Below are 72,089 nucleotides of genomic sequence, written 5' to 3'. Positions count from 1 at the left end.
TGTTCTGCCCGATGATAGGATTGATGATCATAGGGTCCTCGTGCGGGCGAATGACATCCTCGTAGTCTTCAGTGTTGAAGGTCATGGGCATGTGGGGCTTTGCCTTCCCGAACTGATACAGATTGTACACCTGTCGGGCGTACCTCTTCTTTGTTGTCTTGCTATCCTTATTCAGGATGCTTCCCCCATATATAGTTTTTACTTCGCCCCTTATCCTGTTCCTTCGTTCTGGCTCATCGGCCTCTACTTCCTCTTTTGTGTTTTCCTTCGGCCCCAATCTATCTCTCAGATCTCGGACAAACTGATTAAGCTCGCCATCTTTGATCATGCGCTAAATGAGCTTCTTGAGGTGGTAGCATTCATCTGTGTTATGCTTGTCCCTGTGATAGTCACAGTACTTATCGGGATTTTTTTTGTGATTCGGGACCTTCATCTTAGTGGGGCGAACAAATCCTGGCTTGCCCTTTATCTCATGGAGAATCTTGGAGATCGGCGCATTCAAAGGAGTGAACACGGTCGAATCTCTATCCCGACGTCGTTCGGCCCCTCGATCTGATTCCTTCCTTTCTTTCTGCTATCCCTTCGGTCAGATCCTGATCTTGAGCCCTCATATCTGTCGGCTCGCTTTGATCGGTCGTCCCTTCTTGTGTCTTTATATCCCCCAATACTTTTCATCTTGCGGCGAATATTCTCGCCTCTCACATATATATCATTTAGGGATTTTGGGGGAAAATCGTAAAGAGATGAACGAAGCTTTTTACCTTTATAGGGGTCTAGCCCCGCCGTTAGGAAGCCCATTGCTTTGATTTTGTCCAGATTGGTGACCATTCCCGCTTCTTCCTTGAATCTAGCGAGATAATCCCCCAGCTCCTCATTCGCCCTCTGCCGACAATGGATAAAGGCTTCGGTGTCCTTCGCCTTTCGGCACAGGTGCGAGTAGTACTTTAAAAATTTCCTCTTCAACTGCTCGTAAGACCCGATGGACCGAGGCTTCAGGGATTTGTACCACATCGAGGCAGACCCTTTGAGATAAGTCTTGAATATTTTGCACAACATTATATCGTTGTGGCCCATCCCAACCATCAGGAGTTCATACTTTTCACAATGGTCCTCGGGGTCCCCTTTCCCGTTGAACTCGCTCATCTTGGGGAATTGTCTCTCTTCGCCCGGAGGGGGTCGGTACAGTTCAATCTCTTGTGTTACAGCAGGTTCTCGATCGGGCCTCCTATCACCGAAGAGGGCCTTCTCTAAGCGATTGAGCCTGAGGCGGGATCCATCGGGCTCGTCATCTGAATCGGAAGAGTAGGGTTGCTTAGCCCTCTTCCTTCGGGGATGCGAATCAGAGTCAAACTCGTCTTCTTCGTCATACGCCCTTCGTTCCCTTCTATCCTTATGTGCTCCGCCGGTCTCTTCGGCCCGCATCGCTTCTCTCAAGGCTCTTGCAGTTCAATTTCATCCCTCTGCAGTTGCAGGGCTTTGAGTCGGAGGGCATCAGCTTTTCTTTTCTTGGCTCGCGCTTCCGCTTCCTTGTCAATCTGATCAACTTTGGTCTTACCCTTCTCCGCGACCTTTTCTGCCCGGATCTTTAGGAGTAAAGCCTCTTCTTCAGGGGTTAACGTGATAACCCCGTCCTCGTCGACTAGGGAGGATGGTTGTCCCTTGTCGGTGAAACCAGGTGACGGTGAATGCTCATGAATTTCTGTCATTTTCTCAACTTGTAACTCTCGTATTTCCCACAGACGGCGCCAAATGTTACGCACAGATCCTTTCGGTTGTATGAACAGGCTTCGGCTGGATTGAAGATGGTTTCGGCCGTACCTGAAAGTGAAGAGAATGCGAGAGTTTGGACCCCCGATTCACCTCCGGTGTGAGAATCAGAATCTGGCTGTAAAATTAGGGTAGTAATACAAGAGAAGTAGAGTGTTGAGAGTGTCTATGGTTTATCTTACTTCACAAGGGTTTTTATACCCAATCATGCCATGAATGTTCTTCCGTTACCAACTATTAAGGAGGGAGTGAAAATGGGGCGTTATGTCCCTTGCATTGTCCAACAGTGCGCGAGTAGCAGGCCTCGGCCTGGGCTTCCATGGGCCTTGGCGACGCGGGCCTGGAGGTCATTCGGCCCAGTAGCACAACCGCTTAATGGGCCTTCGTTCAATGGGCCTTATTGGGCCTATAACCAACAATAATAAATAGGAGTAATATTGTAAATTAAATTATTGTAAAACAGACAAAGCCTAGGTAAAGAAGATGCAAAATGTGAAACCCAAAAACAGCAGGCTGATAATTTTGGTCTGGATTAGGTGACTGAGCCCAAAATGTTTCTTTTCGCTCAACTGAATGGTCGAACTCGGAACATATAACTGGGCTTCATTTTATACTTGCATTAACTTGTAACCAAATTTTTTAAAAGTATTCGTATGTAGAACCCTGGAAGGACAATATTGTTCTATTTGTTTTCAGTTCGAATAATGTCACAGGCATAAAAAAAATACAAAATAATATTACAAAATAACAATTTTGTAAGTATTTTTGAAACCAATTTTATGTCCCAAAGTTCTAAAGATTCTTGTTTGGAAGAGTTTCTATACACATAAAAAGTTACAAATTAGAAAAGGAGGAAGGTTGCGAATTGCAAATACACAATACTAAAAGGCTTGAAAATAAGGAGTTTAGTGTTAAACCATTCAACACTCAAAATATTAAGGTTCAGATAGCGTCCTTGTCACAATAATTAAATACCTCGAGTCAAAAATGGTACTGTTACAAAATATGACTAATTTGGAGTAAGTATTACTACAAAATCATTTTAGAAAAGATCAAATCAAATCAATCACGATGTTGATGTATATAGGCGTGTGTATTTGTTTCCTGCAGGGCTGGCTGTGTTGATGTATATCACTTTCTTTCAGATAGCCAGTGGCATGAACCACTCAATTTGGAGCAAGTTGTCAAGAACCAGAAGCTTTGACATTTTTTTGAGGCACACTTTCTTTTTTGTAGTTGAATTATCTATTACTCCGTATTTATTTTAATTTTAAGGCAAATAGGAATGGAATTTATTGTGTTGGCCTCTTGCCTGGATTCCAATTAAGTGATAGTGCTTTGTTCCTTTGGCATTTAGCAAGGGTCATATCAAAGTGCAAGTAAGGGCAAATCCAACATTAATCCAAAAATCCAAATCTGGGACAGATTATTCCAAATTCCATTTCAACAGTGATTCAAATGATGATCCAATTTTGTATGTTAATTATTGCAATAAATGATTTTTCATGAATTAAGTGCACAATTTTAATATTTTTATGTGTATTAATTTTTTTTGATTTAATTAATTTATGAAATATTATATAAATTGTTAATAATGATTAAATGATAAATTTAAGATAAAATTGTTTAATATAATATTTATATATTATTATATGTAAAATATAATTTGGACCAAATATTTGGATCATTCAGTATTTGAATCAATTTATTCAAATTTAGATTTTTGGATCACAACTATTGGAAATGGCCTAAGCTAACCTAGGAGAATTATACTGTAACACGATAAACAATTTCGAATGTTCGATTCTTCTGGTCAAACCCTATTTCATTTCATTTCATAGATTAACAAGAAGTCACCTCTGGCTTATTCTTGTAACACATGTTAGGAGGTTTAATCACCTTCTTTTTCTCCTTGTAAAAAGTGACATAACAATTTGCTGACTGGGGGACTTGGTAGTTGATAATTTACCGCCAATCAAGAGTATGTCGGTCCCATTGCCATACCCACAAATGAAAACATCGATTAATTATTAATATAAAGCAAAAAAAGTTTAAGCAACCTTCGTCAATAATACTAAACACTTCGGTGCAACGATATCTTACTCGTTCCATTTATGACTTTACCGATGTCGAGGTTATCGAACTTTGTTAAAAATAAAGTGAGTGTGTGAGTTATAACGATATTTTTAATAATTAATTACACACATACAGTTGAGGAGTTGAACTGGTAACCTCCCGCAAGGGGTGCACCAATAACGATATCTTATTGTGTCTTATTTTTACATATTATTAACTTGCAAATTTTTTTATTTTTCTTTAAGAATATTAAATTTCTAAAAGATCATATACAAATATATATAATTTTGAAATATTAAAATTGTATTCATAATGGACTGCAAGTTTTTGTTGAAAGTTAAACTAAAAAAAATGAATGCAAATGTGATAATGCAGATTGCAGTCACACACCGAGAAATTAGGTAGGATATCGTGTTCCATACAGCTTTATGTTTTGCTAAAAAAGAAATAAATAAGGCCACAAAAGTTGAGAAGTGCAGAACATGTTCTTCTTCAAGGGCCATTCATTCAAATTACCACATGAAAAAGGTAGTTCATTTCATGTGCTTCAGGCCCACCTTGCCATTCATGGACCTTTCTTTCATTTACCATTTTCAACACCACATTTTTGTAAAATAAATCAAAATGTGAAAACTTTGAACACCTGCAGCTTCAACTTCAACTGGGTTTTTGTAACCATTTTGTTTTTGGTCCTGAATTATACTACACATGTTAGGAGAACACAGGACCAATAGTGTATGCAACTGTGTTAAAAAGCTCGAAGAGGTGGCCGTGTCTGAAAGTTAACTTTTTGGCGCACAATTTTTTTTTTTTTTGAAATAAATTAGAGGTTTTATCAAATTAAATCTCCAATATTATTGTTTGGTAATTATGTTTTTGAAATAATTTTTTGGTCCCAAAAAACTAATTTTAAAAAAGTTATTAGGAGGAGTTTTTTCAAGTAAGTAGTAAAAAAACTAATTCAAATATCTATTTATCAAACAGTTTTATTCGAAATACTTAAATTAAATCAGATAGTCAAAATATCTGATTCAATCAGTTAGTTAAAACAGTTATTTTAAATTATTACCGCTAACGACTAATTGCGGATCATTAATTTTTGGGACAAAGTATGGAAACTCTAGCAAGTAACACCTCGGAATTTTATAACATAACTGGATTGATTCATGTTCCCAATAAATTGGGAGAATACTTTCTGTGTCCGTAATAAATTATGATAATATCAGAGATACCAGAAATTCCGATTAAATTCTAATATGATTTCAAATAACCATTAACTCTACAATCCTAAAGGGTAACAGGAAACCTGAATAAGATCATCTAATTAAAGGAGTCATACAATCCATGGGTGAACATTTAAACATCTTGTAGTAGTAAGAATCATGCAGGTGTGGTATGTATGCTCTGAAATTTGCAAAATATAATGTACGTAAATTTGGGTATTTCAGTAGTGAGCTTGTCATTAGTGCCATACTCAACAGTTACTACCATTCAGCTATTATTTATCAATTAAATTTGATCAAGTTGAATTGAAGATTGATTAAAAAAGAAGGGAAAGAAAAAGAGAGGGAACTGTTAAGCGACTGTTGAATAAAAACGTGATCACTCTGCAAAGTTGTTGCTGTTCCCAAAACTAGATCACCGAACAGCTTAAAACATGGAGTATTGTCCCTCCACTTATGTTTAAGTAGTCGCCCAAACGTGTTAATATTTTTTCTCACTTTAATTTTAAACTCAAATATATTTAATTTAATTAATCAATGTAGTAGCATAGTACACTGAATAATACTAATATTAAAACTATTCCGTAATATTGCCTTCCGTGTTGGAAACTTTTATTAAACTTTCTCCCTTTTTTACAAATTTAAAATAAATATCACTAAAAAGAAACTAATTCGTATAAATTTCCAAACAACCATCATAACCAGGCTGAAAAATAAATGAACTAATTAAATAATTAACAACTTCCGTGGATGCAATATTATTTTAAAAGATACTAATAATATTCATCTACATAAATCTGTAATTATACAAAAAAGATTAAATAATCATGAAAATAGCTTTTATTAAACTTCTATTTATCTTCTTTTAAAATATCATTCGGGAGTTAAAAAATCATATCTCTAGGATTTATTTATTTTTTCATAATTTTTTCAATCAAAGCATTGTATATTTACTTTATATGAAATAATGTACTTATACATGAAATAAATAATATTTTAAAAAATATTATGTTCAAAAGAGTAGTTGAATGCCGGAATATATAGAATTTGAACATTTTAGAATATTCTAATATCGGAAATGAAGTAGGTGCAGGGATCGATGAGATTCTGACAGGAGCACCACCCGCTCCTCTCCGTCAGAAATTAATACTACTTCCCGGACATTGTTGACTATTTGAATCAACTTGATTATTATTACCTTTTTGAAATTAAAATTATCTGTTTTACTATTTATGTAATAATATTAGCTACTTACTTGCTTACATCCATAAATATATAAACGCCTGATTTTTTCAAAAATCTCGGAAAAATGCTTCCAATATATTTGATAGAGTAATAAATTGCAGATAAATTATCAATAAATTATTTACATAATTCAAAATTTAATAATAATTTAAAATTTAATATTTCAACTGATTAATTTCTATTTTCAAATTATGCAAACATGCTTAAATCTATATAAATAAATATATATATATTATGGCAGTTTCAATTTTAACTCTATAAATTCAGCTTGTTAACTCAATATTTTACCTTCTTATATATCTATATAAATGTTAAGAATAAAACATATATAAATATAAAAACAAACGATTAAATACATAAGAACCAAGGACAAAAATCTCAACAAAAATGATCGTGTCGTATCTAGTACTACTTGACAGTCTCGCAAAATTATTGAAAATATGAATTGATAGCTAATTTTTTCTTAATTATCACATGTGTTACTCATTCTTACCTAATTTTTTGTTTTTTTTAATATTATACTTTCGGTACATTTCATATCATGATCAACAGCATATTCAGTTGGATCAATATACAGAGGATAATAAGTTGCATGACGAGATCTCGTTTAATTACAAAATCATTTTAAGACACATGTTTGGCCGAAAATATTTCTGTACATTCATATCATGATCTTTGGTATTGTTCTAAAATTATTAAGCTGACTAATTTTCATTATATTTAATTGTGCAGTTGTACTTTGTAATTTTCTAGTTTGCTCTGGACTTAATTTTATTTTTTGTTTGATATTAAATTTGAATTTAATTTTAGTTCAGTTTAGTATAAATTTTATTTTTATTTTCGTTGTTTGTAACTTTGAATTTTGATTGCATGGCCGTTGAATTTTTAATTTATTCAAAATTGTCAAATATTTAAATTTAGTTTTTGATTAATTGTCCTTTATTTTATTTTTTTGAGAGTTCGTGATGTTATTTTTCTTTCTTTTGCACAATATGGTGTTATTTTTACCAATCACAGTCCTTTACTTTTTATGTTTATCTTTGCTAATGTGAGAAGTTAAAACCAAATTCACGTTGAAACGTAAACCAAACCAAACTATCAACTACAATCTCATTTCTCTCAATACTTTTTATGAATATAAAATTCCTCCCATCTCTCTCCCCATCTCTCTCCCAGTCTCTCTCTCTCTCTTCCCCTCTTCTCACTCTATAAATCAGTTGGAAACAGCTTTCTCGTTTTTCTTTTCTTCTTGTCTATCTCTGACCAAATTTTCCCCCTTCTTATACACACACTTATTTTTCTTAGCCTTTCATATCCCCTTTTATTTCATCTTAATTTAAATCTCACCACACTAGCTCCGCTGCTGTATATCTCCCCTTAGGTAAAAATCTCTATCTCTCCACATCTCTAATTTCTATTTTTCATAATTTAATTTTCATTTTTCACTTTAATTCAGCTCAAAAAATTCATTTTTATACGCTACTGTCTTAGATCTGACTAGTAATTCATGAATTAAGACCTGTTTTTAGGTTAATTAGCTCAGAAACTCTGTTAATTTCAATTTAATTTGTTTTGTTTTAATTATTGTGTTTTTGTATGTTTATATGTTTGTTTGTAGTGATCATAGTTATGTACAACAGATCTGTTTAGTTTTATGCTTATAAGCTAAGCTGATTACATGTCATGATCATGATTCAACGTTTTGTGGTTTAATTTTATCGAAAAAGTTAAATTAGCTTCAGCCTGCAAGTTGAGGTGTATTTTTATATGTTTGATTCGAATTCGGTCTCGAAATTTCAGATCTGGCATAAGAAATGACAATAATTGGAATTCCTGTCGTGTTTTCGTGTTTGCGTTGATAATTTTGATTGATTAGATTTGTTGCGGTCCGTATGGCTGATATTCTGTTTTGGTGGTTTAAATTATGTCAGGTGTAATTCTAGTGTTGTTTTTAGAAAAAGGAAAACATGAATCACTGTGTTGCGGCTCGTGATGAGGTGAGGAGTTCCGTTACTGTTTCGGTTGGGGTCCCGGATAAGAGGGATACGTTGGTGTGTCCTAAACCGAGGCGCCTTGGTCTTATTAATACTATGGCCAATGAGCAGATCAGATCTTTGAGATGGCATATGAGGTAGTTTTTGTTAAGTTTAGACCTTTTTTCGAGTATTTAGTTGATTGATTATGGAGACTTATGAAATTTCGTTTGTTGTGGTTGGCAGCTATCAGTCAGAGCTTGGTGATTCGAAACCAGGATCTGATCTCTTGGACATAATTTTGTCAAAGGTGTGTTTTTTGTCGACTATTGTAGTTAACTCGTAGTTTTCTAGTATGATTTTTAATTCATATTCCCGGTTTTAGAATTCTCCTGTTTATTTATGGAGTTCTCCATTGATCTGTTTTTGTTGTAAATGGAGATTTCCATGAGTAATTTGGAATATTTTACCATAGGTTTAATATGGTACATGTATATAGTACGCATACAAATTTATTAATATATTTCTATGTATTAAATGATTTTGTGTGATGACAAGAGTATGAGTCTTTTCACTTCTTTCAAGCACGTAACATGCCCGCATCACATATACACTTGCAGTCAGCCTGCTTAACTTTCGGCAGTCATGCATAATGGCGTGTGCTTAGAATACTACACATCTATTTTCGTGTGTACTTCATTAGTGGAAAAGAGTCTTGTACCCACGCTTTAGTGATTTTTATTTTTTCGGTGTGTGATCTCTTTTAAATATTTTTTTGTTTTTATTTTTTTGAATCACTTACTTTCTATATGTTGAAGTAAAGTTTCTTTTTTGTTTCTGCAAATATAGATAATTGTAATATAAATTTATAAATGTTTTTTGCAGGGTGCATGTGCTGCGGAACAACCTTGTACTCAAGCTGCCTCGTCGCCCCCTTTTTTTTGTGGGTCGCCGCCTAGCAGAGTTTCTAACCCACTAATTCAGGATGCTCATTTTGGGGATGCAAAGGTCACCCCTTTATCACCTAGGTCAATTCCCATTCCCTCCGGTATGTCTTCGTCCCCATCCTCATCTGCAAGGAAAGGAGCATGTGGCAGGGCAAATTTTGGTAACAAACCGGCTGTGAGAGTTGAGGGGTTTGATTGCCTTGACAGGGACAGGCGCAACTGCAGCATCCCTACAATGGCTTAAAACCTCTCAGAGTGTAAACTTCTAAAAAGAGTACATACAAAATTAAGATTGAAAACAAAGGTAAACTTGAGTAGCAGGAGAGAACAAAGAAGAATTAATATTGCATTTTCATGAGAGCATGAGAGTTAAAATCTATTAGCAGTGTATATATGTTTATAATAGTCTGTATGTAAATGTGTCTGTAAGAAATTAGAGTATTTAACCAAAATAATTGAGAGGTTTTTAGGTGCTTGCTTTTGTTGGAGAGTGTAAGGGTAACCCTCTTGTAATGTAAGTATGAGTAGAGGGGAATTTCAAATTCACATCCTTTTGGGGAGTAAAAAATTTACTACCCGGCTTTCTGTAGAAAATTTGTAGTAGATGAAGTCGGGTAATGGAGTCAGCTTTTGTAATCAATCACTTTGTAATCGTACATATCAATATTTCTTTATCTATTTGGACTTTCTTTTTTAAATTTATTATGTTGATGCTAATTTTTCTTTTCCTTTGAATGGTAATTGCCCATTAGATTGGCTAGTTAACAAGTTTGTAAGATGTGATATTTGTAACGTATGTGTTGCTGATTACATCTATCTTCACTGGGTTTCAATCTTTAATCAATGCTTGTCATATACTTGCTCAGATGTGATTACTGTCACTGCTTCTCTTGTATTTTTATTTTCTCCCCGTTTTGAGCTTTGCTCTTGTTTATAAAAAGGAGAGGCTTGCGCAGCCGAGAGCATTGTTCTTTACAGTATTCTGGATTTTTAACAACCTTTCTTTGAAGTGGGAAAATCCCCGTAAACAAAGCATCACCTGCCTATGTAGTAATTAAAATTTGGATATATATTCCATTCTGGGCAGCAACAACATTACGCGTCTACTTTGAATCAGTAAGTGGAGAGATAACGCCGTGTTCCAGAAACTTTTTTTAGAGAGAAGAAAAGAAATGTAAAGAATACATTTCTTCAACTTGTTCCCGAATAATTTTTATGAAAGAAAATAAAAGAATGCTGTAGATTTGGGAAGAAGTATTCTTTATTTTTGTCACCAAAATCTTCTTCCCACTTCTGGAAAGATTAGGAAAAAAAGGAAAATTGGTTATTTTCTATTCTTTTCTTTTTGACCCCAGATTCGGAACACACCGTAAAAGTCATTGTTTCGTATTGACCAACTGAGGATGATGTGAATTCTCAGTGCTATAAAATCAATAAATTTGTGTACTGCAGAGTAAATTTGTTTTCAAGACAGTAAGGTCAAACAGTGAAGAATTGATTCCTCGCTTGGGTTCATTGATGAACTTTTTTTTACGAGCAACCTGGTAATTCATTCAGAAACCGTCATTTATATATGAACCATAAGATGTTTAGTATAGACACCACTGTACTGTTAGAAGATTTTTTCCGGTCAACGAGAACTCATTTGAATTGAAAAGGCAAGAAAGTTCGTATATTTTGATTCATAATATATATTCCTACTTCTATGGCAATAAACTTGAAAGAGAAATATATAATTATTGTTCTAAAAAGTCTTAACGAACACACTTGCCCATGTAAAACATGTTACTTCTGCCCAAATTATCCGATATTTATAATATTAGTATACCATGTATCTAGAAATTAAAATACGCACATTTTCGTAATAAAAAATGATTAAAAACGCAAACCTTACCGGTCTACTAGTAGCATTAACTAGCTCTTTAGCTCTATAATTTCGTATGAGGCACGAGTTTACTTAAAACTCGGTTATTAAAAAATTTATATATATATTTGTTAAATAAAATATAGGTTTGTTAAACAGAATATTGTAATATTATAACTAGTTATTTGTTTATGTTTATTATGACTTATGTTACGAGGATGAGTATTTTTGATTTATGTATTTTATAACCCGTGCGAGACATAAATATTTTTAAACTCACATGCATTAATAGCTCGTGTGCATGTTACATCAGTGAAATAAATATAATTTTTGTGTTATTAGATTAACTTTCTTCCAATTTTGTATCAGACAATTAATAAATGGTGTTAATAAGATATATTTGTAAGTGTTTTAAAATTTTGAATTATAGAATTGTTATATGATTATTCATTTTTTGACAATATTATATTAATTGATTAAGAGGAAATTAAGTTAATTTGTATTATTTACCTTCATTTCCTATATTTCCTATGTTCAGCACGCATAACGAGCATCCTCCAAATATGAATATATTTTTATTCTTTTTAATATATATATAAATGTGTGTGTGTATATAATGTATTTAAATATTAAATGTGTTTAAATGAGTTTTACCATAGTTAATTTAATATAAATATATGTTGTGAAGTCATTAATAATCTAATTTGTTAATTGTCAATAATAATATATATAAAGTTACTTATAATTTATGAGTCAGACGTAATTAATATATTATAAAAAATTATATTTATTAATATGTATTTATAAGGGGTAATTGGGTAATTTTGATTGAATAAATTATCCCAACCAACCCTATTTCTTTTATATATATAATAGATTCTGAAAAATTATTAAACGAAAACACCATAAGACTGTTTGTTTTACCGTTTTACTAGATATTGCATTTTAGTGGGGGCATATCTCTTTTATTTTAAACGAATTCTTCATTTTTACTAGAGTCTAGGGAGGACAATTTGTACCGAATCGATAGATACCCGATTCATACAGGTCCGATCGGGTTTTACCGAACCCGAATATTTCGGCTTTAAATTCGGGTTCGGGTTTAATTTTTAAACTTAAACCATTTTCGGGTCGGGTTAGGATTTAAGGCATATCGTTTCGAACCCGATCCGAAAACCCGAAACCTATTGTGTTCCGACCCGAACTTGATCCAAAACCCGTGTTAATATATAAATAACATTTTACATTTTATAAGAAATAATATAATATATTACCGATATTAGTACTAAAAATTATACTTTTTACAAAGTATTGTATTAAAGTTGTTTAAATAGGTTTTGAGCAGAATGTTTAATACAAGTATGTTAAAGGACAAGATTATTGCATTATTTCACTAATAATTTTATTCATAGAGTTACGATCCAGTGTATTCTTTGAACCCTCTTATTCAATCCCAAAAATTTCAATATTGTCATATTTATAAGCAGTTTGCTCAAATCAGATCTTAGTAATCTTTCACTAGAGTTTGTGCAAATTAAGGTACAATTTGGTAGAGATCTACAAATCCGAACCCGAACAAAACCTGATGGGTTCGGCAAAAAAAATCGGGTTTGGATTTGGTTTTTGCTAAACCTGTTTCGAACGAACCGATTGTCATTCCTATTTGAGTCTTTGAACATGTTCCAGAGTTTCCTTATATGAGCTCTTAAGTTGACCCGATAATTTTTACCACGACACAAAAACGCGACACGAACACGACACGAAAATATAGTATTTGTGTTTGCATTTTGAGTATACGACACGAAAAGTTACACGACACGAGGTACAAATAAATATATTTTTAATTAAATATCAATATTTATTATAAATATTAATATCTAAATTAAATTAATGTTAATATAAATATGTATATCATATTGAATACTTTAAAAATAATACATAGATTTATAATGTTGTAATTATAAATGATTTAAGTATTTATATTTCATACTCCGTCTGTCCCCTCAATTCTTTACATTGGAGGACGGGGCTCGGTACGCACTTTAATGATCTTATTAAATGTAGCTGCATAACTTCTTTTTTTTTTAAATCTTCTAAATAAAAATATAATGTTCAATTTTTTATACAAAAAGAAAATTTTAAAAATGAATTCCGAAACTATACTCTATAGTTGCCTTAAAATGAGTGTTAAGCATGTGAAAAAAAATGTAAAGAATTGAGTGGGGCGGAGGTAGTATAATTTTGTATATCTTTTACCTCAAAATTCAATACTTACATTTATTTATTTAATTAATTATATTAATATTAATATTCAATTTTACATAAAACACGACACGAAATGAAGGTACACGAACACGAAAGTACACGAACCCTAAATAGGTCGGTTTTGTGTTTGACATTTGAGTAAAGGACCGAAAAGATACACGACACGAAGGAATTGCCAAATCTACTTTTAAGTTGGCACAAAATGACACTCCAACAGTGTCTTAGTGCTCCCCTAGATTACTAAGTCATGACCTTTCTTCTTTATTTTTAAGGTAAAAAAATTCTATTAATTTCTTATAACATTTTTATCAATAGAAAATTATTTCTCTCTTCTTTTTATTGTTTTTTTTCTCTCTCTCTTACCTCTTTTCCCTTTTTGTTCATATCTTTTCAAATTTATTGATTTAATAATAATAAAGAAAGAGTATAGGGATCATTGTTGGAGTTAAAATACAAAATCATATCCTAAATTACTAAAAATTAATATTTTATATTTTTTATAAAAAAGTTACTAGGATACTGATGGAACATGTTCAAGTAAACCAAATCCTTAACTAAATTATTTAGTTTGCATCTTAATAACACCAGATGGTGGTTTTAAACAAATTGTAAAAATTGAGACGCACAAACCATGTTAATCGTCAAGGCCGACCTTAAATATTTGGATGCTAAATAAATTATAGAAATAATGTCCCTGTTTTAAGTTTATTAAGACTTTTTGATATTCAAACGAAACTAGTTATAAATTGTGATAAAATTATAAACAAATGACTTTAATATTCGAATACTCGTTAAAATGCATGCAAATATATGTTTGCAGATAAAATTATATTATACATACTACATGTATATAAAAGTTTTGGTATCCTATGCGCTTGTATTGTTTCAATTTTGTTAAAGGTTAGAAAAAATATAGATAATTATATTTGATTGTTTAAATTTGTTAAACAATCATGCCGGGCAAAAAATTGAGTTTTCTATATGTACGAAAATATATTATTCCCTCAGTACCATTGAATTCTATATGTTAATTTTCGGCACGCTTTTTAATATTTATTTAAAATATAACTTCACAATATTTTTTAATTTTTTTGTTCTGAATAAAAGTTTTATTTTTTAATTTTTATTCAAATTTTTTTTAAAAAAAACATTATCAAACTATATTTTATAAAATTCTCGAAATATGTGCAAATAGTAAACGTATAGAATTGAACGGAACGAAATTAATATATTTATATGTTTATGTGGGATGTATTTATACACTTGCATACGTGAAACGTTAAAGCTTGTGAGATGATCTCAGTGAGGCCAAACAAACTCGTACCTACATAACCTTACCAATATCCGAAAGGCCAATATATGCAGTCATCAAGCAACGGTCTACATAAAAACACAATTTTCATCAACCTAATTTAGGTCAGAGCCCGGATCCTTAAAATCAGGACGACACGCTTCTTTGCCCTTTAGCAAAAGCCATACGAGCCTTGATATTTTCGGCCCCGGTACAAAGTTATAACTTCGAATAAATTTATACAGACAAAATGAAAAACAGTATGAGATACATGAGGATAACAGTGGTACTTGTTTTACACCGAACGGGGAGCTCATTCGAATCTCACCTAATAAAAATTTAATATTTGACCTGAAACATGTACTCTTTAGATTCGAAAGAGTTGTTGAAATATAATATATCGTTATTTGTCACATTTAACTTTCGTCTAATTAAATTAATTAAAATTTGACAGAAATTTATTAATATTTTATAATTTAATAAAATAAAAAATTATATTATTAAAAATTTTATTTAATTTATTTTAATATATAATTTTAATTTTTTAAATATAATAAGAGTTTTGTATAATGTTTGTTTAAAATTTGATCAATTTAATAAAAAAATGTGATAGTTAAAAAGAAATGGAGCGATTAATAATATATCACCACACTCTCCTAGGTACCCGCGAGTGAGATAAAAGTAAAAGAACGTGAATTTTAAAATTTAATTTATTACTCTGTTCAAAACCACAAGTTCTATACGAGAAGATGAACAACAAAAAGCTGAAACTAAAAAAACTGAAACTATATAGAAAAATAAAAGAGAATACCCTCCATACAAAAACATTTATTACATGAGCTAATATTTTTGGACGGAAAATTATTATTAGTATTATAAGAAGAATAAAGTAACAAAGATTATGATGGATATAGATAAAAAATAAAATGTAGAAACAAAAACACGTGTATACCGTCTTTGTATAAAAAATAGTAGGCGTTTTCACGAAAATTTGAACTTGGTCAAAGTTTTCCTTTACTTACAAAAAGAGAATCATCCCCCACTACTCCACCGATCTGGCGGTCCCCCTGCTAGCATGGAAACCCTACTGGAGATGAAGTTCAGTGATATGCTATATATCTTGTTATATATCTATATTTATTTATATATTATTGAACAAAAATTAAAATATATCAATATAATAGTGGACTATATCTTGTGTTAAAATAACACAATTCTATAATTTGAGTTAAATATAGAATAAAAAATAGGTAAAGTTATAAATTAATTTTGTATTCAAAAGAATGGAGTACTTGGAGAGTAGATGCAATTTGATTTGAATATAAAACCAACAATTGAAGTTATGATACTATTTTAGTAATAAAAATTATAACAATAACTATACTTATTTTTTACACCACCATTGAATATGCTATAAATAATTTTAAGCCTATGGATGTTTTGATGTACTACCTTTCTCCCTTTCTCCGCCCATGACTGTTTAGCCCCCTCAGCACCATTTCCTAACCATCGAGCTCTGATACTTTGATTGTTTACGGTCCTCGCAGACGCTCTAAACAACCATAATTTTTATCGATCACTTTTTCTGAATTGACACACACAACTACAGGGTTTCTTTCTGAGTGACCTAACAATCCACAAACGAAACAAAATGTACTTAGTCTCTCATATTTAAAATTCACACAACTCCAGTTACCTCCCTCCCTTTTGATCTTCATACGACGTTTAATAGGTTTATTAATCTCCATCCTGACCCTTATACGCACATATAATTTCATGCACCAGTTGTATTGTTATGGAAACGTGTGGAGGAAAACATGAGATTAGATGAAACGGGCTCTAAGATTAAGTATGAGAATGTTATGGTAACTGGGCCAAAAAATTTGTTAGAGGCGGGACTTAAAGCCCAGACCCGCCTAAACAAATCAGTACTCTTGCGTGGAATTGTCGTGGGTTGGGTTACCCACGAACAATTCAATTCCTTAAAGGAATTACCTAACAACTAAAACCTAATATTATTTTTCTGTCTTAGACTTTGGCGAAGGAAAATAAAGTGAAAGAGTTGTGTAAACAAATAAATTTTGCAGGCTACTGGGTGGTCGAAGTAGAAGGACACAGCGGGAGTTTAGTTTTGCTATGGAAAAATGATCGAGGATGTATGATAAGAGGGAGTGAAATTCACTTTATAGATTTCGAGGTAGAAAATGAACAAGTTAGGAGATGACGGTATATGGGATATTATGGTTGTCCGGAGAGGAGTAGGAGAAGGATGTCATGGGATACACTTCGAGGTCTGGCTGCAAACTCAACACTCCCATGGTGCATATTGGGAGACTTTAACGATATGTTACTATCAGATGAGAAGCGTTGAGGGTGTGAACTACCAGGTGGATTGTTAAGGGGGTTTACAAAAGCGATAACGATTGTGGTTTGATGGACTTAGGATTTGTAGGCGAGAAGTTTACTTGGGAAAGGGCTAGAGGAAAGGCGGGTTGAATACAAGAACGTTTGCTAATCATGATTGGAGGACCTTGTTTCCACAAGCAGAGTTACGAGTCCTAGAAGTATCTACATCTGATCACTTACCAATATATCATCAGTTGCATAAGTCAGTTTATATGTTAAAAAAATGTCATTTTAAATTTGAAAATGTATGGCTCAGGGAGGATGAGTGTGCTCAGATAGTTAAAAATGGATGGCCAGATGCTGCAAACAAAGGGGTAATGGAGAAGATTTGGTTTTGTGGAATGAAACTGCAGGAATGGGGTGGTCAAGCAAACAAGGAATTTAAGGAGAAAATAAAGGTATGTAGGGAACGATTACGGAGGCTGAGGGCTAGGCGTGATGATTACGGCATAAAAATATATAATGAAGTCTGTTGGGAGTTCTTACAACTACTGAAAAAGAAGAAGGTTTACTGGAAGCAACGGGCCAAATAATTTTGGCTAAAAGGAGATCATAACACACGGTTCTTTCATAAATATGCATCGCATCGGAGGAAAACAAATATGTTAGAAAGGATTAAGGATGATTCGGGCCAATGGTGTGAAAGTTTGGAGGAAATACAGGGGGTGCTTGAGAAATAATTTTCTAGTTTGTTTACAGCATCTCCAATGAATGGCCAGGAGTTACTAAGGGAGGAAGTAAAGCGGGTATCTGATCAAGAAAATGCAAACTTAGTGTCAAGTGTTACAGAAGAAGAGGTAAGAAGTGCAGTGTTCTCTATACACCCCGATAAATCCCTTGGGGTGGATGGTTTTAATCCAGCATTTTATCAATCTTTTTGGAGTATAGTGAAGAAAGATGTAGTCCAGATGTGTCAAGAATTTATGTGTACGGGGGAATTGCCAGAGGGGATTAACCGAACATTGGTGTGTCTCATACCAAAAATTAAAGTCCCTCAAACAATGGCAGATATTCGCCCTATTTCTATGTGTAATGTGTTGGTAATGATCCTATCCAAGATTTTGTCTAATAGGCTAATGAGTGCCTGAGATCTATAATTTCCGACAAACAGAGCGAGTTTATTGAAGGACGGCTATTGACAGTGCCTTGGTGGCATTTGAGGTGAATCATTATATGAGGAAGAAAACTCGGGGCAAGCATGTGATAGCTGGATTAGAAATAGATATCTCCAAAACGTATGATAGGTTGGAATGACATTTTGTTAAAAGTATGATGCATAATTTTGGCTTTGATCATGTGTGGATTGATCCAGTGATGAAGTTAATAATGGATTTTAAACGCAGCGGGGGCATGGCAAAACACTTTTACACATACAAAATCCAAATAAAAGTATATAAATCGTGAATAAAAAAATTCGAGGGATCGAATCTAACCTTTAAAAATAATTCGGAGACAACGATCAGAGATCCTTAGCAGTTGCTCCTCAAGTGTGAAGCACTCCACCGGTATCCACCAAGAAAACGATGTTAAGGAGGAGGAAGGAGGTGGAGAGAATTGGGTTTTCCAAACTTTTTGGGTTTTCGGGTTGGGGTTGGAATAAAATTAGGGTCTATAATAGTGTATTTATAGGCAAAATTTCCAGCTGAAATTTTCCCATAAATATTATTATTATTATCCCATTTATTATTCTTATTAATAATTAAAACACCTTTTAATCATTCATCCTTTTTCTAAACACTTTAGAAATAATTATCTCTCTTGATTTAATTTCCAAAAATTAAATCTTTTAATTAATAATATTAAGAACTTTTCTTAATTAATTTATAATCAATTAAATCTCATTTAATCAATTATTAAATTTGCCAATTAATTATTTATTTCACAAATAAATAATTATTAGCCATTATTAATTAATTCCTCCACCATTAAATTATTATCTTTTTATGGTGTGACCCTGTAGGTTCAATATTAAGCCGGTAGTAGAAATAAATAATAATAAAACTATTTTATCATTATTTATATAAATTCTCTAATTTATTAAATATGATTAATTAATTAATCACATTTATTCTACATCGTGAGGGATACTTCTCAGCATATCGCGACTATCCGGATAATATGAATTCACTGCTTAGAATACCAAGAACCTATTCAGTGAATAGTTATCGTATAAAAAACTCCTTCTACCCTACAATGTCCCAATTAAATACAAGGCATGGATCTCGTGTCAAGCCTATCTAATTCAATCACTTTGCTTACCATTTACTATGCGTAGTTCTATGCAAATTAGAAACTCCTTTCTAATTTTATTTACTCTGGCCAGAGATTCCTGAACTAGCATAAATGGATCAGCCTTGAACATTCGCTTCCTTCACTGGAAGGGGTAGATCCTTTATTGATCATACACTATCTTCGTGTACAAATTCCTATACCCAGAAGAGCCCTAATAATTGTCCATGGAGACTAAGAACTAAACCAAAGCATAGTTCAGTGTACACAAGATGACTATGATGACCTCAAGTCTAAGGATACTTGTACAACTATCACTATGTGAACAACTGCTGACACGTGAGTGAACTCCATCAGTTGTTCAGCTGTGCGAGTCATGTTCAGTGAACTTATTCTATAATAAGCACCTACATACTAGCTATAGTGTCACCACACAAATGTCTATGAGAACAGACATCCTTCCTAATGAAGCAAGCATAGTATGTACCGATCTTTGCGGATTATTAATTACCAGTTAGTAATCCTATGACCAGGAACAATTTAAGTTTAAAGTTATCATCTTTTTAGGTCTCACTATTATGATCTCATCATAATTCATAAAAAGCTTTACTCTAAACTATGATATATCTTATTTAAACACTTAAATAGATAAAGCCCGTAATAAAAACAAAACAAGTCTTTTATTAATATAAATGAAATCAAAACAGATTACATAAAAGTTATTCCTAAATCCTCATACATGATTGGACTTAGGACATATTCCTTTCAATCTCCCACTTGTACTAAAGCCAATCACTCTGGTAACTAATACCCATCTCATCTTTATGACGATCAAAGTGACTTTCAGAAAGTAGCTTTGTGAGTGGGTCTGCTATGTTGTTATGTGTGTCAACACTATTTCAATACAATACAAGAAATGTTATCGCGCTCCCACTAGCCCTATTGTAGACGCATGGTTCATCTGCGTTTTTAATAAAATCAAACTCTTTGATTGTCTCATCAAAACGAATGTTCCATCTTTCGAGAAGCTTGCTTTAAACCACATATGGTTCGCAACAGCTTACACACTAGGTTTTTATTTCCCTTGGAAAGAAAACCATCTGGCCATCTGCCAGATTTCATAATCATAGTAAGCAGCATTCGCAAGCAAAATCCGAACTGATTTTAACAGGGCTACAGGTAAAAGGTTTCATCAAAGTCAATCCATTGCCTTTGTTTGAATCCTTTTGCCACAAGTCTGGCCTTAAAGGTCTCCACCTGGCCATTTGCTCTAATCATTCTTTTGTATACCGTATACATAGATTACATTCCGGATTTCATGGCACTATGCCATTTCTCTGAGTCAACACTACTCATAGCCTCATTATAGGTTACAGGGTCGTCATCATCAATGATCGACAACTCATTGTCATTCTCAATGACAAGGCCATATTATCTCTCAGGTTGGCGAGACACTCTCCCTGATCTATGAATGGGCTGTTCCACAAAAGGTTGTTCAGTCAGAACAGGTGTTTCCACTCGATCTGTAGTAGTTTGTGCATCTTGAACTTCATCAAGTTCAATTTTGCTCCCACTGTTTCCTTCAAGGATAAACTCCTTTTCCAAGAAGGTAGCATGTCTGGAGACAAACACCCGATGATCGGTGTAAAAATAATACCCTAAAGTCTCTTTAGGATATCCCACAAAACTACATTTTACGGATCGATATTCCAGCTTATCTGGGTCAACTTTCTTGACATAAGCTGGACATCCCCAAATCTTAACGTGTTTAAGACTCGGTTTCCTTTCTTTCCATATCTCATACGAAGTTTGAGGAACAGATTTTGGAAAGCACCTTATTCAGTTAATATGCTGAGGTTTCCAATGCATAACCCCATAGGAATACTGGAAGATTTGCATAGCTCATCATGGACCGAACTATGTCTAACAAAGTTCGATTTCTCCTTTCAGATACTAATATGGAGGAGTCCACTGGGAGACTATACCATTTACTTTGAGATAATCCAGAAACTCTCCGTTCAAGTATTCACCACCTCGATCTAATCGAAGAGTTATAATACTATGTTTGGTTGTTTCTCCACTTCATACTTATATTCTTTGAACTTTTCAAAGGCCTCAGACTTGTGTTTCATCAAACACATATCCGAATCCAGATCTATCATCTATGAAAGTAATGAAGTATGAAAATCCACCCATGGCTTGCGTAGACATTGGTCCACATATATCTATGTGTACCATTCCTAGCAAATTTGCAGCCCTTTCTCCATGTCCACTAAATGGAGACTGCAGTGCCACTATGAAGTGAGATTTTCATCATCCCTTTTCTTTTATTAGTTTGTTCAATCTGAAGTAAATTATGTCACATTTATACAGACCATTATTTAAAGTACCACGTCCATAAAGAATATTATCTCTAAGAATAGAACATTCATTATTCTCAATAATAAATGAAAATCCAGCCAAGTCTAACATGGGAATAATATTCCTCACAATCGAGGGAACAAAATAACAATTATTTCAAACAATAGTCTTGCCCGTAGGCCTATGTAAATGAAATGATTCTACATCTTCAGCAGCAACTCTTGCTCCATTTCCCATCAGTAGAATCACCTCCTCTTCCTTAAGAGTCCTACTTCTCCTTGGTCCCTGCAACAAATTGCAGATTTGAGAACCACAGCCGGTATCTAATACCCAAGTAGAAATTTGATTTAATGACATATTCACTTCTATCATGAACATACCTGAATCAGAAGCGGTAGTCTCACTACCCTTCTTCTTCTTCAATTCTGCAAGGTAAACCTTGCAGTTCCTCTTCCAGTGCCCCACCTTGTTACAGTGAAAGCAAACAACTTTGCTCTTGGGGTCTTCAGCTTTTGGTGAAACCGGCGTTTTCTCACCTACTTTCTTCTTCTTGGAAGAGTTCCTCTTCCTTTTCTTAGGATTGGAACCTTCACCAATTAGAAGAACAGAACTCTTCTTAGGGGGAAAATTCGATTCCGCAGTCTTCAACATGTTGTGGAGTTCAGGCAGACTGACATCCAACTTATTCATGTGAAAGTTCACAACAAACTGCGAGAACGAGCTCGGAAGCGATTGCAAGACCAAGTCTTGGCTCAGCTCCCCATCCAAGGCAAAACCAAGTTGTCCAAGACGTTCAATCAAATTGATCATCTTAAGTACATGGTCATTCACAGATGATCCCTCAGACATCCTACAACCGAACAGCTCCTTCGATATCTCATATCGAGCTGTCCTCCCCGCCACATCATACAACTCTTGTAGATACATGAGGATAGTGTGAGCATCCATATGCTCATGTTGCTTCTGTAGCTCAATGTTCATGGAAGCTAGCATGATGCATTGAGCAACATTTGCATCATCTATCCACTTACGATACACAACATGTTCATCATTATGTGCATCACTAGCAGGTTCAGTTGGCTTAGGTGAGTCAATCACGTATTCCAGCTTCTCAATCCTGAGAACAATTCTCAAGTTTCGAAGCCAGTCAGCATAATTAGGACCAGTCAATTTGTGAGCATCTAGTATGCTCCTGAGTGATAGTGCAGAAGACATAACGTACAAAGTAAATCTGTAAATGATAAACACATAACAACACTTAGCAAATATTCGATTTCATTTCAAAACACTATATGAATCGGGTATTTATTCATAAGTGGCTCCCACTAGTTTTCTTAATTTATTCAACCCCCTACATGAAAAATTAAGCATTCATAATGCTAGTGGCAATAGGGATCCTACATTCCATTACACAACCCCGACTGTGGCACGAAACGCCATATAATGTTCAATAGGCAGACAACCCTTGTCAATTACATCTAATGTTATTCCCTAATCAAACTTTAGCCTCTTGAATAATTGAGTCACGGCTGTGGCACGACAAACTCAATATTCTAAGTCAAGTCTAACCCAACATTCCGTACAATTGAATCAGTCCCCAAACGCCCACGGCTGTGGCATGTAACGACCTTTAGATTCTTATTCAATGTACACATCTCTATGTAATAAACAAATATTTCTTATTTCGAAATCAAATCCCTCGGCTGTGGCACGAAACGACAATGATTCAAAAATAAGAACTACTTTCTACCATGTTGGAAGGCTATGACCGACACAAGCCCGTTGTATCATTGGCCAATTACTACTTGATATTATTTAATTTTAGAGGGATTATATTATGTTACAATCATAATCATATTATAAAGAGATTCTTCCTTTTAAATTAAATATTTCAAATCAATAATCAATAATCAGATGATTCCCAGATCGGGTGGAGCATTGTCAAGAGGCGTCACTTAATAACCCTTTCTTACAGATAGAAATCTGTTGTTGACAGAATCATCCTTTCTCTCATATCGAAAATTCATATTCAATTACGTGTTTCACAAACACAAGAATCTCATGATTGTATTCATAATATTGTTATTAAGGTTATGAAACAATTTCACTATACTAGGTTCTCTAACAAACGCCTTATGTTCATTTAAATTCACCTAAATCTATCATCACATGATAAACTAAGTATATATCACATATATAAACATGAATAAACATCAATGTAGGCATGTTACAACATCTAGCATATATGTCTAAGCATTATACATCTCTATGTATCACATGAAGTATTTAAAAGCAATTAAAAACAGTCAAAAACAGCTTTAAAACACTTCATGGAAATATAAACAGTTCAAAACTTTTATATAAACTAAAATTGATCATTCCATTAGATCCTTCTCGGAAAAACGAATCCAACGGTATATTGCACGCCCAAAACGGAGTTACGAAACTCCCAGAAAATCAATTTTAAAAACAACAGACGGGCTGTAACGCATTACAGGAACGCATTAAAAGCCCTGTAACGCATTCCGGTGATGCGTTACAGCCTTTTAAGCCATTTAAAAGGTGTAACGCATTTCGTGAATGCGTCACAGGGTGTAACGCATTCCCGGAATGCGCAACACCACTATTTTTTTTTATTTCTTTCAGCAGCCGCCGCCTGTCCCCTCGATCAGCGTGCCTGTCAGGTATGTTTCTTCTTCCGTGCACAGCAGCACAACAGACAGCAACAGAAGCACTTGCAGATGTACAGATATATATATATACATACTAACAAATAATAATATATATGTATGTTTATTTAATTACGAATTTTAATTACAAGAACTTCAAAAATTCATAATAAAAAATCTATACATCATAAAATTATGAAAAAAATACCCAGACGATCTACAACACTTGTAGAACCCAGATCAACAATCAAAATTATTCTGAGAAACGATTTCTCATCAGACAAAATTAATCCATAATATAACTTGTAAAAAACATAATTAATTCATACAAGCACATAAAATTCTGAAATTTTTACCACATATCTATATGCATACAACCTATGGCTCTGATACTATTGATGGATTTTAAACGCAGCGGGGGCATGGAAAAACACTTTTACACATACAAAATCCAAATAAAAGCATATAAATCGTGAATAAAAAAATTTGAGGGATCGAATCTAACCTTTAAAAATAATTCGGAGACAACGATCAGAGATCCTTAGCAGTTGCTCCTCAAGTGTGAAGCACTCCACCGATATCCACCAAGAAAACGATGTTAAGAAGGAGGAAGGAGGTGGAGAGAATTGGGTTTTCCAAACTTTTTGGGTTTTCGGGTTGGGGTTGGAATAAAATTAGGGTCTATAATAGTGTATTTATAGGCAAAATTTCCAACTGAAATTTTCCCATAAATATTATTATTATTATCCCATTTATTATTCTTATTAATAATTAAAACACCTTTTAATCATTAATCCTTTTTCTAAACACTTTAGAAATAATTTTCTCTCTTGATTTAATTTCCAAAAATTAAATCCTTTAATTAATAATATTAATTCTTAATTAATTTATAATCAATTAAATCTCATTTAATCAATTATTAAATTTGCCAATTAATTATTTATTTCACAAATAAATAATTATTAGCCATTATTAATTAATTCCTCCACCATTAAATCATTCTCTTTTTATGGTGTGACCCTGTAGGTTCAATATTAAGTCGGTAGTAGAAATAAATAATAATAAAACTATTTTATCATTATTTATATAAATTCTCTAATTTATTAAATATGATTAATTAATTAATCACATTTATTCTACATCGTGAGGAATATTTCTCAGCATATCGCGACTATCCGGATAATATGAATTCACTGCTTAGAATACCAAGAACCTATTCAGTGAATAGTTACCGTACAATAAACTCCTTCTACCCTACAATGTCCCGATTAAATACAAGGCATGGATCTCGTGTCAAGCCTATCTAATTCAATCACTTTGCTTACCATTTACTATGCGTAGTTCTATGCAAATTAGAAACTCCTTTCTAATTTCATTTACTCTGGCCAGAGATTCCTGAACTAGCATAAGTGGATCAGCCTTGAACATTCGCTTCCTTCACTGGAAGGGGTAGATCCTTTATTGATCATACACTATCTTCGTGTACAAATTCCTATACCCGGAAGAGCCCTAATAATTGTCCATGGAGACTAAGAACTAAACCAAAGCATAGTTCAGTGTACACAAGATGACTATGATGACCTCAAGTCTAAGGATACTTGTACAACTATCACTATGTGAACAACTGCTGACACGTGAGTGAACTCCATCAGTTGTTCAGCTGTGCGAGTCATGTTCAGTGAACTTATTCTATAATAAGCACCTACATACTAGCTATAGTGTCACCACACAAATGTCTATGAGAACAGACATCCTTCCTAATGAAGCAAGCATAGTATGTACCGATCTTTGCGGATTATTAATTACCAGTTAGTAATCCTATGACCAGGAACAATTTAAGTTTAAAGTTATCATCTTTTTAGGTCTCACTATTATGATCTCATCATAATTCATAAAAAGCTTTACTCTAAACTATGGTATATCTTATTTAAACACTTAAATAGATAAAGCCCGTAATAAAAACAAAACAAGTCTTTTATTAATATCAATGAAATCAAAACAAATTACATAAAAGTTATTCCTCAATCCTCATACATGATTGGACTTAGGACATATTCCTTTCAGTTAATAAGGTCAGTATCATATAACTTTACTCATCATGGGCAGGAATTTGAAAATGTTAATCCCACGTGCGTTATCAGGGAAGGCGATCCAATATGACCTTATATTTATATTCTGTGTGCTGAAGGATTAAGTGTGATGTTTAGACAGAATGAAAATGCGAGACTTATACATGGTTGTAGAATTGCAAGGGAAGCACCGAAGATTTCTTACATTTTATTTGCCTATGATTGTTATTTTTTCTTTAGAGCTGTGGAGACGAAAGTTATGGTTATGAAAAGAATTATGAATAGGTATGAAATAATGTCAGTGCAGGTTGTAAATTTTAATAAATCTACGATTGTATTCTCTCCAAATACCAAGGTAGTTGATAGAAATAAGGTGTGTGCTCAGCTTGGTGTCCAGGAAAAAGATACTCCGGGTAAGTATTTGGGTAATGCCCATGACAGTAGGCAGACGTAAAACTTCTGCGTTCAAGTTCTTATTGGAAAAAGGATAACATAAATTGCAGGCGTGGGGGAGTAGAATTATTTTTAAGGCTGGAAAAGTGATGTTACTTAAGACAGTTGCGCAAATGATTCCGAATTTCTGGATGAGTTTGTTTCTGATTCCAAAAGAGATTATTGACTCGCTTGAGAAAAAATGAACGTGTATTGGTGGTGTAGCAATGGAGGATCTATGTGTATAAAGTGGATGGCTTGGGAGAGACTATGTGAAGTCAAGGAGGAGGGAGGATTGGGTTTGAAAAAAATATATGAATTTAATATAGCTATGCTTGCCAAAAAAGCTTGGAGGTTAATAAATAATTAATCATTTGGTTACTCAATTGCCTAAGGCAAGATACTATCCAAAAAATGACTTTTTTATTGCGTCACCTAGTGCTAATCAAAGTTACGTATGACGTAGCATACTGGAGACTCAGACAGTGATTAAACATGGCTGTAAAAGGCGCATTGGTGATGGAAGAGATACAAAAGTATGGAAGGTTCCGTGGTTGCCAGACAAGCAAAATGGTTACCTTACAAGTGTGTGTTATCCTGCACTAGAGAGTATGACAGTAAATGGTTTGATGAGTATGAATGGGAAGGACTGGGATAAGGATATAGTAACCGAGTTATGTAATGAGAGAGATATAACTCTCATATATCAGGTGTCAATACCAATAAGGAGCAAGACAGATTCTTGGTTCTGGATACATGAGGAGAATGGTGTGTCTTCTATACGTAGTTGTTACAGACTACTTCGAGGTGAGACTGGGGGTCTAGAGAGGCAATTTTGGAAACGATTGTTGGGCTTAAAGGTACCAGGTAAGGTGGCAAACTTCTTGTGGAGACTGGAAATGGGTGTGTACTTTAGCTGATTTACAAAAAAAAACGTGTTGAAGTCCAAGTAAGTTGTAGGTGGTGTCACAAGGGTGTAGAAAATGCAGCTCATGTGTTATTTGGGTGTTGTTTTGCACGTGAAGTGTGGGAAACAGTGGGATTGAATCACATAGTGTATACTGAAGGTGTTGAAACACGGGCTGAAACTTTGAAGCGGGTGTTTACTACAGCTGTTAAAGAACAATATTTATTGTTTGGTTTACTTTGCTGGGGTCTCTGGGTGAGGAGGAATAAGTGGATACGGGACAGAGTTTGCATGTCGACGTTTGGAGTAAAACATATCGCATTAAATTTACTATCTAAATGGACTCGAGCTCAAGAAAGTAAGAAGAAACAACATAATAGTAAAACGGATCACCTGAAAACATGGTATAAACCTCCAGAGGGATGAGTTAAAATAAACATCGATGCCTCTTGTTTTGCAGGTTAGGGTAGTGTGGGTGTTGGTTGTGTGGTAAGAGATGACCATGGTGCATTTCAGAGAGCACGTAGTAATCAGATTGGAGGTATAAGGACACCAAGAGAGACAGAAGTTTTGAATATGAGAGAAGCGTTGTTATGTGTTAAAGAGCGGAGAATTAGCAAGTGTATCTTTGAGGCGGAATCCAAATTATTGGTAAATACGTTTTTTGCGGAGGCAGGATACAATAGTGGAAGATTTTCATGAATTAGCTAAAGACTATGATGATGCTTTAGTTAAATTTGTGCCTAAATTTGTGAATAGTGTGGCTCACGAGAATACTCGAATCACTCATTGTTATTCAGGTATAAGGGAGTGGTGCAACATTGCTACTAATTTTATCCTTTGTAATCTATTGATTGATAAGTATTAATATAAGCAAGTACGTTTATTTAAAAAATATGATCTTAAGCCTAAAATTTTGAAATACATTTTTTTCAAAAAACTAATCTATACTTTGACTCTATATAGTTTCACAATTTTAATGTTTGTTATCACTCGAACTAGGATTTATTCCGTACGCAATTATCAAAGATCTATTTACTTAACTATTGTAAACCCCAATTCAATAACCATGTAGTTTTAGAAAAATATCCTGGTACTCTTTCTCCATTGGGTAGTTTACTCAAAAATTTATCAGGGGTTTTTTTTTATCAATTTTTATCGGTAATTTTTTTTATTTTTTTCTTATTTTTTTATCTTGATTAAGTTATTATTTTTCAATAAATTTTTAATTTATTTGAATTTTGGTTAGTGTCTCCTTAATTGTGAGAGTTTGATTTTTATTTTATTTTTTCTTGAAGTTCATAATGTCCGGGATTATAAATCTGCTGGATTTTCATAATATTGATGTGATGATAAAGATTTTTATGATGATATATTTATGACCGATTGCTAAAAACGGATAACAACATATACATGTTTATTCAAAAAATTGTTTGATATCGAAGAAGGAATAATTCGACAACGATATGATTATGCGTAATTTCAATTATATGTATAGATGTCGTATGATATTTTATTCTTAAATTATTTTTATTATTTTTTAAAAAAACTTAACTATTTTTTTAGATACACTTTAATGCCAATTTCAAGTTAAATTCTTTCCAATTATATATCTAAATAATATTATTTCGAGATGGGTTTTAAGTAAAAAAAAAATCCTCATCTTTTCGGACAATGAAATTAATTTACCCAGCAACGAGTGACAACCGATAATGGTAGCAGGAGCCTGGAGGTGTAAACCTGGTATGTACAGAGTGACTTTCTCTTTTTCGTATAGGGATCTTAAAATGCTACTAGAAGAGTTCCCATCCGATAAGATATTTATGTTTCGAAAAGGCAGCCCTCCATTATAAGGCAAAGGCAGTGTCACGTGAATAAGTGGTCATTCATTTTTGTAATCCTTCACACATCACCATGCACAACACAACCAAGTCCCTTATATATTTTTTATGTCCAAATTAACTTCATCCCTCGCCTTATTTATAGCAACATTTTCTCACATATTTTTGTCACACTCCTAGTCTTAGTACATTTTACCTGCACAAATATTCTTTCCGTCTCAAATTAGTTGTCTTGGTTAGATTCTCTTGGCGCGGGGTTATGAAGAGGCAGAGGTGCGAGACGGTGAATGAGGCTCAGATTGCAACAAAAATGGCAAAAGGGATGAAAATTGAGGAGGAGGTGGTGGTGGTCGGAGAAAGGATGGATAGTATGGCTGTGGAAGCAGGGGAGATTGGATTAATGGAATGGGAGGAATGGTGCAGTAGTAGTATTGTGTGGATGGTAGGGGATGAGCAAATGTCATGGGGTACATGTTGGTGTCCTTGTTGGGATATTGAGTTCATGGGAGGAGCTTTTGATGATTTGTATAATGATGTTGTTTGGGATGATGATATTTGGGATTTAAAAGGTATCAAGGAGATTCCAAACTAACCATCAATCTCAGAGTTTTAGCTAGAGGAAGATTGAGACAGAGCTAGCTAAAACATCATACTAGAGTTTCAACCTCTCTACTTTTATGACAGACGTACATCTTAGCCTCCCGAGATCCTGTTTTTCAGTATATCTAGCTTTCGAGTTGGATATACCGAGTATTGTTTAGTTTATTGCGTTTTTACATATCGAATTTGGATTCTATCAATTCTGTTGAATTTCTTGCATTTCAAATAGCAGATGTTGTAGTGTAGGAAGAGGTTAATAGAATCCAGATCAGTTACGGGTTGTGGCCAACAAATTATTTGTTTTTACAAGTGCAGTTAGAAAATAAGTGCAAGAGTTTTTTTTTCTAATCCAAGGTTTCATGTAGTTAACATCTTGTTCTATCAACCAAGTTCTTGAACCTGAATCATGGATAAACACACATGCACAATACACAACTACATGTATTGACTCATAAGAATGATATAGATAATTTGTTCGCCTTACAATTTCGGTTTAGTACTTGTCCTCTCTTAGGTCTTGACATAGTAGATATCTTTTCATTGTATCAGAGTCTTTCTAAGCCAATGTTTCCTGAATATTCTCGCAATGTTGAGCTTCTAATGATCAACTTTTCAATACCAATGAGGAATGTAACACATAAACGTGTAAGATGCAAAGTAGAGAGGCAGATGGAGTTTGAAAACAAACAAGTAGGTATTATTATATCACCAACAATCACTACATGTCAATCCTCTATAGTTCCAATTTTCTTGTGCTGGAGATGGAAGTAAGAAATTTAAAAACAGTATTACAAACAGACAATTGAAAAGGAATAAAATGGAAGATGCAGAGGTTTATATATGAGCCGAACAAGATAGATGGATAAATCGACAAACAGATTGATCATCAGATTTATTCTGGCTGGTGAGCAATGAAACTGATGCACTGCACTTGGCGAACGTTGTCGAATCCGATAATACGGACGTAGGCTGAGGGGTACTCCTTGACACATTCATCAAGCTCCTTCAACACCTGCGATGAGTCGGTGCACCCGAACATGGGAAGCTTCCACATAACCCAGTATCGTCCATCATAGTATCCTGGGGATTTGTTGTGCTCACGGTAGACGAAACCATGCTGCATTAGTATTTGCATCACAAAGTTGTTACTAGCATTTCTACCAAAAACGTAGACACATAATGTAGGAAAGGAAATACGAAACAAAATCAGAGGATAAGTTCAAGCAAACCTCCAACTCGAATTCCAAACAAGGAATCCACTTGTTGCGGAGAAGGTAGTCAACTTCCTTTGCCAATTGCTCGGTAGTTAGAGGAGGAAGGTATGAGAGGGTCTCAAACTTCTTCAAGTTAATTGGTGGCCATACCTGCATTTGTGCAATTCACACCATTTTAGCTAATCAATCAAGGTCCGTTCTCTTGGTAAGGAAAAAATGATAATTAAAAGCCCAGAGTTCGAGAGTTTAAATTTCAGCGGAAATGTCGGTGGTACTTGCATTATTATCTCGAAATTCATTCTTCAGGGTAAGAAGTTGGGTAATTTCCCAATTTATGTTTTAAATATGTGCAATTAGTACGGTGAACAAGGGCCAAAGTCATAGTACTACCTTGTTAGACAAAGTACTACAATCGAAATCTTACAAGTGATTGAAATCTTACAAGTGAATTACATCATCTCTGAAATCAACTACTAACAGTCGAATAATTATTTTGAGTTGTTTAAGTAATCTTTTTGTTTAGTTATAAACAAAATTCACTCAGATCAGTATAATATACAAGCAAAACCACTTCCTAATACCAAATTTTTATAAACATTTAATTACTGTTACATTTGTTAAGCATAATTCTATTAACTTCTCAACATAACTTGAGGTTAAGTGGTATAAAATCCGGTTAAGATTTTAGAGCGATTGGTTACTTAACAGGGAATGTGCTATTTATGTATGCGTCTAAGTAGTAAAAAATGAGTGAATTATAGAATACCTTCATGCACTGAACTCTTCCACCATTGCTGGTGATTGAAGTAATGTCCTCAGCCTTGCGGGTGACTGGGAAAGATGCAATAGACTTGAGGCCTGTGAAAGGTGCAACCATGCTAGCCTGAGCCGGGGAGGCACGTGTAACCGGAGCTACTGATGAGATCATTGAAGAAGCCATGACTACTACACTCTTCTTCTTTACTTCTGTTTGATAGGTTTAGCTCTGTTTCTTCAACTGCAACTTATATAGGCATATCACTTCACTACATTCATAAACTTAATGATCCAATGGTCACAATTTTGTCTGCGGAGTTTTAGACATTTTATGGCCATTGAATCACAAATAGGGTGACATTACAACATGGTAGCCACATAAGTGTGAGCAATTTGGATTGGTTGCCTTATCATTAAACAATCTTATTGAGGTGACACGTGGCATGGAAGAGGTTGCCTTATCTCTTCTGATCAAGGAATGAGGACTTGCTTTTCCTTCAGTTGCTAGCCATTTCTTGACCCTTCATTACTTAGCTGTTTGGAAATACTACTTACAATTTAGACTTCATACTTTGATATTTGAACTTGTGAATAATAATAACCAACACTATTGAAATCATTATAGTATTGGTTTTCCCTCTCCATAACTTTGTTGCATAAATCTTAAAATAAGTAATGTATGGTTTAAATTGAATAAGTGACTAATAAATAATAAGTTGATAAAAATTTATAAGTTATACATGATGATTTAATTTATAAGTCAATTTTTTTTATTTAAATAAACTAAAATAAATAATTTTTAAATATAATTATCTTAATTCTTATATTTTAAGTTAGATTGATATTAAAAAAATATATTTTAAAAATAAAATTGATAAAAAATGAAAAATAAAAAATAAACTGAGATTCAACTTATCAATCTTAGGTTAATAAACACTCGTCAATAACTGTTACTGTTTATAAGTCAATAAGCTGAGTTAACTGATTTTTTTTTTTTTTTTTTTTTATCGTAGGTGGTGCGCACTGGGTAAACCTACGGATTCACGTAATAGCCTGCAAATCACGTGAACCAAGGTAAAACCAAACAGTCCTATAGTATATTGTTACATCAAATTTAAATAAGCCAAAACTAATTACCTTAAATAAGCCAAAACTATTTAAGGGTAAGGAAACGTTAGAATTTCCTAATTTTTTACCTTAAATATGATGTGTGTTAATTTTTCATATCCACTCACAAATTAAAACTTGATATTTATGATCAAATTTATCTGAAAAAAATATTAATTTTTTTTGGATACGTGATACTCCTCTATCTAAAAACCAATATAATTATTTCTTATTGATTTACATTCCAATTTTAATTCTTAATTAACATAAAAATTTGAAAAATTCGGAGTTTTTATTTATTTAATATTGAATTATTTATTTTAGATAAAATCTGACTCCAATTTTTTTCCTAATTAAACAGCTTTTGCTCAATTATTGTCCTCGAACTGCAAAATATTTGTTATGCCACTGGTGCCAAGTCCTTCTCCTTCATGAATATGAATATGTATGACATGTATAATTATTTTTGGTGAATTGAGGCATAACTTGAGAAGGTCTTTAGTATTTCGGGAAATTTCAAACAATTTATTTTTATGAAGTCTTTCAATTTAAAAAATACAAAGAATTTGCAATGTAAAATGAACATCGTACTAAACAGTTTAAAACCCTTTTGTTCAGGTGCAATAGGGTCCAAGTAAAGTGACAGATGGGCTTGGAAAATATTAGTGGAAAGGATTACAAGAAAGCCCAATTAACAACTAGATTTGATTCACATTTAAAAGCCCAACTATATTCAGCTGCTTAACATTGAGTAATAGGGTCGCTTAACTTAATTTTGAAAATGTTTTTTATATCAAGTTTAAACTCAAAATTATCTTACAAAGACGAATGTAAAATTATATTTCAGTCGTGGACAGTATGCCTGCAGGGGTGACAGTTTTGATAGCAGAAGCATGTTTAGTTGCCGGTGCCTGAGCAGACTGTTCAGTGTTTACCATAGAAAAATTACCGAGCACACATGGATATGATATCATGGTTATGATACAGGGAGATGGTCTAGATAAACTATTGTTAGCATCAAACCATTCGCAGGGTAGCACTTAAAATGACGGTAGTCCATGTATTCATAACAAACAAATTCTATTATACAGGTGCCGTCATAGTATCATATAATATGTTTTAACAATCGTTTGTCCTAGACCGTACTCCTTAAATATAGGACCGATCGATCCTGAATCTAATCTCTTTATGCTAATAAATGGTTATCGAAAAATTTGAATTTTTAAGGGCATATTTTTTAATAATTCTGTTGGCACAATAAATAAATATGCACAAAACATAAATTGGGAAAAATTGCGAAGGATTTTCATGTTAAAACGATCAATTTGGGTGTTCACGAGACTCAAGACAATGATTACTGTGTATACTGCTATACATCTTAGGGATGACAATCGGGTCGGATCGGGTATGACAGAATTCATATCCAAACCCGAAAATTTTATCCATACCAGAATCGATCCGGACCCAAAAAATACCCGAAAATGAATACCCAAATCTGATCCATCGGATTCGGATATACCCGAAACCCGAAATTTTTTTGGATTGGATATTCATACCCGAACCCGAAACCCGAAACCCGAAATTTGAAAATTTATATAATTATTAATATTGCAAGTGCTTGGGATCGAACACGCAACTTGTAGAGAAATAGTTTTAATATGTCATCTTCAACCACTACACTACATCATTAATTGTGTTATTATATGTACAACTAATATTTAAAAAATAACTCAATTGATACCCAGTTTTTTAGATTTATTACTAAAAGATGTTTTGTTAATTTTATAAATCTTATCACCCATTTAAATTATTGAATAATTATATTTAATTAAACTTTATAGTTAGTTAATTTTTAACATAAATATAAAAATATATGTTTAAAAATTTATATAATAATATGTATAATGTATATTATTAAAATATATATATTATAATGTGTAATATATAAAATTCTAATATTATATATATATATATATATTAATTCTAATAATATATATATATATTTAATATATATATATATAATAATAATTCGGATTTTTTTCGGATTTCGGGTTCAGATCGGGTTCAGATAGAGTTTCGGATTTCGGATCGGGTTTCAGATCGGTATACCTAATATCCAAATCCAAAAATTTCCGGATTTAAAAATTAAATTTATATCCAAATCCAAAAAATCGAATTCGGTAAATCCAAAATTTCGGGTTTCGGATCAGATATCCGTTAGATCAGATTATTTTGCCATTATACATGTATGCCTCAGCATGGCTACCACGCGCGCGCCTTCTAAAAGAAATCGAAGTGGCTAAACAGTGTGGTTTGTGTTATGCATGTACGAGACGAAGTTTGTTTTACATTAGGTTCTATTCGTCGCAGGTGAGCAGAAAAAACCGAAATCAAAAAAATAACCGAAAAAATCGATAAACTAACCGAAAAAGACAAACCGCTAAAAAACCCGAAGAAAACCGAAGCGACAAAAACCGAATTAGTGGTGCGATTTCGGTTCCAGTTTTCAATCAAAACCGAACCGAAATTAACTGCACCGCTATATTATATATATATATATATATAATATTATGTATATATACATGTATATATTATCATAACCCGATTCTAATATTTTATTAATTAAATATCTACTTAATATTAGTATAATTGTATAATATAATATCATAAATGAATTAAGATTAAGATGTAAATACTCTTAAATCATAATTTTTTTTAATATGTATATAATCAATTTTATCATATGTTTTGATATATACTCTTTTTTTTCATTGTTGTTAACATATATTTTTATCATATTTCATATCTATTATTTAAGATAATATGAATTATACATTCAAAAATAACTTTATGAAATATATCAATTTTATTTAACGAATTCTAAAGTGACAAATTTTTGGTGATTAATGTAATATTATTATTTAACTTGATGTTATTTTTTTATCCAACACATTACCAACAAAAAATCTTACAAATAAAAAATGTATAAAAAAACCGAAACCGATGAATGGTTAACTGAAACCGAAAAAGCGTTTTAAATGGTTTGGTGGCGGTTAATAGCAAATAAACTGAACCGAACCGCATGTATTGGTTTGACTACGGTTAATACTAAAAACCGCACTAAATCGCACCATGCACGCCCTTAGTTTGCGCTGAGGGATGCCATCAATTTTAAGCTATTACAAAAGGTGAGGGGTTAAAATGACCTGGTGGATAGAGAGGATCGAATTTGAGTTACAATGTGGTGCACCTTCACCATCAAGAAGCTAGCTTAATATTAACATTAAGTGCATTTGTTCAGTATATATCGATAAGTAATTATTCATAATTAATCAAGTAATTTACACCAATATATTGATAATGATATTCACATATTTTTTGGTTTTGGCTATCTGCTATAGCATGCAGTAAATGAGTAGATTTACCCACTACAATTTGGCTGCAAGCATGAGAAAAATGAACTAGCAATCTAAGCGGCAAACTCAGCTGGCCTCTTTACAAACCTTCCCTTAATTCTAGGCCTCTTCTCTGCGTTTAGTTTTCTCACTTCGTACCTTATTTTCTTCGAAAACAATCTTCTTCTTCTCTTCTCTCTGTACCTTAATACTCTTGCTTGTCTCCCTTCATTCGCCACTATATTGCTGCTTCCACCCATCTCTCCATATGCCTGGTAATCGACTCTTCCACATTCATCCTGTACAGTTTAAACAAATCTGAATTAATCGTCCGCCATTAAATGAGCTGGTTGTTTCTTTTGTTTACATTTTCATAAGAACGTTTCACAGGTAAAAGGAAAATTTAGTTTGAAATTTTATATCCACCAGAACAATTTAAAAGGCCCTTCCTAAAAGCAATTTGCATTTCTGTTTCTAGTATTTCTCCTTTTCCTTTATTGTCTTTGTTTTTTAGTGCTTTTGCCTTGGGGGGCTCTTATTTGGTTGTTTTGAGGTATGGGGCCTCCTTATTGGCCGACTTCTTTATTCATGTGAATTGAGAATTGACATCTACTAATAGGTTGCAATACAAGTAACTAAAGATCCCTTAGATACACCGGGAGTCTCACGTATTCCTTGTATTTGACAAAATTCGAACCTCTACATACCGCAAATAAAGGGAGGATGATTTCGTCACAAGAGTTTTTCTGGTGTTATATGTTAAGACTTGAGAGTAGTGATATTACTTTTTATTTAAAGAGTAGTGATGCATGTACAGAATTGTCTACTACCTATTTCATCCTTCTGATAGGGACAACATAAGTTAACTACAGACTCTATTCTGTTTCTCTAAAATGTTATTCCATCCATCTTAAATTAATTGTTTCCTTCACTTTTATGCGTATTTTAAATTGATTTCATCGTATACTTTCTTTAATTATTTTTTCAATTTTTTTATTTTAAAATGATTTCATCATATACCTTCTTTAATTATTTTCTAATTTTTTTTAAATAAAAATATAAATCTTAAACTTTTATTTTAAAAAATAATTGAAAAAATAATTAACGAAATTATACTATTAAGACACCTTAAACCTAATTTGGGATGGACTACGTATTTCATTTCAACTTCAAATAGATACATGCAGTAAATAAATTGGATGCCAAGGAAAAGATTAATTTTACCATGCAGTGAGGCCAGCAATCATTAAGGTCCAGCTCCGGGCGCCCTTCACCTGTCAACCACGGCCTCTTTTTATCAGCCCAAGCAGAAATGACTCCTTCATAGTCAAGAGCCAACAACATATTCTTCTTCTTCTTCTTCTTTCCAACCAAATCATCATCGTCGTTTTTCGTCACAAATTCTTCTTTCTCCACACATGTTCCACCGTTGCCACCGGCTTCATTATCTTCTTCACAATTCTCTAGGGACCCATAGTCATCGAAATTTAGTTCAAATTTTTCCCCAGTAATATCAATCTCACCAATATTGATAATCCCCATGGTAACGTCTGTCTCTTTTTTTTCTTCAAGCTTGACTGTTTCGATAGTTTTATTACCACTTTCCAACAAGTCCTTCTCCCTACAATCTAAAAACCCTAATGTTTCCATGTCAAAAGACTCCTCATCTAAGCCTTTACCTAGTAAGCTTTCAACATCAGCTGCGAATTCATCAATATCATTTTTGGATTCACCGAACCCGTGAAAACTATGCTTATCTTTACGGTCTGCACAATCGTAACTTATCGTGCCTGATAAGTTACAATCCTCATCACTTGCAACTCCTTTTTTACCTTCCCCTGGAAGGCACCGCTGATCAGCAAAAAGGTCCAAAATCGGGACTCGATAAAGAAGTTGTTCCTGCTCATCATTCTCTTCAAATGAATTCTCATCCTGACCTATCTCTGGCACGAGATGTGTCGGGTTTTTGTGCACGCCCTGTGATTTTGATTTGCGTGGTGTACGAGGTTTTCTTTTAAAACTATTGTGCCAGGACGGCTCCACGGAACATAATTCCGTGGAAGCCGTCTTTAGGCGTACTCTTTCATGTCTATCAGCTAAAAGATTGGCCGAGTGAACGGAGGAATCACAAGCCTGGCATAGAAAAGCATCATCGGCAGCACAGTACCACCGAGCTCGCTTCTTTATGCAACTATCACAAGCTCTAGCCGTTTTGCCACCTACTGCACTAGCCAATTTCTTGCTAGAAATCATGAATATAATTATTTCTAGATTTCTATTATTTTCAAGAACTTGTAAGAAAATAATGTAGCAGGAGAAATTAGGACAAACGAGTGTGCACTTTAAGCAGAGAATTTAAGAAATAATTGTGAACTGAATTGTCAGCAATGACTCAATGAGATTGATTTTCATGCACTTTTCAGGGCCTTGGTGGAATTTCTGATTATAAATAGGATATATATTACCAATAGTGCAGATTATCTGATGCACTTTTCATGACACAAGTGTAAAAGGTTTGGATTATTAGGACCCACTAGAAGGCCTTATCTATTTTCTAATTGGTTAAAAATATAAATATTATCTACATTCTGATTTCTTATTGGTGATATGTCAATTTACAGGATTTCCATTGTTGTGGATGAGATATAAGTCCCTGATCTAGTTTTTTCATGTCAATTTCTTGCTTGCTAGATGTGAAATGACCCATTTTGTTAGATTGTCCTCTTGTTTTCACTCACCTCTTGCGGTAATTTGTGCCAACAAATTATGTTTCTTCTGTTTGGTAGTCGTGTGCAAGCATGTTAAAATGTTGAGGGGCACAGATTGAGTTGTTGCCCTGTACCATGTTCTAGCTCTACTAACTAGTTGTACTTTGGAATCTAGCAAAATTGTCCAAGTGATTGTTGAGGTTTATCAAAAAAGTTACTGATATGATATAACTTAACCTAATTAAGTAACCTTACTAGAAATTAAATAAAAATAGTTAGACACTATCAATTTTTAGCAATATTCGACTAATAATATTAATGCTCGATTAAGTATTTAAATTATGTGATGTATTTAAATTAAACCTATATAAAAAATTTAAGATACGGGAAAAGTACTTGTTTATGAATTTTTTTCTGAATAAGTGAGTATTATTTGGATACAAGTTAAAAATCCAACACCCTCCTAACTCGTATTAGAGTAATCAAGAATAATCAACCAAAAATTAACATGCTGAAAAAGATTTAATAGTGCTAGAAGAGGGACCTTTTGTTACTCCTGCCTTCAAGATCTCTTAATATTATGTCAAATAATTGCCTGTTTTATGGAATTAATCGATCGAAACTGGGGTGTGGAAATGTGAAAAGGTAGAAATGATTTCCAGACCAAGTATTGACAGAAGTCAAGTACAAATGCTTGAGAAATATTCAGTCATACAGATACATAAATACAAGCATTTGGCTGTGGTTTAATACCAACGATAGGTTTTGTACTAATGGATAATCTTGACGTGGAAACCTCATCCAACCTTTGTATGTATCTCTGTTAAATTTTTCTTACAATTTTATAGACTTTTAATGGGTTTGACTGGACCTGGAAATTCGGATAATTGGATCGAATATGATTCGGTTCGAGTTTAATTCAGATTAAAATCAGATAAAAATTGAATTAGAATCGGACAAAATTCGATTCGGATTAAATTCAGTTTGAATATTTTCGGATAATAACTTATTCTTTTTTTTAATTTTTGAGACTAAAAATATTTTTTTAATTGAATATGGTACTTTTAATATTAACATAATGTAATTTTACAAAGATTTATGACTAAGTATGTATGTTATCATAAATATAAAATACTTTTAAGTATGAAATTTACTTAATTTGGATTATACTCGGTTCAAATAATTTATTATTCGATTTTGACCGATTCCAATTTATAATAGCATCTAGTATTTTGAATATTTTTAGTTAAGTTTCCAATTTGGATAATTTTTGAATTGATTTAATTTAATTTTTAAATTATATAATTCAAATTTTATATTGATTCTCAATTTCATAAATTTAAGTTTAATTTTTTTGTATACACACCAATTTTATCAAGTCTAAATTTGACCTTAAAAATTTGAATGTATCGCACGACGTTGGTAAACAAATACCCCGTTGGCTTGTCCACTTTTTAGTTTTCTACAACTGAGTTGGCTCACCTACTTGCTACTATTATGCCGTTGTCTTTTTTATCAGAAATATAAATATTTCCATCGATAAAAATCAAGAATAGAACCCGGAGGGACAAAATTTCTTTCATTCATCAAAGTATATCATCTAACCGAAAAGCAAGCAAACAAGTTTTCCTGGAAACTTAGACAATATCGCCTCATCCGATTAGATAACCCACAAATTAGGCCTCATTAAAACCTCTCAAGAGTAAAACCAGTGGGAAAAAAATTCAGAGAGAAAAAGAGTACCCACTAAAAATATATTATACAAACTAAGTAAATAAAGTGGAAAAATGAATTGTGAATTTTTCGGGGGCTGTTTATTTGTGGGAATAAAATTTCACTTTTCTAATTTATGTTTTTCTATTTTTTTTAAAATTTCTATTTATAAGAAAACAGGTACAATTAAAAAATGTATCCCAAATATCAGAATAATATATGATCACTTTTCTGTTTTCTTAAAAATATTAAATAAATGACATGATAAATTGAATATATAAATATATAGAAGAACAACTAGTAAAACAATTTTAACGTTTCACGATTTAATTAAATATACATATTTATTTAACATGTTTAAATAACTAATTTTAGGTAAAACATAATTAAAGATGACAAATAAAATATAAAAACACTCTTATATAATAGGTTGAATAATGAAACTTTCTAATCATATGACTCTAAATATATATACAATTTTGTAGCTTTTATTAAATAATTCAATAATAATTATATATAAATATATGTGTTTACGAGTTTATCACTTTATCCTTGTCCCTCAACCCTAGCTCACCGCGGGAATTTACTATATAGATTCCGCTCTGGCTTACATGAAGAATTCATTAAACAGATACTAACTGTTATAACTTATAAGTAGGGTTGATCATGGATTGTCCAACCCGTCGTAACTGAATCAACCCATCGAGTTTGGCCGACCAAATCGAACAATTCAGAGTCATGGGTTAATTGGGTTATTTTTTAGTTGGGTCGTTGATATTGGATTGGGTCAAAATTTAGATAAATAAAACATTAACTCAATTTAACCCGATTTTACTATACAGGCACATCCTATTTTAGATTTATATATAACACTTCATATTTCAGCACTCCGACCCATTTCTATTTAGAAGTTACAATTACATTTCTTGATTTCATCATTTTTAATGTATTCCAACTATCTTTTGTGTTATTTGCTCCAGAAACCAGAGTATAACAATGTAGATAAAGAACCCTTAAATATATTATAAACAACCCGCAAAAGTTGGCCCAGTTGGTTAAAGAGGGGATAAATATCCTCTTGATCACATGCTCGAATCCCATTGAAGAAGAATTTATGATTATGTCTCCTGAACCAGAGCATGTCGCTTAAGTGAGGTTTATCTTGGTTCACGTGGTTTGCAAACTATTGCGTGAGCCCGTGAGTAACTGGGTTTTACCCAGTGCGCACCCGGAGGGTAGCAGTTTCGGGTTATCTACGAAAATAAATATATGTTATAAACGCGCAGTTTTTTATTCATTTTTAGGATGTACTAGGGGAGTCCTTTTTCCTTTTTGTAATTTAATCAATCAACATAACTGAAATGGATAGAAAATACATCCTAAAGACACATTAAATGTCACATTAATTACACCTGGGCCTCTTGTGTGAAGTTCTACGCAGAAGGCCCTGAAGTTCCTTCCCTAATAGGACTCCTAATCACCATCTAAGTTGGAGACTTCTCCACCAAGTCTCCCAACACAAGTCTAACCCTAGACTCACCTATATATAAAGGGCTCTAGCCCTCAACATATAACTACGTTTTTGGCTTAATTCTCTACCATACAGAGATACGTAGGCATATTGTAAGGACCGGTAGTTCCGAACGCGAGAGAAGCCATTAAATCTTAAAGCTCACAAACCCTAGCATTAATTACAAACGCGCTCTAGTTTTTATTCCACAACATTTGGCGCCGTCCGTGGGAAAACTACAACAACCATGATGAACACACGGAGCAGAAATAATAGTGGAACAGATACTCTTGTCCCATCGCGAACAATCGCATCAGTGGTGGAGGTACCGCCGCACTCAACCTACGCATCCACCCAAGGAAGAACCCTGGTAGGGGCGACCGAGGCTCAGCCACAAGGGACAAATTCACTGGCTCCACAAGGGACAAATTCACTGGCTCCTCAACGATCGTGACCACTAACCCCCCTTACGGGATGCCTTTATACCCTGAGATTGGAGGAAGTGGACACTCTAGTCAGAGTGAAGCACAAGGGAGGACACCCCAATATATACGTGGATTAGCTCCCATCCCAGAGGACCGAGAATTCTCTGGACCATATTTTAATAACTCTGAATCATCGGACGACGAGGTTGCTCCAAGGAGGAGGCGTGCTGGTAAAGAGCCAATGTCTAGTACCAACCAGCGGCCCATTAGCACTCAAGGGAAGATTCCCCAAGATAGTAACCTCAGAAGGAGGAGAGAAAGAGAAGGGTAAAGAAACGACCCTGAAAGAGTATTGGGTTCTCCATTTTGACAAAGCGTCTAAAACAAAATCTAGTGGTGCAGGCCTTGTCTTGCAAAACCCCAATGGGTTTATGATTAAGTATGCTTTGAATTTAGACTTCCCAACTATGAACAACAAAGTAGAATACAAAGTATTGATAGATGGCTTAGGCTTGGCTCGAGCCGTGAGGGCCAAAAACCTGAAGGTTTGTGGAGACTCAAGACTTATGGTTGCTCAAGTTAATGGAGAGTTTGAGGTTAAAGATGATACTATGGCCAACTACCTGAAAGTCGTAAAGGGAATACTGACCAGTTTGATGAATGGTACGCATAACATGTTCCGAGAGAGGAGAACACTACGATGGATGCCTTGTCTCCTCGTCTGAAATCAAGAACTATCCGAGAAATATCTAATTCCAGGTGCTAAAGACCCCTACTATTCATATCATAAATATGATAGCACCGGTTGGTGTGACAAGCTGCTGGATAGACCCGATCAAAACCCACTTAGAGACTGGGTGGCTCCCCGACGATGCCCAGAAGGTACGCAAGCTGTCGGTGAGAGCATTGATATATTTTTTATTGATCGAAGGACTTCTCTACAAAAGGTCTTTTGTTATTCCATACCTGAAGTGCTTGAGACCTCTTGAAGCAGATGAGGCGCTTAAAGAAGCCAATGAAGGGATTTGTGGACAATACTTGGGGGACAGGGCCCTCGCCCACAAGATAACTCGATTGGGATTCTACTGGCCTACTATGCTAGCCGATGCAAATGCTTATGTGAAGAAATACGACAAATGCGATAGGAACGCTCCAAGTACGACAACCCCCAGAGAGGCTTACATTTATCAGCACACCCATCCCTTTTGCAATATGGGGAATGGATATACTTAGACCATTTCCTATAGCATCGGGTCAGAGAAAATTCATTGTGGTATCCATAGACTACTTCACAAAGTGGATTGAGGCTAAGACACTAGCCAAGATAACCACCAAGAAAATTGCCCAATTCTTCTGGGAGAATGTGATATGCCGATTCGGGCCCACGCATCCTTGTCATAGATAATGGGCGACAATTTGATAATGCAGAATTCAGAGAGTATTACGATGACTACAGCATCGAGCTTCGCTTCACCTCGGTTGCACACACACAAGCAAACGGGTAGGCAAAAGTTGCTTACAGAATCATCCTTGATGGACTTAAGAAAAGGGTTGAACGCTCAAGGAATACTTGGGAAGATGAGTTGCTACCTATAATATGGGCATATCGCACCACCTACAAAGTGACTACTAAAGCTACGCCATTTATTCTAGCTTACGGATTTGAGGCCGTGTTGCCCCTCGAGATCACCCATGGATCCCCTAGGATTGAAGCTTATGATCCAGAGACCAACGAAAAAGGCATGAGGCTCGCTCTCGATCTCATTGATGTGGTCAGAGATGAGGCCAACTCCCCGCAATGCAGAACATCTACAAAGAGCATCCCTCTATTACAATAGAAGGGTTAAAGAAAGGTTCTTTCAGCAAGAAGATTTGGTTCTAAGGAAGATTGAGGCATCGGGAGTCAGGGAGAGAGGAAAGCTAGCCCCTAACTGGGAAGGGCCTTATAAGGTCAGAAAGATGTTAGGACGAGGATCGTACAAGTTGGAGACCCTGAACAGTGACGGAGTGCCCCACACTTGACACGCTTCAAACCCAAAGGTTTATTATGTTTAGGACATGAAATACATGTTTCTAGTATTTAGTAGTAAATTGTAATATTCCGTAATTTTTAGAATTAGATTATTAATAGAATAATAGGATAAAAAGGATTAAAATTGGATAAGGATTATGATTTAAAATTTAAATTAGACCAGTGGGCCTAAAATTTGGATCAGATTCAATTATGTATAACTTTTAGGTTATGATATAGGGTTTTGTATCGTTATAAATACACCATATTCGTATTCCTCATTTTTAATTTTAAAATTCGCAGGGCTCTTCTCAGCATAAATCAGCAGTCATGTAAAATTCGTAAAAAAATAATCATAAGTCGGAATCAATGATCTTAGACTTTTAAAAAAGATCTTTTCATTCTCTACAACTTTCGTGATTTATGTTTTTCAAGATAACGTCATTTAAAGAGTCAACAAGGCTATATTCAGATATGGTCAGACTTTGAGGTAAGTACTTTTTGACTTACTTTAATTTTCGGAAAAGTTTTGATAATCTGATTTTCGAATTTCGTATAAGATGTAAGAATTCTGTTTTGAACTGTATAAGAGATAAGATACGAGAATCTTTTGAAACCCAGTCTCTACTTTTTCGATCTCGTTCATAATTTACGCTATAGTTCCGGAACTAGCCTTAGATACCCTTAGTAGGCGCACAAGTGTGCAACTTTAGATACCTATCAAGGGCGCGTGATTATTGAACTTTAGATGCCGACCGCTGGAAAAGTGTGGTATAAAGAATAAGAATAAGAATTAGATATCGTCTACTGGAAAAATGTAGCCGTAGATTAAGACTGTGGTATTTATAAGAATTATCATTTCGTTCTGTTTCGTACTATTTTACTATATTAAAAATTCTGCTTTGTTTTAAATTCTGAAATTTGAACTGAAAAAACTTTGGGTTGAATCTTTTTAAAAATGTTTTACAAAATTATTATTGTTTTGAGAAAAATTGTTTTACTAAAATACCCATTGATTTTCAGTTAAATAATTAGTCAATTTGTACTTGTTGAGGTTTGTAGCTCACCCCTTTTAACATTTCAGGTTCAAAATTTGGAGCACATTAAGAATAAGGAACGAGAACATTGTGGAGATATGTGATGAATAGTTTCATGCTATTCAATTAGAATAAAGACTTTCGTGCCATAAGAATAAATTTGAAATCTGTTTACACAATTAATATCAAATTTGTGGAGCTGCGTCTTTATTGTTATGGTTTTGATTTAATTAGTTTTAGCGTTGTTTTAACCTTTATGATATTTTGAATTTTTCAAATAAAAGAACGTGTTTTTATTTAAGTTTTGATTTAAAATTAATAGTCCAGAAATACGGGCTATTGCATTAATGGAGGAATAAGGTCGATCAATGTACGAGCATCTAATGAATAAAAGTCCTGAAGGACCAAAATACCGAAAATAAAAGACGAATATGAAATCAAACTACAAATGCATGAGATCCTGAATGATCATAAATCAAGTCACGATAAACAGTTAGATTACACACCGAAGACGTTCAAGTCCATGAAAGACCGCAAACAGATAACCGCTGAATAAAAGCCACACACGACAAACAAAGCCATGCAAGGCCTAACACTAAAGGACAACCTATAGTCCAAAATCAGATTGGCTAATAGTGGAAACCTCATAAACAACCCACATCCGGGTAAGAGCTATGAACAGAACCAATGTACATGTTAACAGAGCGAACCTCATCATCATGGTGTCCATCATCTTAAAAAAATTATCCAACTGTTGATAAAAGACAAGAGAGCTCTAGAATCACAATCCCGAAACTTTCTCTCAAGTTTCTTCATCAATGCCTCCAAGGCCATGTGCCCACTCCTCTATTTTACACTCTTAGTGAAAGAAGCTGCGAAGTAAGCGTTGACCTAATAAGAAAAAGATATTAGAAAACTAACTTCACGAAATGCATTTGGTTGACTAAAGTCTATACTATAGACTATAGCCTACCAAAAAAGACCGATCAGCCTCCGAAGAAGGCCGTTAACCAACTGGACATCCCTCGGAAAGAGCTCCAGTCGACCGGCCTCCAAGGGAGGCCTTAAGCCAACCAAGCTCTTCCTTAAATTTGAAATATTGAATGTTCTAAAAAGAAGGGATGTAACTGATAAAATGCATGAGCCCCGCACATCTCTACACGAGGAAGTTGTCCGCTTGATAAGAAAAAATTTAATCAAGGGTAAATTATGAGGAAGATAAGTAACCTCAATAGAGAAGCCTCTAAGTCCACCTTCAACAAGCTTCTTTTGAAGTGTGAAGACCCATCACGAACACAAACATGATAGTTTATGTTCGAGGCCCTTCACGAATGTACTGAGATATGTTGTCCAAGAAAGCAAAAAAGGTTTCCCCCTGACCGACCAAAGGGGTCATGAATGGACTATTTGGCCGGCTAGAGGAGGTCGAGTAGCCATCCATGAAGGTCTTCGGCCGTCTAGAGGGTCCTCAGATGAGGCCCCAACCCGGCAAGCCACTCCTCGAATAAAAAAGAGAGAAGAAATTCTAAGGTATAAGTCTTCATCCAAGACTGATTATACTAATTGTAATGGCTAGTAAAAGTGTTAGGTAATGAATTACACACAGGGGGGGTGAATGTGTTTTAGTATTTTTTAAGCTTTTCTTTTAGTGTTTATGGTTGTGAACAAAGTAAATCAAATCCGGTAGTGAAATATGTTAATGCAGAAATTAAACATGCAATAATAAAGAACACAGATCTTTTAAAATTCACTTAATTTTATATTAAAATTAAGAATGTTTTGCTACAAAATGTCTAGGCTCTTTGTTGATAAAGAGATTAGCTTCTTTCTTAAGAGAATACAAGAATTCCTGATCTAATAGTTATTTCTAACAAAGGACCAGTGTTAACTTTATAAGATAGTTAACTTCTGATTTACACAGTGTATAATAAGAAATTGCTTTTTACTTTAGTAAATTGTCACTTGTCATTTGCATTTTAGGAAAAGTGTATATTCCATTTCTGGCTTAGCAAATCTTTGCACACTGTGTTAACTTTGATCTTCCTTTGTCAGTTAATCTTCACCATTGAACTTGCACACCCTTCAAGCTACTTTTTGTAGACTTGTCAATCCAGCTGGTTGAATTGCTTGTTGATTCTTAATCTTGGATATTGAACTGGTTTGCAATTTTTTACTTTGAGATTTTACCTCGAGATCTCCAGTTTGGTCTATAGAGAACTTGACATCTCGATAAGTATATTGGCTTATCGAGATCTCAAGTACTCCACAGTTAATTTGACTTGTAGAGGTCACTGAGTTCTCTATAAGAGAATTTGGCTTGTCGAGATCTCTAGTATTCATATCTTCACTTGACTTATCAATATCCCTGAGTTCTCTAGTGGCTTATTGACTTGTTGATAACTCAGAGTTCTTTAGTCAAATTTGACTTATCGATAACTCAGAGTTCTCTAGTGAATTTTGGCTTATCGATATCTCTGAGTTCTCTAGTGGAATTTGACCTATCGATAACTTAGAGTTCTCTAATGAATGTTGACTTGTCGATAACTCTGAGTTCTCTAGTGAAGAAATGACTTGTCGACATCTCCAATCTTCATGTCTTCGATTTGGCTTGTCGATATCTCTGAGTTCTCTAGTAGCTTTCCTGAGTTTTCTATAAGTCATTCTGGACTTCTCGAATGACTTCTCTATAACATTAAATCTGTGACTTGTAGAGATCTTGACGTAGAATATTTTTCTCAAAACAGATTTATTCAACTCCAAGCTTCTTCATAATTCTTCTGAGGCATGATCTTCTTGATCTTCTTCCAGATAGAATTCTTAGGCTTGACACTGTTTACAGAAAAAGACTCTAGTCTGCCACTTTGACATTTTTACAGACTTTGAATGTTACAAGTACAAAATAAAAATTAAGATTACAATACAACTTACTTAGGGTTATCAATTTGACTTAGTCTTGTTAAAGTACAGGCATGTCTTGCACAAAAATCTCCCCCAATTTGTGAGAAAATTGCTTAACACAAATTCATGCCTGTTAACAAGACTAACCCCAAGTTAAAAAAATGGAAAATAAGACTAATATAAAAATTGACACAATTACAACAATTGTACATTAGATAATTTTGAATTTGAGAATTTACATGCATCAGACAAAGACTGGAACTTTTGACTTTTCTCTTAAGTGGTCCTTTAGATACACAAGAATTTCTAGTTCCTCTATGATTGGAGTCCCAGTTAGAGCTTCTATTAGTTCAAGCATGTCATGCTTTGGATAACCATCTAACATTTCAATTCTGAATCTTAAAAATGAGCCAACTTTTATATTTAGAAATCTTCCATCTTTAGAAATTCTGCTCATCCCTTTAGCTTTAAGTTCTTCAGATTTTTTGATAGACATTTTAATTTCCTCATCATATTTCCTCCTTTTCTCCTCATATTCTGCTTTACTCTTTGCTCTTCTATCTTCCCTTGCAATCAACCATTCATCTAGAACTGATCTCCATGCTCTTGTAGCAGTATCCTTGTCCTTCAACAAACTTATCACTCTCTTGATTTCTGTTGGAGAAATAGTGTCCATCAAAATGCTGACTACAAAAGTGAATGATCCATCTTGAAAGTAGATTCTTACTTCCTTTAGAGTGACAACCCAGACTCTAACTATTTCCTCAGCCAGTTGTTGAAAATAGTCTTCATCTGAGCAGCACCAATTTAAGGGTAGAAAATCATTCTGCTTGAAGCAATTCCAGATGACCTTTTCAGTGATCTCAACTTTTTCAGTAGGCTTGGCTTTCTTAGGTTTTCTCCCAACAGATTTGAAATAAGTTTTGTGTGATGGTTTGACATAAGGTAAGGTTGAGATTTTCTTAAGAGATGTTTGGCTTGTGGTGATTGGAATTTTTAGAAAAGAGTTAGCATTTTGTCTGTATAGAAATTTGGGTTTTGAGGTTTGAGGTGGTTTGATGTTTGACATAGTTGATCTTGAAGGTTGAGCTGAGGGTTGAGCTAGTTGTGTTTGGATTTTTAGGGTTTGGTGTGGTTCTGAGCCATCATGAATCTTTTCACTTCTCCTCTCACTTCCTCTCTTCTTCTCATCATTCTTCTTCTCTCCACCCTTGCTTCCAGCTGCCTTACTAGATTGACTTGGATTTGAGCCAGAAGATTTTTGATCTTTCTTCTGCTCATCATCATCCAAATTATCCTTGTTGATTTGAGTTTTAGGCAAGTTGGCTTCAGGATTTTTCAGATATCTTTTCAACAGCTTAATCATCTCCTCATCTTCAAAAGTCTTATTCTTCTTTGCTTTTAATTCAGTCTCCAGAATCATGATAAGCTTCTTGTTGGCCATGACATAATGTTTAGGGATTTGTAAGTGTTTGAAGTGCTTGGTGGTAGCGACAAATGTATGCTACTCCCTTGCTAGGGTATAGATAAGCTTTTGGAAAAGCAGTCACTTGTGCATTCTTCAATTAATGTAGCAAGAGAGTGTCTTCATGAATCACCACTCTAACTTTGCTTATTAGAATGTCTAACTCAGATGCCCTCCTTGAGATAAGATAATTGAGGGACACCTGCATACACCTATCAACCCCAGAGTCATTTATATTGACCACTATCCTCTTCTCCTGAAAATTATATTTGGTCACCATAATCACCCTTAAATAATTTATTGTCCTGTCCAAGGCCTGTTTGTAGGTGAAGAGGTTATTGTTGAGAGAAGCCCTTAGAGCCTTGAGCAATTCATCAAATTCCCTGCTCAGACTTGGTCCTTCAGCAGCCCTAATAAGCCTCTCCATATCAATATCTACTTCTCGACTCAAGCTCTTTTCAGCACCTTGGACATGTTGAGTAGATGATCTTGATTTTTCTAGCCTAACCTCTATCCCCCCCCTTAGTCTTGTTGGCAAGCATGAGAAGGGGATTAGGAATTTCAGGCCTATCTGTTCAGGAAGTGATGGTAGAAGGATATTGAGTTTTTCCATGTTGGCTCCCAAAGCAACAGAGTTTTGCATTTGGAGATGCTTGTGAGAGTCCACCATAGTCTTGATATCTGACTGTTGACTTTGAACTAGTGAAGTAAAAGCTTGCACTTGAGTATTCAGAGATGCATTTGAGATTTCCATAGAAGCTACTTGTGACTTGAGTTCTTAAAGGTCTTGTGGAGAGGAGCTTGCAGTAGAGAGAGCAGTATATTATCCAAATGTAGCTTGCACAACTTTCTGAATTTCATCCATGACTAGAGGTGAAGGAGTGTATCTTGCATTGTACATTTGATCCAACTTCCACCTTGTGTCATTGGATTTAGTTATCTGATCTTGAACTACCTTGTGCAAGGCCACAAAGGATTCTTTGAGCTGATTTACACTTTTATCAATCCCACTGAGATCATATCTTGACATTTGTTTTGAGAAGATTTTGAATTGGTTTTTGATCTTAGTTTGAGAGAGGATGATTTGGTATATCTTTTCCCTGACCATCTTCATGACTTTGTCTTGATGTCCATTTAATGTGATTTGAAGTGCTTTTCCAAAGTTGTGGAAAGCCTTGATTTGAGCTTTGTAGACTTCATTGATGGTATCATACACCTCTTGTGGTGTTAAGGATCTGGCATTGCTTCCCAGAATTGTAATGTATTCTTCCCTGAATTTAGCTAACACAACATCCATCTCAGTTATGAATTCTTTGTCCAACCAGGGCTCACAGTTAGCATCCTGATCAGTTTCATCAATAATTTTTGCTTGATTATCTTCAACATCATCCTGGTAGGAGAGCATGATAGCTTGGTAGTCCTGATTAGACATGTTGGATGTGAGTAGCTGTTGTGAGATTTGAGCAAAGCCTTCAAGTTGATAGACTTTAAGATCTTGAATTGTAGTTGTTGATTTTCAGTGTTTTGGAGCCATTGGGAGATGAGGTGTGATTGAGATGTTGAAGGTTGTGAATCAGAATAACTTATGACTGAAGTCACAGTTTTACTCACAAATTGCTCTGTAGTTTTGACAAGTTGTTGTTCCTCACATAAAGTGGGAACCTCCAATTGAATTGGAGGAGATTTGACTGGGTTACTGTCATGTTCACCAGTCCAAAACCCTTGTGCTTCTTGCAAAGCACTGTCACTTGAATGTGATAAACTTGCCTTCCCATAGCAGGATCATTGGCAATTAGACTCCTAGCATCAACTGCTAATGCAATTTCTGCTAGGGTTTTGAGGGGAGTTGTCCCTACATGAGGAACCTCCATTTAAATTGGAGAGGATTTAGATAGCTCCCCCTCAGGAGTACTACCCTCAAACCTTACAGTCTGTGAAGACTAATTTGCACATTAAGGTGCATTTGAGACATCCATGGGGTCTTCAGTACAAAATTGATGAATCCTCCATATTTTTGATGGTGTCATCAAGGTCTACCCTTGCTAGTAGCCTCTCACCATCTGAATGTAGTGTCTGGGTGGTGAACAAGGTTTCTTGAACCAAGTCACTTGATTTAGCTTGCACTTGAGAATTGGATTCAAGTGTTGTAGGTAGAGAAGAAATTTGGGAAATTAGAATTTGTTGCTCATAAGTGAGTGTTGGCAGCTCCCCCTGAATGGATGAGAGAGCTTCAAAAGATGTGCCCTCACTGTGTGTGCCATCCTTATTTCTCCTACCATACACTTGAACTCCTTCAGGTGCAGGCTGTGCAAACTCTATACAAAGTGCATTGGGGTGAATGCTCTTTTTAATAGACACACCCTGTTGAGAGGATGTATCTAGAGTCTTTTTAGTTCCCATTATTACAACTGTATCCTTTTGGGAGGATACATAGGTGGTTTGAGTGGTCAGCTCAGATTTTTTACTCTTCTTTGGTCTTTTGACCAAAGGTGACTCAGCCTCTGTTTGGTCCTCACTACTCTCTGTTAAAACTGTTAATGTTACTTCCTTTCTCTTTCTTTTACTCACCTCATCCTTTTGAGAAGATGAGGTGATTGGTTTCCTAGCTACTAATGGTTTTGAAGGAACAGGCTCAACATGGGTAGGTTCCTGTGGGTGTGCCTGTGTTTGTGCTTCCACAGGCTTAGGAACTATTGTTGCACTAGGTTGGCTTGCATTGGTTCTCATGTCTGGAATAGGATAAGGATATGTCCTAAATCTTTCAATCATGAAAGGTGTTAACTTAAGACTCACCTGTACCTTATTTTTAGTAATAAGTGATCCAAATAGAATTTTAGACACTTGCTTACAGTTGCCAATTATTGACCTAAATGACTCCTTCAAGAAAATGAATGTCATTAACTTTATTATTTGAAGCAAACATAATAAATCTAGGAAGGAAGATTTCTTTACCTCTTGACTCCAATGACATTGTTAGCCTGGTGCTCAGCTCCTCTAGTATGTAGTGTCCTGCATTGATCTGTTTGTTGTGAGCCATTGAGTAAAGCAGCTTCTGGACAACACTGGAGATGTTGTCAAACCCTGACTTTCTGCAAGTGAGAGCTCTTATCACCGAGTCAAACGGGAAGGACCATTCTCTCCTCAAGTTCTTCTTGTTTATGCTTGCCAAATTGATCTTCTCTGAATAGTTGATGAAATCCATGAATTCATAAAGCTCATCCTGAGTTGGGATCCCTACCACCTTGTCAGTTGGAATATTCAAGGCCAAGTTCATGTCAGCTTCAGTTATTTCCATTTGTTGTTCTTTGATTTGACAGTTGACAGCCAAGCTTGAAGATTGATCCTCATGAATAACTGTCCTAGCTACAGCTGAGTTCCAGAAGTCACCCAATACATCCAGATACAGAACTGGGTTAGTTGTAAGAGCCCCAACAAAATAGGTTTCAAATAAGAACTTGACAAAGCTTTTGAAATCTTCAGGAGCTTGATTGGAATCTAGAAAAGCAAGGAAATTGGTCTCCTTTGGGATGAAGGGTGCAATAGTGTTTGATGCCATTGTTATGAGTATGAAGTTTAGTGGGTAAAAGAAATTTGTGAGAAAGGAGTGGAAACAAGAGAGAAATTGGTTTTGGATTGAAATCTAGGTAACTTGAGATATCAAAAGTTGTAAGTATGTATATGTATCGAGATGTCTGGGTATTTATAGTAAAAGCAAATGATTTGTCGAGAACTCAAAAATAGACGTTTGTAATTAGTCTATCGAGAAGTCATTTTAAGAAATAAAATTACATATCGAGAAGTCATTTAAAATTACTCTTATAGAGAACTAAAAAATGACTTATCGAGATGTCAAATAAATACCCAGTTTGTCCAGAAATGGACTGAATTAATTCCAACTTTTATTTGAATGAATAAAAATAAAATCAGAATAAATTTGCCAAAAGTATTTTATCAAAATAATTTATTAAATTAAATTATTTCAGTTCTGAGTTATTGATAAGTCTAGAGATTATACTTGTAGAGAACTCTGTGAATTAACATTACTAGAGAACTCTACAAGGACTTATCGATAAGTCATAATTAAGCTAATCGAGAAGTCACTCGAGAAGTCAGTAAATTGACTTATCGAGAACTCACTCGAGAAGTCTTAAAATGACTTGTCGATAAGTCAGTTAGACTTATCGAGAACTCAGTTCTCTATATACTTTTGGTCACTGTAATTTTGCCTTGTGTTAATTTTGCATATTAAAGATGTAAATTAACAACTGAGCAGTTCACTTAGAATTTGAAAAATTTCAAGTTAAATTTTGAATTTTGAAAAATAAATATGCAGAGATTTATGAAATATTTATAATTCATATTTCAGTTAATTTTCAATTAAATCAAACAAAAGTTGATTTATTAGAAATTAATCTGCTGCAAAACATTAGCTGAGTTCTTGCCTTAGGATGAAGAATTAAGCATTCCAATTTCACCTACAAGTCTAGTAAAAGTTGCTTCATCCAAAGGTTTGTTCTAGAATGATTAACTGGATTAGCCACTATAGAGATAACACTAGTATTGTCACACATGATAGGTATTTTGTGTAACACTAGGCCATAATCCATTAGCTGATTTCTAATCCAACGCAATTAAGCACAACTTCCTCCAGCTATGTATTCAGCCTCTGCTGTAGAAGTTGATACAGATTGTCATTTCTTACTATACCAGGATACAAGTCTTTGACCAAGAAATTGACAGCTTCCACTAGTACTCTTTCTGTCAACCCTGCATCCAGTAAAATCTGCATCTGTGTAACCAACAGCTTCAAAGCCAGTTCCCTTTGGATATCATAATCCCAAGTTTGGAGTCCCTTTCAAGTATCTGAAAATCCTCTTTACAACCATCAAATGTGATTCTTTTGAATTGGCTTGAAATCTTGCACATAGACATGTTGCAAATATGATGTCTGGTCTACTTGTAGTTAAGTAAAGTAGAGATCCAATCATTCCTCTATAGCTTGAAATATCTACACTTTTGCCCTTTTTATCTTTATCCAACTTTGTTACAGTAGACATAAGTGTAGATGCAGGTGAACAATCAAGCATTCTAAACTTTTTCAATAAATCTTTAACATATTTAGTTTGGCTGATGAAGATTTCATCACTTCTTTGACTGACTTGAAGTCCAAGAAAGTAACTTAATTCCCCCATCATGCTCATTTCATATTCACTCTGCATAAGCCTGGAGAATCTTTGGCAAAGCTTTTCATTTGTAGAACTAAAGATGATATCATCCACATAGATCTGAACTAGAATAATATCTTCACCATATTTCTTGTAGAAGAGAGTCTTGTCTATAGTACCTCTAGTAAAACCATGTTTAAGTAGGAAATCTGACAGTGTATCATACCAAGCTCTAGGTTCCTGCTTAAGTCCATATAGAGCCTTGAGTAGCTTGTACTCAAAATCTGAAAATTCTGGATCTTCAAAGGAAGGTGGTTGTTGCACATAAACCTCTTCTTTGAGCTCACCATTTAGGAAGACACTCTTGACATCCATTTGATATAGTTTAAAATTTGAATGTGCAGCAAATGCTAGAAAAATCCTTATTGCTTCAAGTCTTACAACCGGAGCAAAAGTTTCATCAAAGTCAATTCCTTCTTCTTGTGAGTAGCCTTTTGCAACTAACCTTGCCTTGTTTCTGGCAACTACACCATTTTCATCCATCTTGTTCATGAACACCCATTTTGTTCCAATTATAATTCTATTCTTTGGTGCAAGAACTAACTCCCAAACTTTGTTCCTTTCAAACCGATTTAGCACTTCCTGCATGGCAGATATCCAATCAGGATCCTGTAAAGCTTCTTCAGTTTTCTTAGGCCCTACTTGAGATCGAAAACATTCCTGTAGGCACTCATTAATAATTGAACTCTAGTTCTCACATCAGCAGTGGGATCACCAATAATTGCTTCTCTAGTGTGACTTCTATCCCACTTCCTAGTATGAGTTTGTTGACTTGTGCCTTCATCATTTTCTTCATAGTTGGTATGACTGGTAGATCCTTCTTCTTCTTCTCCCCCTGAGTTTGTGCTATCAAATTCAGGTGTTTGAGATGAGCTTCCATTTTCATGATTTTCTTGTTCAGTAGTCTCTTCATTTATCATCTGTTATGCATCAACTTCTTCTTCTCCATCAGAATCACTATCAATGTTGAGATTTTCAAATGCAAGGGCTTTAGCTTCATTATCATCTAGGCATTGCAAGCCTAGACACTTGTTATCATCAAAGGTCACATCTTTGCTTTCCATTATCTTCTTTTGATCAATCGCATAAACCTTGTAGGTTGTTCTTTCCAATGAATATCCCAGAAGAATTGCTTCAAAAACCTTTGAGTCAAATTTTCCCACATATTCAGAGTTATCTTTTAAAATCTAACACTTGCTTCCTAATACACGAAGATGCTTTACAATAGGCTTTCTCTTAGACATGATTGGGTAAGGTGATTGTAACAGCCCACACTTCCGGACTATTAAATCTAAATACCAAAACTTAAATAAAATAGATTCTTATTCGGTAATTCAAATATATCACGAAGGTCAAAGCAGCGGTCAAACTCAATAATCAAAATCATAAAAACAGAGACGCAGCTCCACAAATCCGATAATAATTGTCTAACAGATAATTAAATTTATTCTCTAAAAACAAAATCTTTATTCTAATTCAAATAGCACAAAACGAAGCAGCACAGATCTCCACATAGTTCTCATTCCTTAATTTTAATATGCTCCAAATTCCGAACCTGAAATGTTAAAAGGGGTGAGCTACACAGCTCAGCAAGTACAAATTGACTAACTTTTAAACAGAAAAACAATGGGTGTTTTGATAAAACGATTTTTCTTAAAACAATAATAATTTTGTAAAACATTTTCTAAAATAAATCCAACCCAAGTTTTATATTTTAAAATTCAGAATTTAAAACAGAACAGAGCAGATTTTATAACAGATCAGAACAAAATAAAATAGAACAAAACGATAATTCTAATAAATACCACAGTCTTGATCTACGGCCACACTTTGCCAGTAGCCGGCATCTAATTCTTATTCTTATTCTTTATACCACACTTTGCCAGTGGTCGGCATCTAAAGTTCAATAATTACGCGCCCTTAATAGGTATCTAAAGTTGCACACTTGTGCGCCTACTAAGGGTATCTAAGGCTAGTTCCGGAACTATAGCGTAAATTACGAACGGGTTCGAAAACGTAGAGACTGGGTTCTAAAATTCACAAATACTTATATCTTATAATTTCGAAATCAAAATTCTTATATCTTATACGAAATTAAAAACAGAACTGAAATATATTTTCCGAAAAATAAAAGTAAGTCAAAAGTACTTACCTCAAAGCCTGACCAGATCTGAATTTACTCTTTTTGACCCTCTAAACGATATTTTCTTGAAAAACACGAAACACGAAATCTGAAGATAACGAAAAGACCTTTCTGAAAAGTCCAGAATCACTGAATTCTGACTTACGATGAATTTTCTACGAATTTTACAAGACAGCTGATTTTTGCTGAGAAAGTCCTACGAATTTTAATGATAAAAACAAGGAATACGAATATGGTGTATTTATAACGATACAAAACCCTATATCTCAACTAGGAAATAATAATATTTCCTCCTAAAGATTTACAACCTCTCCAAGTAAATTCCATAAATAAAATATTTGATACACACAATTACCTAAACTAAAAAAATTTCGATTTTCTAAATTATTCTTACACTTATTTCCACAAATAACAAATCTTTTCACAAATCAACTACCTTGCACAAAATGTTTTCAGAATATTCTAATTTTAAAATATTTATCTAGACAAATTAATATCTAATTTCTAATAAATAAATTAAAAATAAAATTACGAATTTTACATTCTTCCCTCCTTAAAAGAATTTGGTCCCCAAATTCACATAACATAAATAAATTAAATAAGTCACTAAAGAAAAGAAATCATACCTTAATTGCGATAGTTGTCATTTCCTGTCAGCTGAAACACACGTCCTTTGCCCATCTTGTTATCTGCTTCCTTCCTTGGTGGCGGTGGCGGATTGTGCGGACAATTCGAAATCTTATGTCCTACTTCTCCGCAATGAAAACAAGCACCTGTATTCCAACGACAGACTTTGTCCGGATGATTCTTGCCGCACCTGGTACACGTCTCTCGATCACCTTGACCCCCGATGTTATCGTACACGTGTGGCTTCTTGAGTGGTCCCTCTTGAAAAGATTGCCCACTAGTTTGAGTGAACCGCCTCTTATTCCAACTGCCAGACGCCTTTTCAGATTCTGCCAAGCCCCTTTCGATCACTAACGCCTTGTTGAGGACAGCCTCGTACGTCTGAAGTTCAAACGACGCCACTGAATTCCTGATGTCACTTCGAAGTCCCTCCTCTAATCTTCGTGCTCGACTGCTCTCATCTGCTACTAGGGTCGACGCGTACTTCGCAAGCTTTGCAAATTCTGCTTCGTATTCAATGACGGTTCTTCCACCTTGTTGAAGTCGAATGAAGTCCCTCTCTTTCTGCAGACGAACTGTTCTCGGAAAGTACTTGTCCTCTAAAGCCTTCTTGAACTTTGCCCAAGTGTACGGTTCATGATTTTCTTCAAGATTTGTCGTCTCATTCTTTCTCTTTTCCATAAGCCACCAGTCGTAAGCGCTTCCTTGCAATTGGTACACAGCTAAGGTCACCTTCTGTCCCTCATTGCTCCCCAGAAGTCCGAAAGCTTTTTCCATCTCTTGGATCCACATCTCAACGATAGCCGGGTCTGTAGCTCCATCAAAAGTTGGCGGGTTCAAACGCTTGAATTGAGAGACGATGTTGGGCTTCGGTTGCTGATTCACAAGTACAGCTAGAGTTTCAGCCAGCTGGTCAAAGACGTTTCCTCCTTCATCATTATTGCCCTGATTTTCATTGTTGTTCTGATTTTCTCCATCCATCTTTACTAGAACACACAAAACAAATTCTAAACTTATAGTCAATAATCAAAAAAACACAAAAGTCAAACATATCAAATAATCACACAAATAAATGCCCTAAATCCAAAATAATTTTCTAAGACCTATACGATAGTCTAAAGGATCGCATCCTAGGGAATGTACTAGTCCCATACCTAATACACTCCGAAGGACAGCCTGCTCTTGATACCAACTGTAACAGCCCACACTTCCGGACTATTAAATCTAAATACCAAAACTTAAATAAAATAGATTCTTATTCGGTAATTCAAATATATCACGAAGGTCAAAGCAGCGGTCAAACTCAATAATCAAAATCATAAAAACAGAGACGCAGCTCCACAAATCCGATAATAATTGTCTAACAGATAATTAAATTTATTCTCTAAAAACAAAATCTTTATTCTAATTCAAATAGCACAAAACGAAGCAGCACAGATCTCCACATAGTTCTCATTCCTTAATTTTAATATGCTCCAAATTCCGAACCTGAAATGTTAAAAGGGGTGAGCTACACAGCTCAGCAAGTACAAATTGACTAACTTTTAAACAGAAAAACAATGGGTGTTTTGATAAAACGATTTTTCTTAAAACAATAATAATTTTGTAAAACATTTTCTAAAATAAATCCAACCCAAGTTTTATATTTTAAAATTCAGAATTTAAAACAGAACAGAGCAGATTTTATAACAGATCAGAACAAAATAAAATAGAACAAAACGATAATTCTAATAAATACCACAGTCTTGATCTACGGCCACACTTTGCCAGTAGCCGGCATCTAATTCTTATTCTTATTCTTTATACCACACTTTGCCAGTGGTCGGCATCTAAAGTTCAATAATTACGCGCCCTTAATAGGTATCTAAAGTTGCACACTTGTGCGCCTACTAAGGGTATCTAAGGCTAGTTCCGGAACTATAGCGTAAATTACGAACGGGTTCGAAAACGTAGAGACTGGGTTCTAAAATTCACAAATACTTATATCTTATAATTTCGAAATCAAAATTCTTATATCTTATACGAAATTAAAAACAGAACTGAAATATATTTTCCGAAAAATAAAAGTAAGTCAAAAGTACTTACCTCAAAGCCTGACCAGATCTGAATTTACTCTTTTTGACCCTCTAAACGATATTTTCTTGAAAAACACGAAACACGAAATCTGAAGATAACGAAAAGACCTTTCTGAAAAGTCCAGAATCACTGAATTCTGACTTACGATGAATTTTCTACGAATTTTACAAGACAGCTGATTTTTGCTGAGAAAGTCCTACGAATTTTAATGATAAAAACAAGGAATACGAATATGGTGTATTTATAACGATACAAAACCCTATATCTCAACTAGGAAATAATAATATTTCCTCCTAAAGATTTACAACCTCTCCAAGTAAATTCCATAAATAAAATATTTGATACACACAATTACCTAAACTAAAAAAATTTCGATTTTCTAAATTATTCTTACACTTATTTCCACAAATAACAAATCTTTTCACAAATCAACTACCTTGCACAAAATGTTTTCAGAATATTCTAATTTTAAAATATTTATCTAGACAAATTAATATCTAATTTCTAATAAATAAATTAAAAATAAAATTACGAATTTTACAGTGATTTTCCATGAGCTTTGTTAATGAGATATCTATTTTGAGTATAGCATGCAGTGTTAACAGCCTTTTCCCAAAAACTTGTTGGCAGCTTGGCATCTTGCAGCATTGTTCTAGCAGCTTCAACTAATGTTCTGTTCTTTCTTTCAACTACTCCATTTTTTGAGGTGTTCTAGTAGCTGAGAATTCTTGAACGATGCCTTCGCTTTTACAGAATTCACCTAATATTGCATTTCTGAATTCTGTTCCATTATCACTTCTCAATCTCTTTACACAATTGTGGTCTTCAACCTATTTTTCTATCTTCTTGATGTGCTCAATTATGATATGTGGAGTTTCATCTTTAGATTGCATGAACTATACCCAAGTGTATCTTGAGAAATCATCCACCATCACAAATGCATATTTGTTTCTTGAAATAGATAAGACATTTATTGGTCCAAACAGGTCCATGTGAATAAGCTGCAATGGTACACTTATAGAATTCACAGTTTTTGACATGTGACTTGATCTTTTCATTTTTCCTTTCTGACAAGCTTCACAGACTTCCACTTGAGCAAACTCCAGTTTAGGCATGTCTCTTACCAACTCCTTTTTGACCAAGGTGTTGATTTCCTTGAAATTTAGGTGAGACAACTTTTTATGCCAAAGCTTGCTTTGTTCTTCTGATGCCTTAGTGTAGAAGCAACAAATTCCATCCTTATTTGTAGAGTCCAAGTCTGCAACAAATAAGCTTCCTTTCCTTGCTCCTTTCAGAGTAACTTCACTAGTTTTCTTGCTGATAAAAGTGCATTCTTCTTTGTTGAATAAAACTTCAAAGCCTTTGTCTGCAAATTGGCTTACACTGAGAAGATTCACTTCAAGACCAGCAACTAGTGTTACATCTTCAATGACAACATTTCCAGAAATAATCTTGTCTTATCCTATTGTGAATCATTTGATGTTGTCTACAAAGGTCACCAAAGGGCCAGCCTTCTCCTCAAACTGTGATAGCAGGGCTTTATCACCTGTTATATGCCTGGAACTGGAACATCCACTATCTATGATCCATATGACTTTCTTCATTTTGCCCTGCACACAATGAGTTTTAAGTTTGTTTAGCAACCCAAACAGTGTTGGGAACTTTCTTCTTGATAACTGATTTAACAGAAGTAGAATGAGTAGTTTCAGATAAAATAGAATTCATTGACTGCTGTGCATTTTCCCTTTCTATTGTAGACCCGATTTTTGTTTCTTTGAGGTCTACTCTCAGTTTGTGGCAACTCTTCATCACCTTTAATTTACAAGGGATGCAATTAAATTTATTAGAGAAAGAGTAGGGATCATTTGCATCTGCTTCATTATATTTACAGGCTCCTTCAGTTGGCTTGCTAGCTGCCTTTTTACAAAGTTGAGTTAGGTGATTCACAGAGCCACGCTTTTCACATTTCTTTCTTGGAGCATCTGCAATATAAACAAAGTTATTGCTTTTTTCTATCCCAATTTTTCCATTTCTATTTTTCTTCTTCTTTCTTACATCTTCAGACTTGGTTTCTTTGACAGGTGTCTTGGGACTTTGTTTATCCATGAGCTTCTCTTCAATTTTGGAAGATTGAGCTGCTTCTACATTTTTCTTCTCTTTATCTTCATCAGCAATTTCTTGCTTGATAATCATCTCCTCTTCACTGAAGTTAACTTCACATGCCTTGAACATTTTTCACCATAGCTGGAACATTTTCATTTTTTGTTGCTTTTCCTTTATCACCTATCTCTTTCTTCTTGTTGTTCAAGGCATCATAATCAAGACCAATAGCAATATTTGCACATGGCTTATTTTTCTCATGGTATTGTCCAACCAACTCAGATGCATTCCTAAAGGACTTCAACTTCACCTCATTCTTTTCCAGCTTCTCCCTTAACACTGCTTCAATTTCATTTGTACACTTGAGCTTGTTCTTCAGATATGCATTTTCATGTCTTATAGATTCAAGCTCCACCAACAATATTTCAGTTTCTTATTTCTCATTTTCAAGCTTCTCATTTATCTTTGTCATTCTGCTAACTTCTTCATTAGCAGCAACCATGCTTGTATGAATGTGAAATATTTATGTGCTCATCTTCTCTAGAGTTTCCTTATATTGACTCACATTTAAATCAATTATGGTAAGAGTTGATACCTGTGTTTTAGATGAGGATGATTCTCTTTGCTCCAAGGCCATAAGTGCATAATTCCCAAATTTTCCATCTTCATCATTTTCAGAATCATCCCAACTCTTTTCCTCTGCAATATAAGCTTTTCTTTGCTGTTTCTTCAGAAGAGCTTCATACTTTGCTTCCAGTTCAAGATAAGCTTTATCTTTCTTTGCTTTCTTGGGTTTCCTACATTCTGTAGCAAAATGTCCTAATTCATCACAATTATAATACCTTATCTTAGATCCGTCAACAGATCCAGTTTTGTAACCATTCTTTCTATCAGAAGTGTACTTCCCTTTTTCGTTCCAACTGCTGTCTTTGTTGAAAGACTATCCTTTAACCTTGAAGTATCTTGGCTTCTTTACTCTAATATTAGAGAATTTTCTTGTCAAATAGGCCATTGACTGATCTAGCTCATCCAGTTCATCAAGGGTGTAGAACTCATCTTCTTCCAATTCCAGAATGACTTGTTCCTGAGAGTCATTGATTCTTTGCTCACTTGTTGAGGCAACTGGAGCTTGGGATCTTGGCTCATCATTAAAGGTCTGACCATTATTGACAATTAGAGCACTGGAACCATCCATAACATGCCCTTGTCCAGCTCTTAATAATTTCCTTTGAATCATTTCTAATTCATATGTCTTTAAGATTCCATAAAGAACTTCTAGTGTTATCCTGCTTAGATCTCTCCGTTCTCTGATTTCTGAGATTTTCTGTTCCAAATGGTCAAGGAGTGTGAGCAAAAACTTCAAGTTCACTCTTCAGCTTCATAATATTTATCATGCAGCTGCAAGTCATTTATCAGCTTGTCACCTTTCAAACACACCAGTAATACTTTCTTTTGGCTTAGCCATGAAACCCTCATACAGTGAAATCAGTATCCTTCTTTGATTTGACCTAACTTCCTCAGTTCCTTCACAGAGTATTTCAATCTTTTCCCATATCTGTTTGGCAGTGTCACAGTTAACAATGTTGTTGTACATTACGTTGTCAAGTGACTCTATCAATATCAGCTGCAAGCCCCTATCCAAGGAAACCTTTTCTTTCTCAGGCTCAGTGTACTCAGAAGGATCTTTTGGAGCATAATGAGCCGGGATGACCATGTCTCCATCTGTAGATTCCTCAACTCTAACCATAGGAGTGAAGGGCCCATTTTTTAGAATCTGAATGTAGAGTGGATTGGTCATCCTGATAAACAACAACATTTTCTTCTTTCATAGAGTGTAGTTGGTTTTATCAAATGTAGGGATTTTGATGCTACTGATTTTCTGTGTATTCATTCTTCCAAGATCTTGAATCTGTTTGCTTTCAGATTTTACTCTGATACCACTAGTTAGGTAATGAATTACACACAGGGGGGGTGAATGTGTTTTAATGTTTTTTAAGGCTTTTCTTTTAGTGTTTATGGTTGTGAACAAATTAAATCAAATCTGGTAGTGAAATGTGTTATTGCAGAAATTAAACATGCAATAATAAAGAACACAGATCTTTCAAAACTCACTTAATTTTATATTAAAATTAAGAATATTTTGCTACAAAATTTGTAGGCTCTTTGTTGATAAATATCTTAGATTCTTTCTTGAGAGAATACAAGAATTCATGATCTAATTGTTACTTCTAAAAATGAACCAGTGTTAACTTTATAAGATAGTTAACTTCTGGTTTACACAATGTACAATAAGAAATTACTTTTTACTTTAGTAAACTGTCACTTGTGATTTCCATTTTAGGAAAAGTGTATCTTCCATTTCTGGATTAGAAAATCTTTGCACAATGTGTTAACTTTGATCTTCCTTTGTTAGTTAATATTCACCATTAATCTTGCACTTGCACACTCTTCAAGCTGCTTTTTGTAGACTTGTCAATCCAGTTGGTTGGATTGTTTGTTGATTGTTAATCTTAGATATTGAACTGTTCTGCAATTTTTTACTTTGAGATTTTACCTCGAGATCTCCAGGTTGGTCTATAGAGAACTTGACATCTCGATAAGTATATTGGCTTATCGAGATCTCTAGTACTCCACAGTTAATTTGACTTGTAGAGGTCTCTGAGTTCTCTATAAGAGAATTTGGCTCGTCGAGATCTATAGTCTTCATATCTTCACTTGACTTATCGATACCTCTGAGTTCTCTTGTGGCTTATTGACTTGTCGATAACTCAGAGTTCTCTAGTCAAATTTGACTTGTCGATAACTCATAGTTCTCTAGTGAATTTTGGCTTATCGATATCTCTGAGTTCTCTAGTGGAATTTGACTTATCGATAACTCAGAGTTCTCTAATGAATGTTGACTTGTCGATAACTCCGAGTTCTCTAGTGAAGAAATGACTTGTCGACATCTCCAATCTTCATGTCTTCAATTTGGCTTGTCGATATCTCTAAGTTCTCTATAAGGCATTCTGGACTTCTCGAATGACTTCTTTATAAAATTAAATCTGTGACGTGTAGAGATCTTGACTTAGAATATTTTTCTCAAAACAAATTTATTCAACTCCGAGTTTCTTCATACTTCTTCTGAGACATGATCTTCTTGATCTTCTTCCAGATAGAATTTTTTGGCTTGACACTGTTTACAGAAAAAGACTAAAGTTTGCTCCTTTGATATTTTTACAGACTTTATATGTTACAAGTACAAAATATAAATTAAGATTACAATACAACTTACTTAGGGTTGTCAATTTGACTTACTCTTGTTAAATTACAGACATGTCTTGCACAACAAAAAGTATTATGGTAAGAGCAAAGTTTACCTCTTAAACCAACACTTATGGCTGTCTATAGCCACGACTTGATATTGAAAAAGATTGAAGTTCAAGAACTTCCACGAAACAAGGTCCCAAAGGGCCAAGAAGCTCTGGACATTGAGGTCCCGGCCAACCAGTGTGACGCCCTCAATCTCGGGGTTAGGAAATGAGGACTCACACACCTCTAATCTAGTAATTAAATAAGCATAAACCAGATTAACTACTAACAGGATCAACAGGATAAAGTATGAGACAAGATTACAACTACCAATCATAAAATATAACTTACAAACCCAAAATATTATTAAATAAACAATATCGATTCCGGCTGGGAACCGGCAGATAACCCATTGTATCTTTAAATATTTCCTTCTAGGCGCGATCTCACTCTTAATTACCGCTACCTGCTCTGGCAACCAGAAGCCCTCAACACGGTAGGGACCACTAGGTACGCTCTTATGAGCAGTGCGTCTAAGCCTGACCATCTTCTTGCTTAACTGCCATGGTTAGATTAAAACAAAACAAATGAGTATAAAACTCAGCAAGTAACTATATAGCAGTTCTACAATATCAATTCACAATATGCTTTACCAAACTCAGGGTATTCTACTTTATTTGACCTAGGTGGCGGATTTCCAGCTTTTGGGTTAAGGAAAGGTTTTGAAGGATAATGTGGGGCTTTCAAGGAACAAGGCTCACAACAGGACGAAAGCCGACATTCATCACAAATCATTAAAGGATCAGAATAGATCTTTCGGTAGAGGAAAGCAACAGTATTTCAATATATGGAATCAATCATATGATCAACAAATTCAAGAATCAGGGTTCTCGAGCTTTAAGCTTCACAATAACATAATCAACTCTTTTCAAAGTAATATAAACCATTTTCAATTTCAAGAATCAATTTACTGAACAGAAAGTTTCAGTTCCCTTTTTAAATAATCATTTAGAACCCTTGATTGGATCACTTTATCTTTCCATTTCATTATATTCGGGTGATCAGCCCGTACCGACCTCCATTCCAGTCTTTAAGAAGAAAAGAAAAAGAGGACAAACGTTGAAAAAGAAGGCAGAAGAAAAGAAAAAGAAGTGATAAAAGGAAAGAAAAAGGAATATTATGTCGGGAAAGCATATGATGTAAGAGAAATCTCTCCCTCTATAAAAGAGGAGAATTGTAACAAAAAGATCATCAGTATTTTTATGAGTTTAAAAAATCCATCACTTGCTTAAGTTGTTTTCTCTCTGAAGTTTTCTTATACAAATTTCTTTTCTATATACATTAATGGCAAGCTAAAAACCTCACCTCTGCAATCTATAACAAGATAACATACAGTTTATATATATATTTAAGCTGAAATTCATATAGATCAAGTACCTAATAAATATCTACTATTAAAATAATTATAAAGATGAAGAAGCAAGGAACGGTAGATAGTCCGTTGAGACGCCTGAAGTTGCAGAGCCCAAGATGACGGGGAAGTCGAAATAAGGCATAGCATTCACCAGGGACTCCGGTGAGCTGTTCTTGATTCATCAACTCTATAATTGTTTAAATGGTTTTGCTTATTTGGTATGCGATTAATATGATAGAAAACTTAAATATATAGAAATAACTGTTATGTGTAAATTGTTATGGATTGTAGAGAATTTATAAAATCATGTTTTATGATTTATATATCTGTGTGCCTTCCCTCTTTAGGGTTATCAGATATAGAAAACGATCCCCAATCAATCTGGTATCAGAGCTAGAAAATAGGCCGAGAAGATGAACAGTAAATCACTGTAGCAAATAGTAGTAAAGTTCAAAATTTCGGAATGAATAGTAATCAATGAATAGTAACCGATGAATAGTGAAAATTGAATAGTAATATGAATAGTAAAAAACGAAATATCAATATTAAAAATATAAAAATTAAATGAGACCTCCAGCAAAAAGACTAAGAGATAATAATAAAAGTTATGAGTCTAAAAGAATAGCAAATCTAATAATTTATTTTATAGTAGAAAATAAAGAAACAAAACAAATGTGTAAGAAAAATCTATATAGACAGTTAATATATTTATATAAATATGATTTATGGAAGATTATAAGTTAGAAAATATTAAAATGATAGCAGATAAAAACTTTACTTTCAATAAAGATATAAATCAACATATTGAAAGTTGTAAAATAAGTATGCAAATAATAAATGAAAAATTAGATATTATAGCTAGGTTACGAACAATGTTGGAAGAGAGAGATGAAAAATTAGAAGACTGGAAGAAGAAAATCTTTTAATAAAATGAGAAAAATTTATTAAAGAAATTAATTTAGAAATTCAAATAAAAGACTTAAAAGAAGTATTAACTGAACAATATAAATTAATAAATGATTTAAGGCAAAAAATTAAAAAATGAATTGGATAGATCCAAATGCAATAACTAGAAATAATAGAAAAATAAAAGAATTAATAAAAAATCAAGAAAAACTAGAAATAGCACTAGATAAATTGCAAGAAAGAAAAAATGAAATTGAATGGACAAGAGAAAATAGGGATGAAATAATAAGATGTTATCAACAACTTGAAAATATGATAATAACATTTAGAAATAATAAACTAAGAATACAATGACTTAAAAGAATAATTTTATCAAGTAATATAACTGGATAATAATACAGTTTGAAAAAATGTCATTAGAAAAATCAAGTGAAAAACAAGATGTATATTATCAAATGGATGAATACGAAGAAGGAACATCACAAAATCTAAGTTTTAAACCGAATATATATAATCAAATCCAAAGTGAAACAAAAGAACTAACAATAAAAAAGATATTCAAAATATCATATTTTGAAAGAAATAAAGAAGTTAGATATATAGCTCAAAAACATGAAAATGTAATAGACATAGATACGATAAATGGAAAAGCAAAAATAAATTTAATAACAGATGGTTTGATAAAAAGAGAACTATCTAAATTAAATTAAAAAGAAGCAAATAAACTAAAAAATATTTATTTTGGAGCAATATAATTTACAATAAAAGCATATTTTCAGAAAAATATTGATACTCCTATACAGATATATGTACTAGACGATAGAATAATAGGAAATATACAAGATTTATTAATATCAGTAGTAAAAGGAAACTTAATATATCAGAAATTAAAATTTATAATACAACCTGATTTTAGCATATCATTAAGAGATGAAAATAAAGAAAGATCTTTAACATTATATTATAAATTAGATGGAATAAAAATGCAAAAGGGAAGTAAAGTAATTAGTATAGAAACTAAAATAGTAGATGCTATGACTGGAAACCATCATGTAAAGAAACAACGGAATTAGGAATAATGATACCAAAATTATATAATGATATATTAGAAAAAATTGAACATAAAGAAGAATCTCAAATAACAATTCCAGAAGAATTTACAATAGACTTTAGTAATAGACAAATAATTCCAACACAAAGAATTAAACCAATATTGGAAGGATCTAGATTAAGTTTTAGAAGAGAACAAAACCCTATAAAATTAGTTAGATCAATGAGTATGACCAGTAGAAAATTAGATTTAATAAAATTACCGTGTTATGAATCAGATAAATTAAGAATAAAAACAATAATATTTAATGGAATATTTGCCAAAGAAGTCATAACAAAAATAAATACTGGAGCAACAAAAAGTCAAATACATATAACTGAAGTTGACTCAAACAAATGTGAGGAAATAGAACCTCAAATAATAACTGAACCAAATAGTTCGAGAGAAACAATAATAACAAAAGGTATAAAATTAAGATTAAAAATTTTAGACTTACAATATAATATAAGTCTAGGAGTGATAGAAAATGGCGTTAGTTATCAACTATTATTAGGAATAGATTTCTTAAATGAAATATAATATAATATAACGAATGAAGGAATAGAAATAAATGATCTGAATAAATTAAGATTTATAGACAGAATATGAACCCTGAAAAGGAGATAAACGGGAAGAAAGATGAAATAGAAACTATTAATAAGATAATAAAAGAAACATTAATTATGTCTCAAGAAAAAGAACTACAATACTTAAAAGAAAAAGAAAAACTAGAGGAAGAAGTAAAAGAATTAGAGAAAATAAAAGGTAAGAAAAGAAAAACATGGATAATTGAAGGAGAATGGAGAAAACGAGTTTATAAATATGAATAATACTGAAAACTAAATAAAAGATATTTAGAACGAAATATTTATAAAAGAAAGTTTAAACGCTATATTAAAAAAGATGGAAGAAAATCAAGAAATTAATAGAAAAATAATTAAGGAAGAAATAACAACGTTATGGAATATGTCAGAAATCCCAATCTTTAAACAAATATTAGATAAGTTAACCATTATACAAAATAGTTTAGAACAAAATAAAGAAAAAAAAATAATTAAAGACGAAACAGAAGAACCAGAAATAGTACCTATAACAGTAATCGGAAGAACTAAAGAACCTATATTAATGGATATAAGCAAATCGAAATCGAAAATGACTATAGGGGTTAAAAGAGCAATAAATGGTTTAGCAGAATTTCATAAATCAGGAAAATTCTAGAAAAATGTCTATAACAGAACATAGTGCTATAACATTTCTTAAAAAACATGGAAAAGAGTTAATGGAAAAAGAAAGACAAAAATATGAACCTATAAAACAAGAAATAAGAAAAGATGAATTAGAAGAATTAAGAAAAGAAAATGCTAAATTAAAAACTAAAACCAATATAGAATGGTTAAATAAATATAAATTTTATAAAAAAAATATAAAACCCAAAAGAAAGAATTAAAAGAAACAAAGTTAGAAGTAATAAATGTATTAAAAGAAATAGATAATTTAAAAAATGAGATTAATCAATTAAAGATAAAATTACAAGGAAATGAAATTATTAAGTCTGACGATAGTGATCCAGAAGCGAATAAAGAACAAGGTGAGAGTAGTAATACAAGTGAATCAGATAGCAATCTAGGAGAAGAAGGATTAAATTACTTAGAAGAATCAGATAATGAGAAAAAGGAAATAATAATAAAAGAAAATAAAGAAATATTAGAAGCCCTTGGAAAAACCGTAAATGCAATTATAACAAATGAAGAAAAAAGCGATGAAAGTGATATAGAAGAAAGAGAAACTTCGCATAAACAAACAAATTATGAAACCGAATCAGATAATATAATGGATGAAGATGCATACCCAGAAGAATAAATAGAAGATTATATAATAACTAAAAATAATATTAAAATGCCAGGAAATATACCTATACGATAACAAAATGAAGTACAAGATTTCATAGGATCAATAAACCAAGGAATAAATATAAATGGATATTTTCTAGATTTAGATAATGTCTACGACGATCAAGAAATAAGTAGAAGAATAAAAGATTGGAATTTAGGGATGTATATAGCTTTAATGAATTCAAAAAATATAGAAGATCTGGATTATATTTTTGAACTAATATCAAAAACAATTGTAGGAAAAGCAGCATTTTGGTTAGAAAATATTATTTATGAATTAAAAGGACAAGTAAGAACGTATGCTAGAAGCTGGAAAGATACGTTAAACGCATTTGATATATTATTAAAAAGAGAATTTCTAGGAGAAAGACGGTTTGTAGCTCAAGAAAATATAACAGTAGAAAGAAAATTAGAGATAACAATGTATCTAAATAATATGAAATGTTGTATGATTAGTAAATTACCAGAATATACTATAACTTTTACTAAATTCTTTTATGAAGCTAAGTTTTTACCTAATGAAAGCTTGGTATATCAACAACTGTATTATGATCATTTACCTTCACCTTATAATATCGAAATAACTAAAGAATATAATAATCTAGAACCTAAGGAAAATACATTAGGAGAAAGAATTAGATTATTAAGAGCATATTTAACTCGAAAATGTGAGGAATATAGAATTCAACAGAGAATTAAAAAGGATAAAAAACAAGGATTAAGAGAAATCTGTAATTTCACAGAGAAAAAATTAATATTTGGATGTGATAATCAAAATTATAAAACTAGAAAGAAATATAGGAAATATAGAAAAACAGATTTTAATAATCAAAATGAATATTATAAAAAACAAAATAAAACCTATAGACCTTATAAACCATTTAATCGAAGATTTAAAAGAAGAAAATTTAAAAAATATAG

At 33.7% G+C, this 72,089-nt stretch overlaps 4 protein-coding genes across 5 annotated transcripts; 1 reads left to right on the top strand and 3 right to left on the bottom strand.

Annotated features, from left to right (window-relative positions):
- The first annotated feature begins 7,435 nt into the window (after positions 1-7,435).
- On the top strand, positions 7,436-9,929 carry LOC141674070 (uncharacterized). Its single transcript, XM_074480797.1, has 4 exons — positions 7,436-7,692; positions 8,243-8,442; positions 8,531-8,594; positions 9,170-9,929. Exons 2-4 carry the CDS (start codon positions 8,279-8,281, stop codon positions 9,473-9,475), a joined length of 534 nt encoding a protein of 177 aa, XP_074336898.1. The 5' UTR covers positions 7,436-7,692; positions 8,243-8,278; the 3' UTR covers positions 9,476-9,929.
- A 20,908-nt stretch (positions 9,930-30,837) lies between these two features.
- Positions 30,838-32,388, bottom strand: LOC141674056 (ribulose bisphosphate carboxylase small subunit 1B, chloroplastic-like). 2 transcript variants are annotated; one of them, XM_074480791.1, is made up of 3 exons: positions 32,146-32,388; positions 31,402-31,529; positions 30,838-31,282 (listed from the first exon to the last, which is right to left on the bottom strand). In XM_074480791.1, exons 1-3 carry the CDS (start codon positions 32,317-32,319, stop codon positions 31,171-31,173), a joined length of 414 nt encoding a protein of 137 aa, XP_074336892.1. In that variant the 5' UTR covers positions 32,320-32,388; the 3' UTR covers positions 30,838-31,170. The 2 variants fall into 2 exon arrangements, with proteins under 2 accessions (XP_074336892.1, XP_074336885.1); XM_074480784.1 differs by having other exon boundaries at positions 31,395-31,529; positions 32,146-32,373.
- A 4,159-nt stretch (positions 32,389-36,547) lies between these two features.
- LOC141674049 (zinc finger protein CONSTANS-LIKE 16-like) lies at positions 36,548-39,079 on the bottom strand. Its single transcript, XM_074480778.1, has 2 exons — positions 37,862-39,079; positions 36,548-36,936 (listed from the first exon to the last, which is right to left on the bottom strand). Exons 1-2 carry the CDS (start codon positions 38,888-38,890, stop codon positions 36,712-36,714), a joined length of 1,254 nt encoding a protein of 417 aa, XP_074336879.1. The 5' UTR covers positions 38,891-39,079; the 3' UTR covers positions 36,548-36,711.
- Positions 39,080-56,940: 17,861 nt separating this feature from the next.
- Positions 56,941-60,793, bottom strand: LOC141674042 (uncharacterized). Its single transcript, XM_074480769.1, has 2 exons — positions 58,399-60,793; positions 56,941-57,184 (listed from the first exon to the last, which is right to left on the bottom strand). The coding sequence occupies exon 1, from the start codon at positions 59,378-59,380 to the stop codon at positions 58,400-58,402; it is 981 nt and encodes a 326-aa protein (XP_074336870.1). The 5' UTR covers positions 59,381-60,793; the 3' UTR covers positions 56,941-57,184; position 58,399.
- Between the last annotated feature and the right edge of the window lie 11,296 nt (positions 60,794-72,089).

Source organism: Apium graveolens, chromosome 1, assembly GCF_009905375.1.
Source record: "Apium graveolens cultivar Ventura chromosome 1, ASM990537v1, whole genome shotgun sequence".
Taxonomy (NCBI): domain Eukaryota; kingdom Viridiplantae; phylum Streptophyta; class Magnoliopsida; order Apiales; family Apiaceae; genus Apium; species Apium graveolens.
The sequence above is the reverse complement of the archived record's forward strand: the minus strand, read 5'-3'. Positions and strand labels throughout refer to the sequence as shown.

Bases quoted from the DNA above. Each gene is read 5' to 3' on its own strand.
- LOC141674070 (XM_074480797.1), top strand. From the start codon at position 8,279: ATGAATCACTGTGTTGCGGCTCGTGATGAGGTGAGGAGTTCCGTTACT. The intron at 8,443-8,530 runs GTAGTTTTTGTT...TGTGGTTGGCAG, and splicing joins TCTTTGAGATGGCATATGAG to CTATCAGTCAGAGCTTGGTG. The intron at 8,595-9,169 runs GTGTGTTTTTTG...TGTTTTTTGCAG, and splicing joins TGGACATAATTTTGTCAAAG to GGTGCATGTGCTGCGGAACA.
- LOC141674042 (XM_074480769.1), bottom strand. From the start codon at position 59,380: ATGGATGGAGAAAATCAGAACAACAATGAAAATCAGGGCAATAATGAT.
- LOC141674049 (XM_074480778.1), bottom strand. From the start codon at position 38,890: ATGATTTCTAGCAAGAAATTGGCTAGTGCAGTAGGTGGCAAAACGGCT. The intron at 36,937-37,861 runs GTAAAATTAATC...TAAACTGTACAG, and splicing joins ATTGCTGGCCTCACTGCATG to GATGAATGTGGAAGAGTCGA.
- LOC141674056 (XM_074480784.1), bottom strand. From the start codon at position 32,319: ATGGCTTCTTCAATGATCTCATCAGTAGCTCCGGTTACACGTGCCTCC. The intron at 31,530-32,145 runs GTATTCTATAAT...GCACAAATGCAG, and splicing joins GAAGAGTTCAGTGCATGAAG to GTATGGCCACCAATTAACTT. The intron at 31,283-31,394 runs GTTTGCTTGAAC...ATACTAATGCAG, and splicing joins GTTTGGAATTCGAGTTGGAG to CATGGTTTCGTCTACCGTGA.